The sequence below is a fragment of the Lathyrus oleraceus genome, chromosome 5 (assembly GCF_024323335.1).
Source record: "Lathyrus oleraceus cultivar Zhongwan6 chromosome 5, CAAS_Psat_ZW6_1.0, whole genome shotgun sequence".
Classification (NCBI taxonomy): domain Eukaryota; kingdom Viridiplantae; phylum Streptophyta; class Magnoliopsida; order Fabales; family Fabaceae; genus Lathyrus; species Lathyrus oleraceus.
Window position 1 is genome coordinate 579,305,761 of NC_066583.1, and position 72,089 is coordinate 579,377,849.

Here is a 72,089-nt window from a genome sequence, read left to right on the forward strand (position 1 = left end):
TTAATTCAGAAAATGAAAGAGGAAAATATTTTAAATTTTTTGGTGAAAGTCCCATATTTTTTGGATTAAAAATGAAATTGATATTAATTAATTAAAATAAAAGGATTAAATGGAAAAATCAGAAGAAAAAAACACAAGGGTCATCTGATCTCCCTCATTAATTGAGGTGGCAGATCAGATGGCTAGGAGCGTGCATTCCATATGTACACGAGTTAAACGTGTTGCAGGCGTGGTAAACATAATGGACGCGTGAGATTAGAACCTAAGACTCAGATCAGATGGCCCTGGACAAGCCAGCACACCACCGGAGCCCTAGCTCAGGTCATCTTCTCCGGTGAACACCACCGGTCTGGTCCAAGCTCAACACAACAGAAAATTAAAAGTGGATACATTAATTTGAAGGAAAAGTGCTCAGAAGCACGAATCTGGCCTCAATTTTCTCCAATTCCAAGTATATAAAAGATACAGGGATTTGAATTTTAAGGATCATGAACTGAGTTGCTTCGATTTAACCTCAAAGCAACTCAATCTTCTTGCCTACATTGAAAAGACTCCAGACAACCAAAAATGAACAAGAATGATGAAGAATTGAGGGACAATCGAAGAGATGAAAATTCTGAAAATTCACCTTCAATGGAGCTTCAGATTGGCACAATCTTGCTTTCAATTATGCTTAGCCTTGCTTCAGATGCTTGTTGGAAGTGATTAGGATCAATGAAAAGTATGGACTCTTGGAGTTTCAATATCAAAATAGTTGGAGATTTAAAACTCGATTTTCAAAGAAAATCTTAAAGCTTATCCTTTAATGGTGAGGGTTTGGGATTGCAGATTCAAAGCTTGGGCATGAGGTCCTTAATTCTGAGCAATGAGGGTCTTATTTATAGGCCATGAGATTGATTTCCACACACTTCCAATTTCGGAAATTTTTGAAAATTCTCTTTGCATGCTTGCATGGGCGTGTGATAGGTCCATCAAGTGATGCAATTAGGTCCATAATTGAATGTGAATCATGCTGAACCATCGTGTATGAAAAGTGGAAGTGGAAATCATCCAAATGGTTCTTCAATTTTCACCCATGTGCAAGTCCTTCATACTTTGGAAAAATGAGGTAATCTTTAACTTTTTGGAAAGGTGGGGTCAAGGGGAACAACTTTCATGTTGAACACTTTTTCATTTGAAGCTTGTATCATGATGAATTTTGAGGTGAAAGTTTGGGAAATCAAACATATTTGAAAATTTTCTAAGTACCAAGCATGTGTTCACTTCTTTCACCTTGAATAACATTTTCTATGGACTTCCAATGAGAAACATTCCTTCATTAAAGTTATAGATATTTCAAATCTATTAAATTTGGTCAGAAATTTGACCCCATTTGGATTTTGCATGAAGGAATTATGCATTTTAGAAGTTGAGGAAAATCACTTGTTCAATGGTATTGGTCCAAAATGACCTATAATGTTTCCTCTTGGTACATGCATTTCTAAGTTGAATTTGAACTTCCTCATAACATAAAAGTTGAAGTAGATATCTTGAATTTGATCATGGGATTTGAATGGATTTCATCTCATAAAAATTGAGCAAGTTATGTCTTGGGAAGTTGATCTCCAAACTAGGGTTCAGACAAAATGAGATATAATCTTTCACCATAAAAAATGACTTTCCAAGCAAAATCAGCTCTTGACTTCAACATGAAAGTTGTTTGGAATGTCCGTTTGAGTAACTTTTCTCTTGGAATCATTTTCATATGACAAAATTGTAGGAGATAGGGTCTAGGGAACCCCAATTTTGACTAGTTGACTTTCTCTAGTCAACCACCATGAACCATCTTGCTAGCTTGACATTCTCTTGACTTTTGGGACTCATGGAGGATCATATATGTGTAGAATTATATAATATGACGTATCCCTTGAAATATTTGATCAAGTGTTGAAGAAACTTGTTGGAGAAGTCACATAAGATACCCAGATGAACTAGGGTTTCCAAGGCAAACACATCCCAAACTCTTTATGATTTCTTGATCAAAATGATATGTGAAGATCATGGGGATCCATATATGATGCTTAGAGCCAATGTGAAGCATTTCTTGATTGAGCTCCTTGCATTGAGGATCTCAAACCCTAGATATGACTTAATGAAGTATAGGTGGGCATACACACTACCTACAAAAGAGTTAAACTATACATTGACATATTTTTGGTATTTTGGTTAGTAAATAATGAAAAAATAAGTATGATACAATCAAATGTGCTTGGTTATCTCACCCAATGCAAACCCACGTGAATGAAGGGTAAGAAGGATGCCAAGGTGTAATCCCAATGCTAATGCATATGATGAGACGGCATGAGGGATCTTAGGGTCAAAATTGGGGTCTTACAGATACATAGGAGCAGGATTACGAAATCTTGTCAGACCCCATAATGATAAAAACATTTTTTAGGTCCTCTCTCATTAATAAAAACTCAAAATGTTTCTCTTATCTCTCTTTTTCTATCCCAAATAAGTAGAAGTTCACAAACTAACATAATTTAACATTCAAATAAAAACTAACTACATGGTTCCCTTTGAGTACAGCAGACGTGAGGGGTGTTAATATCTCCCCCCTGTGTAACCGACTCCCAAACCCTGATATTGATTGTGATGACCATATCTTATCCTTTCTTTTAGGGGTTTTATCTATATTTTCCATTTTCCTAATTTATAACAAATAAATTTTGGTGGTGAATCTGTTTAGTCCATCTCGCGAGTGTGTGATTGCGCTTCACGAGCGTCGTGTTCTTATTTTTCGAGGTGCGACAGATGGCGACTCTGCTGGGGAAAACCCATATACTTAGTAGGCACATCCCTAAGTGAGTCAACCCTAGTTTATATATATATATATATATGTGTGTGTGTGTGTGTGTGTGTGTGTGTGTGTGTGTGGGTGGGTGGGTGGGTGGGTGGTGGGTTTTGGGATTTGATATCATGTATAAAGCTCTACACCTGAGCTTTGGAAAAAGAAGAGATAAAACATAAGTTTAGAATTGGAAATTGTGTAGTGTTAGTCCCCAAGGGCCACTCCTTGCATGCCTAGCATGAAGACTCCCCTATAGTAGACCTTTTTGTAGATCTCATTATAAGATAGCTAGCATGTCGCATGACATTGATTCATGTAGGGTCCATGACTCTAGGAGCCCCTCTTAAAACCAATTTCTTCTTTGGTGGTTGTGTAATGTTGGACGCCAAGGGTCTCTTCTTATTGCACCCAACATGAACCCCACTTACAAGAGACCTTTCTTCACTCTTGTCATAAAACGACTAGCCTGTTGCATGACGTTGATACGGTTATGGTCCATGACTATGGGAACCTTATCCAAAAACATAGAAATTATCTTGTGATTGGATTTATGGGTAGCTAACTTAGTATTATCTGTTAAGAAGCCTACCAAATAGAGTGTTTTGAGTTACCTTATAATATCCCAAAACCAAATACCATGCATTCATGATCATCTGTATAGCATCATGACACTCATATAAATTTTGTTTTCATGGAATCTTTGTCCGCACGGTTGTTGGCACTAAAAGCTTGTAATGGGTTCAGATAGAAGAAAAGCATTACCATTCAAAACTAAAATGTCAGAAATTAGCAACATATCAAGACTTTAAAGTGAGCTTCCCTCATGCTTAAGGGTTAATTTACAAGAAAAATTTGGCCATATTTTGGACCTCCTCTCCGTAGATGTTAAAACACCTGTCGTCACCGTTTTGGCTAAGTTCTATGATCCTCCTCTTTGAAGTTTCTTATTCAAATGCTTTTAGTTGACTCCGACTTTGCAGGAATTTGACAAACTTTTGGGATTTTCTATGAAAGGAAGGACATCATACAATAGGATTGCCATATACCTAAGGTAGAAGAGCTAGCCCTTGCAATTCACATCCTTATCTCTAATGTGTTAGCTAACTAGAAGAAAATGGAGAATCTCTTTGGTTTTTGGAGGGCTTACCTAGAAGAAGAAGAAGAAGAAGAAGCAGAAAGGTTATTTTTGATACGTCATTGGGATGAATTGGCAAACATATTAGACCTCCTCATATATGGGTTAATATTGTTTCCAACCTATGAAGGCTTCATAGACTCAGTTGCCACAAGTGTCTTTTGGGTCGTTTGGAAGTATAAACAAAGTTGGTTCCTCCATTCCTAGCAGACTCTTTTCATAACTTGCATGCTCGACATGAGAATAAGAATGGGATGTTGATTTGATGTCTTCCATTTCTCTATAATTGGATTATCTCATGTGTGTTCAAGTCTAATGATCATATAAGTGAAATGTCCAATGGGGATTGGGCTAGAACTCTAGTGTCTTTGTCTAGTAAGGATATCCCTTGGTACCGATACAAGATGAATGTTGAAGAAATTATTGTGGTAGATTCCCAAATGTACCACTAATAGGATCTAAAGATTTCATGAGCTATACCGCATGTTAGCTCTACGGTAATTTGGATACCCTATGTGTGGGAAACCTGATGATAAAGAGTTAGAGGAGATGGTTTTGAATGATATGAGAACTAATGATCTAGTTCTACTCCATAAGATAATTCGATTTGGGGAGAAAGTTCACACTCAACGGACAGAGTTAGCAAAGAAGAATGGTTCACCAAGGGTACCTTATCAACAATGGGTCTCGGAGAGGGTCAATATTGTGAAGCTCCCTTTTTCTATAGAGATTCCTCTGAAGTCTACTTCACCAGAACCAGTCCCCGTTTCTCTTGAAGAGGTGGAAGAAATTCGAGCCATGGTGGCTAGACTTAGAAAGGAGAAGGAATATATGCAATCTGAACTCTACAAGGAAACTAGAGAAAATGTGATTCTCAAAAGGAAGAGCAACCAAAGGAAGGAAATTTTGGAGGAGAGTTGTATGAAGAACAAAGTTGAGCAAGATCTCGAGGAAAGAGTTTTGGAATGCCTAAATGGGGCTGATAATGGATTGGGTTCACTCCATGATCAGTTAACTAAAGCCAAAAGAGATGGACAAGAGTGGAAACATTGGTGAGACTTAGCCACTAAGCAAAAGAAGGATGTGAGGGAGGAACTTGAGGCCCAAATCCAAGAAATTAAGGAGCCACTTTGAAGCTCCGAAGCTGGAGTGGTACGTGAAAAACGCCTTAAGGAACAAGCCTAAAGAGCCTCTCAAATCTATCCTAGGGTCTGGGAGGAGAAGTGTGATCAGTTGAATACCAACAAGGAGCTATCCAGTTATTGGAAGGAACAATATGAGTCTCTGAAGAGCCAAAGCATGGGTTGGATAAACGAGAGGAGGCATTTGAATGAGATATTGGATGAGTATGAACATACCATCAACCTTCTACAGCCAAGTGTTGTTACATATCATACACAACTGGATAACCTCATAGAGTTATGTAATGGCATGGCCAGAGACTTACCAAGGAAATTGGATAATGCTCTAGAGGACATGGATGAAAACAACACTCGTCCTTCAGCTCGTGACCTTGTTTTTCTTTATGAAAGGATGGTGTGAAGATTCAAAGAACTGAAAGCCCACAAAGAGCGAGTTGCTAAGAAGAATATTTTTATTTGTTTGCTTTGCACTATTTCCAATTACTGTATTTGGCTTAATATTTTGTACCCACTTTGACTATGTACTCAATACTTTTTCGTCTCATTGAATGAATGAGTGTCGAAATTTTTGCCTCAGCTTCTGATTGTTGTCTCTTGTTTTGTTCACATTACTTTCAAATGCATGCTTAATGATTGCAAAGTTTATAAGAATCCCTGAAAATAAAATGAAATAAACATAAAAATAAAAGAAACTCATGTTATCCGGTAATGCATTCATACAAACATTAATGCATTCTCCAAAATAAAAGAAACCCATTCCGTTTTCATTCTCCAGTTGTTCCACACTGAGTCCTCAACACCACTATAACACTCGAGCTAACACTCGTCAAAGGATGGAAGATCAAGAATAAGAGTTGGAAAGAATGATATCAGAACTCGAGGACCTGCGAGGAAATATCGGTCATGTCATAGAGATGCTTCAAGTCATCAGAGCCAAGTTGGACACTCAAGCAGCGGTCGTCTCAGAGATCTTCGGTACTACCTTGAAACCCCAACCTTCAAGGATGGTGCCTACTACTTGGCCAATCTTTGGTTTATCTCCCGGCTTCACACCTCAAGTTGAAAGAGCCCCTGGCATTGTACAATCCACTCAACAAACAGTACATATACCAGCTACAACAAGGCTCATCCTGTGGTCCACACATTTGCACCATCCATTGTCCATGCATGTATGTAACCCTATTTTGAAGATCAACAACATGCTCTAGATTTTTTTGACAAATAGGACAAAAGGAATGAACACATAAAAGGGATGAAGGAGAATTTCCATATTATTGAGAAAAGATTAAGGGCTATGGAAGGTGACCAAGTATTTGGTGTTACCTTTAGGGAGATGTACCTAGTAAATGGTCGTGTGATTCCCACGAAATTCAAGACCCATGACTTTGAGAAGTACGAGGGCCATTCATGCCCCAAAAGTCATATCATCATGCATTATTTGAAAATGGATGCACACATAGAGGATGATAAACTTATGATACATTGTTTTCAAGATAGCTTGAAGGGTTCCCCCCTCTAAATGGTATTTAAGCCTTGATCAAAGTAGAATTTGTTGCTTCTAAGACTTATCTAACGCTTTCATCTAGCACTACAAATATAATATGGATATGGCCCCGGATAGGAGACAATTGCTTAGCATGTTCTAGAGACATAATGAGTCTTTCAAAGAATATGCACAACAGTGGAGAGATGTGGCCTCATAAGTTGAACCACCTCTTGCTGAAAAGGAGTTAGAATATTGGTTCATGGATACTGTAAAGCCTATGTTCTATGAAAGAATAGTGAGTAGTGTGTTGGCAAGTTTATCATAATGAGTTGTCAATGGTATCAAGGTTGAGTTTGGATTGAAAAATGGCAAGATGATAACTGCCACTGAAACATCCAGTAAATATGTTAAGAAGTTTTCCAGAGGTTTTCAGAGGAAAAAGGAGGGTGAAACAAATGTTGTATCAACCGGTTAAGGAAGATACCTCTCGTGGAGGAAGCAACAATGACACATTTCCCAACAGCAACCAACTTGTCCAGTGAAGTATGTCTAACAATTGTATGTGGCAGTAGTCACACTGAATTTCAACCAACCACAAGCTTTTGTCTATCAACCTATTCAACAAGCACCAGTATATCGACAAGCACCTATGACGCCATCTTATCAACAGCCTAGGGCTCAAGCTCTGTGTCTGCAGAATCCTCCCAATCAAAATAGGGGACACATGAATAAGGTCATCTTTGACCTAATTCGTATGACATACAGTGAGTTATACCCTTCTTTGCTGCAGAAAGGACTAGTTATTCCAAGATCTTTGGGTCCATCACCTGATCCTCTACCACTATGGTTCAACATAAATTCCCACTGCCCTTTCCGTGAGGGAGCTCCTGGGCATGATCTAGAAGGATGTTTTGCATTGAAAATCAAAGTGCAAGAGTTGGTGAGAAGTAAGATTTTGTCATTCTGACATGTTGGACCCAATATAAAGAATAATACTTTCTCGCACATGGTGTTGTTAATTCATTGAAGATTTATCAGATGTTTATATAATCATTAATTTTGAAGATGTTAAAACTCCTTTGCTATAATTCCATGCAAGATTGGTGGGAGTTGGCTTGGTTAGTACTTACCATGATAACTGTGAATAGTTTGCCATTCATCCAAGAGGATGTAAATTGGTATGAACCGATATTTAAAACTTGATGGATCAAGATGTTTTATAAGTTTGTGGTCTTGCAACAAATGAGGATATTTCAGTTATTGAACCTTGTTTCAATATACCAGAACATGCTGAGATAACCTATCAAAGAAGGGATGTTATTCAGTTAATAGTCATCCATAACTTGCGGTAGCCTGTATGCCTACCCCCTTTCCATTCAAAAACACCAAGGTCGTGCCTTGAAATACGACATAATTGTTGTGGATGGAGAGCCTGAGGATGTTGAATGTGAGAGGAGCTTAGAGGATGTTAATTCTGATGTCATAAACATCGCAAGGACAAGTAGAATGGCCCTGTAGCGGTAAAAGCATGGCCATCAAGCTATGGATAAATCTGACGTCAATAAAACCAGAGTCGCCACCGCCGCTTTTATTTTTTCCAAAGGAAAAGGGAAAAGTACGAACAAAACCCAAGGATAAGAAGTTTTCAAATAAAAACTAATAAAATGCTATAGATTACAGGTAAGGGGGTTGGTTACACAGAGGGAAGGTGTTAGCACCCAAAGTGTCCTAGGTGCTCCTAGGGAGCCCTTTTTGTGTGCATATGTTTTTGGGTATAAATCATGTTTGATAAAATATAAAGTGTGGGGATGAGAAAAGAATTCATTGATTATATTTTTGTGTTTGAAAAGACTATTGGTCTTGTGCCTACGTACCAACATAAAAATGAGGGATCAAAACCTCGTAGTTCGTGGTAAAAATTTCAAATAAGTCGATGAATTGATTTTAACAAAAAGTTTAAGTAAAATGGAATAAAAGCCAAAATTTTGAATGGGGTTGTTAGTTCTTTTTGTCTTTTGAAGTTTGAGTCAATATGGTTAAGTTCATGTACAAATTTGATAAAGGAAATATTTTAAAATTCATTGGCATAAGGCCAAAGTTTCTAATCATTAAAACATGTCTAAGTTTGAAATCACAAGCAAAGAAAGTTTTTGAAAAGGGGGAGAGATTTTGAAATTAAAGAAGTGGGAGGAGATGAAGAGACTATACTAAGCAGAAATTAAAAGTTAAGGGTTGAAAAGATTTAACCAATGGGATGCAATCCAACAGACAAGAATGTCATATAGAAACCCATTTTCCTTTGGACTCTAATTAAGAAATAAGCAATAAGCAATGAGCAATATCCAAACATCATAAAGATCAAGGCATCAAATAAAGATAGCCACATCCAAGCAAGCATTCCAATAGTTAGCAGTCTTCATTATCTTCCAATGTAGCAGATGAAATATTCCTTGATCAACTCAGAATAAAACATCAGACATAGACCATAACAAAATAACAATTAAGCATAGAGACAAAGTAGCAGATGAATCCCAGACATCCAAGGTCTTGCATCAGATGAAAGTCAATGTCAAAGATAGCTTAGTCTCAAATGTTGGCATTGGCCAAGTCCTTTAGCACAGGGAAAGTTGCCTACTCCTAAGTCCAAAAGTTCAGATCAAGTCCCAACAGTCCACCAAATGTTTTTTAGGGTTTTTGTTGTTATTAGGTGTTTTAGGGTCCTAAGACCACAAAAAAAGTCAAAACACACAAATAGTATATGTACAAATACAAGATATAGCTCAAGTGAGCAAAGTGAAAAAGGACTTAAACATAAACAAGTTGTATGAAATGTAAATAGCAATGAATGATAAATGACTGAAATTTAAATTGCATAAAGTAAATGACTTGAAAGTAAAAGCATAATGAATAAGATTTAGTCAATGGTTAGTCAAATGTTAGTGTTGTGTTTTAATTGATTTAGTCATTCTTTGGAGAACACTTAACCATTCATTCACAAGTATGAATTCTTGAATCAAGACATCTTCCATGAGAAGGGGTTCAACTTAGATAATTCAACAAGTATACACTAGCTCTCATGAAAGGAAAAAAGGTCAAGTCTCCACACAATGCCATGAAGAATGAGAGACTTACAATCTCACTTACTAGAATGTTATGCTTTGAGGGTCAAATTTAGCTCTATGTTAAGTAATCGTAATTTGACTGATGTAGAAGTCACGACTATTAGAGGTCAGGAAATAAAATATATGTGTTAATGCATGTTAGAGATTTCGTACAAAGAACCAAACTCCTAAAACATACCACACACTCAAAGAAAATGGGAGGGACCTATCTCAGTCAGACTTGTATTGATTCATCTAACACAAGGTCATTGATGAATCAATTAGCATTTAGACATTAGAGATTTCATTGGTCAAATGAGGGAATGGGGAAAAATAGGGATGAAGATAAAGAGAGAGGGGGAAATAGAAACACAAATTGATCGTGAGAGGAATTTCATCCGATCAATATCATTCATTCATTTTGGGAGATGAAATATATATTTCATCAATCCCATAAATCCAATGGTTTTGATCACACAAAAGTCAAATCAACCATGACCAAGGCCCAAATAGAAAGTCAAACATCACAAGACCATAAAAATGACTCAACATTATTTTTAAACATTTAATGAATTTAAAAATCAATTAAAATGCATTTTAATTTGGACAAAACCTCAAATCGCTTCAAAACACCAAATAAATGGCCAAGGGATTTATCCTAGGTCAAACAAGGTCAAAGGACCTTAAAGAAAAAAACTTCACAGTTTTTAGAAAGTCATAAGTATTTTAAAACAATTAAAAATATGAATAAAAACATTTAATTCATGAAAAATACCAAAATTAATCCAAAATAATATTTTTAATTCAGAATATGGAAGAGAAAAATATTTAAAGATTAAATTCCTATATTTTTTGGATTAAAAATGGATTTATTATGAATTAAATGAAATAAGGCTATTACATGAAAATTTAGAAAATACAAAAAAACAAGGGCCATCCGATCTCTCTCATTAATTGAGGTGATAGATCTGATAGCCAAGCGCGCACTTCATACCATACACCTCTGTCCACGCATCATAGGGATGGTAATCACAAGGAGTGGCCAAGATTAAAACATTTCAAATAGATCAGAAGGTTGGGAAAGTGCCAACGCACCACCGGAGCTAAGGCTCCGGTCATCTTCTCCGGTGGACCTCACCATACTAGTCCAGCACCAACCTTCACAAAAATAAAAACCGTGGACGTGATTTTAAAGGAAAAATGCTCAGGAGCTCGAATCTGACCTCCATTTCATCCAATTCCAAGTATATTAAAAGATCATGGATTTGAAATTTGAGGTGCATGATCTGAGTTGCTTCGATTTGACCTCAAAGCAACTCAATCTTATTGCCTACCTTGGTAGGACTTCAGACAACCAATAATCAAGCAAAATAGTTGAAAATGAGGGAGAGTCGAAAAAGAGAAGTTTGAGAAAAATCACCTTCGGGTAGCTTCAATTCAGCTTGATCTTGCTTCCAATTTGCCTTGCATCGACTCTAGAAGCTTGCAGGAAGTGAAATGGATCAAAGAGAGGCTTGGATTCTTGGAGTTTCAATCTCAAAACAGAAGGAGAATTGAAACTCGATTTTAAGTGAAATCTTCAAGTTTATCCTTTAATGGAGGCTATGGATGCAATGGTTTAAAGCTTTGGTAGAAGAGATCCTCTTTCTGATCACAATGGATCTGTATTTATAAGGTTATGCATTGCTTTTAACACACTTGGAAATTTTGCCAAATTTAGCAACATTGGTGCATGGATGCATGGGCAGTGATTTGGGCCAAATTAATGATGTAATCTTTCTCCAATTCATGCACAATGGATCCTGAAACATTAACATTTAAGCATGCAATAGGAAATGGTCAATTGAATTCAAATATTTCCAAAACAAACCTATGAAAGGAACCATGCGCAAGTCCCTCAAATCTTGTCCAAATGAAGTGATCTTTGACTTTTTGGAAAAGTGACATCAAGGGGAACAACTTTTATGTTGAACACTTTTCCATTTGAAGCTTGGATCATGATGAAGTTTGAGGTGGAAGTTTGAGAATATCTTTTGCTATGTACCAAGTCAAATGACCATATCTTCCACCTTGAATAACTTTTGCTATGAGCTTCAAATGAAAATGGTTCCTTCACCAAAGTTGTAGCAATTTCATCCCTATTCAACTTGGTCACAAATTTCACCTCATTTGGATTTTGCATGAGGGAGTTATGCATTTTAGAAGTTGAGGAAAATTGCTTGTTCAATGTTAATGGCCCAAAATGACCTATAATCTTTCCTCTTGGAACATTTCCTTGAAAGTTTAATTTGACATTTCTCAAAAATAAAAGTTGGAGAGGACATATTGAAATTAATCATGAAACTCGGATGGCTTTCATCTCAAAATGATTGAGCAAGTTATGGTCCTTGGAAGTTGACCTCCTAATAGGGCACATACAAAGTGACCTATAATCTTTAGCCATAAAAAACGACTTTCCAACCAAAAATAGCTCTTGATATCAACATGAAAGTTGTTTGGAATGTCATAAAGAGTATCTTTTCTCTTGGAATAATTTTCATATGACAAAAATTACAGGAGATAGGGTCTAGGGAACCCCAGTTTTGACTAGTTGATTTTCTCTGGTCAACCTCTTTGAACCAACTTGCAAACTTGAAATTATCTTGATCTTTTGGACTCATAGGGGATCATATATGCAGAAGATGATGTGAAATGAAGTATCCCTTGATATATTTTACCAGTTGTTGAAGAAACTTGTTGAGGAAGTCACACAAGGTACCTAGATGAATTAGGGTTTCCAAGGCAAACAAGCTTCAAACTCTTGATGAATTCTTGGTCAAAATGATAAATTAAGATCATGGGGATCCATATATGACATTTAGAACCATTGTGAACCATCTCTTGATTTATCTCCTTGCATTGAGGGTCTCAAACCCTAGTTGTGAGCTTGATGAGGCATTGGTGGATACACACACTACCTACAAAAGAAATAAAGCTATACATGGACATATTTTTGGTATTTTGGTTAGTAAACAAAGAAAAATAAAGTATGACAGAATCAAACTTTCTTGGTGATCTCTCCCACTATAAACCCAATGAATGAGGGGTAAGGAGGATGCCAAGGTGTGATCCCAAAGCCAGTGCAAATGATGAGATAGCATAAGGGATCTTAAGGTCAAAATTGGGGTCTTACAGACCCACAACGGTCGAATTTATACTCCTGATTTCAATGTGGCCCCTCAAGCACTGGCAAAGGAAGCTATGATTACAGTTCCTTCCAAAGAATCTGGAGTGGTACAATCAGTGGAAGCGGTTGAATTTTTGAAAATGATAAAGAAAAACGATTATAAGATAGTCGATCATCTACATAAAACACCATCAAAGATATATATCATATCATTGCTTCTAAAATCACAAGCTCATAGGGGGGCTTTATTGAAAGTGCTTTCCCTAGCTCACGTTACTCAAGATATAACAATTGGCCAATTCGATGGAGTGGTTGCTAATATCACAACTCGCAACACTTTAAGTTTCAATAATGAAGAGTTGTCTAAGGGTGGGAAAATTCACAACCGCGCCTTACATGTGTCCATAAAATGCCAAGAAGACGCACTAACCAAGGTTTTAGTTGACAGTGGATCTTCCCTCAACGTCCTACCAAATAGGGCACTTGCTAAATTGTCTTACCAGGGGTTGGAGATGAAACCTAGTGAATTTATGGTAAAAATGTTCGATAGGTCCCAGAGAACGGTGATTGGGGAGGTAGAGCTACCAATCCAAATCGACCTGCATGTATTCCCAGTCACTTTTCAAGTCATGGACATCAATCCCACTTATAACTACCTTTTGGGACGTCAGTGGATACATGCTGCTGGGTCGGTGACTTCTACCTTGCCCTAGAAAATGAAGTTTGTCGTTAATAACAAAATCTTCTTTATCTCAGGTGAAGAAGATTTCATCATCAGTCAATTATCTTCTTTCTGATACATTGAGGTTGATGAGGATGCTTTGGAAACTTCTTTCCAATCTCTCGAAATATCCAATTCCACGTTTGTAGAAGTGAAGGACCCCGGTGAGAAAGCCAGTTTGTCATTTTCATCTTTGAAGAGCGTGAAGTCGGTAGTTGAAAGTGGAGGCCTTGCAGGTTGGGGGAAAGTCATTGATATCAGTGAGAAAAATGATCGTTTCGGTTTGGGATACAGGCCTTCTGCAAAAAAAAAAAGAGCCTAGTCCCTACAAAGGATCGCATATGAAGCATTCAAGAAGTACTCCTCAGCATATTTTTTGTCCATGGAGATCTAGTTAGTGCCATTGAAGATGACAGTGAAGAGGAAGAAGTGTCAAATCTGATATACCGTTTCGAAGCAGCCTTAACGAATTGAGAGGCGGTTGAGATTCCAGAAGTTTTTCCCATGTCAAAGTAATCATGTTTTCCTTTGTTTTTCAAAATCCTTAGCTCTGCCCAAGGCTAATTGATCGTTTATAGGGCCACTTTAAATCTCAAAATATTATTATGACAAATAAAGAACATTTTGTTCAAATTCTTATTGTTCATTTATTATTTTTCTTTCCTGAAAATGGAAATTTTCTCAAAAGCTATAGAAACATTTTTCTTTCTTTTGCATTTTTTATTTCCCCTTTTCTAAAAAAGGGAAATCATTCAAAAAAACATGAAGAATAATCAATAAACTAGTTGAATCCAATGACCTTACCATTTCCTATAACATTGAATCCCCTTTCTACCAAACGGAAGAGGAGAGTGAGGAAGATTGTGACATCCCCAAAGAAATGCCAAGGTTGCTCGAGCAAGAGTCCAAAGCCCTTCAGCCACATCAAGAACCGGTGGAGATGATCAACCTTGGCACCAAGGAAGATAAAAAAGAGGTTAAAGTTGGGACTACACTTGGGGCAAGCATCAGAGAAAGATTGATAAATTTGCTGCAAGAATAGGTGGATATATTTTCATGGTTGTACCAGGATATGCCAGGTCTATATACTTATATTGTTGTGCACAAACTGCCACTTTAGAAAGACTGCCCTCCGGTGAAGCAAAAGATCCAAAGAGCGAGGCTTGACATGGCTCTGAAGATTTGTGATGAGGTCAAGCGTCAATTCGATGTCAGTTTCCTCGCAGTTGCGAAGTACCCTTAATGGGTAGCTAACATTGTGTCGGTGCCCAAGAAGGATGTAAAATTTATGATGTCTGTTGATTACAGGGATCTAAACAAATCTAGTCCGAAGCACGATTTCCTTTTGCCACATATTGACACTTTGGTAAACAACACTACTAAGTTTGCATTTTTCTCCTTCATGGACGGGTTCTCGGGTTATAATTAGTTCAAGATAGCTCTAGAAGATATGGAAAAGACCACATTCATTACCCCTTGGGGAACATTTCGCTACAAGGTAATGACATTCGGTCTCAAGAACACAGGGGAATCTTACCAAAGAGCAATGGTCACTCTTTTCCATGATATGATGCACAAGGAAATTGAGGTTTATGTCGATGATATGATCGCTAAACCCCAAAGTGAAGAAGATCATATGCACATTTGGTGTTCGATAAGGGAAGTTGCTTATTTTCATTGTTAGTTAACAATGAATTGAGGTAGACCCCAAAAAAGTCAGAGAAATATAAGAAATGTTTGTTCCACGTACCGAATGAGAAGTTAGAGGATTTCTTGGAAGATTGAACTACATCTCCAGGTTTATCTCTCATATGACTACTACGTGCGAGCCTATATTCAAATTGTTTCAAAAAGATCAAGCAATTTAATGGAACTCTGACAGCCAAAAAGATTTCGAGAAGATCATAAATTATCTGCAAGAGCCTCCTATTTTGATTCCACGTGTTCAAGGGAAGCCACTCTTTATGTATTTGATTGTGCTTGAAGAGTCAAAGGGATGCGTGTTAGGGCAATATGATGAAACTGGCCGGAAAGAACACACTATTTACTATTTGAGCAAGAAGTTTACCGATTATGAAACCCGATATTCACTCATTGAGAAAATTTGTTATGTTTTAGCATGAGCCGCTCATCGTCTGAGGCAGTATATGATATGTCATACTACTTTATTGATCTAAAAAATGGATCAAATAAAGTATATCTTCGAAAAGCCTGCCTTAACTGGAAGACTAGGGGACACTAGTGCATGGATACCAGGCCTCAGTCCGCACTTAAATAGGGGAAACCCCATTCTCTTTAGTATATGGGATGGAAGAAGTTCTCCAAATCGAGGTAGAGATACCTTCGATGAGAATCTTGATGGAGACCAAGCTAGAAAAGGATGAATGGATCCAAAATTGATTTGAACAGTTGAACCTCATTGATGAGAAGTGAATGACCTCTTTGTGCCATGGAAAATTGTACCAGAAGAGGCTCAAGAGGGTGTTTGACAAGAAGGTTCATCTTCGGGAATTCAGAGAAGGAGACCTCGTGCTCAAGAAGATCTTGCCAGTAGACAAGGATCCACGTGGGAAATGGACTCCCAATTATGAAGGCCCATATGCTGTAAAGAAAGGCTTCTCCGGAGGTGCCTTGATTTTTTATAACTATGGATGATGAAGAGACCTCACACCCTATGAACACTGATGCAGTCAAAAAATATTATACCTGATAAAAAAAACCTGCTAAGTCAAAAACTTGAAAAGGCAACTTAGGCAAAAATGGGTATCCCGGTGGACTAAAAATTCGAAAGGGAGGCCCATGAAAAAATTAGGGACAAAAGGCAAAGACTACATCAGATAAAATTGATCAACACAAAAGAGACCGAGGCGGAAGATCAATCCAGTTGCTGCCTTCAAAAGTAAGGTTTTCTGGAGTCACGGTTATTAGGGATAGTAGTGCTCATTGAATTCAATGTAAACCTTTCCCTGTTGCAACTTTTAAAATTGTAACATTCCATGGAGCTAGGCCATTTGCATACTACCATTCTTTATTAATACAAATTTTGCGTATCAACTGCTACCAATTGTGTTCTTCTATGTTTTTCTTTGTTATGCAAAATGCCATTTGTTTGTTAATAATGAAGTTTTGAAACTTGAAAATTTTCAAAACATATTGAAAAAAAAACTCAAATTGCTTTGACATATGGGAGGATCAAGAGGAAATCATTTGTTTTCCCGAAGGTCTCAAGGTTACAAAACCACTCCTAGATCACCATGATAGGAATCTCTATGGAGTACAACCTATCATTGGTCCTCTATTTTGGATACAATTGTATAGTTTAGAGAATCCTCCTCTAACAACATCCATCATATATACCTTGTCGAGTTATTGGTGTTGAGGTTGAGGAATCATAACCTCCATAAACAGTCTCTACAAACTCCCAGTTTACTCTAGTATCGGCATTTACATGTCATGATCGTTCATGTATCATGCATAAGAGAAATTTCAAATCATGCATAGCCGAATTGTGATTCGTGCTCATTTTTTAATTAACCTCGGTCTCTTTGGTTGATCTTATATCCCTTGACCTCAAAGTTCAATGTTATTTGGTAAACTCCGTTGTAACCAATATATTTACTAACGCCTTTGGTCAAGTCCAGTCTCGCCTGACGAACTCTGTTATAGCCAGTATATATTTTACTGACGCCTTCGTTCAAGTCCAGTCTCGCCTGGAAAACTCAGTTGTAGCCGATAATTATTTTATTGATGCCATCAGTCAAGTCTAATGTTATTTGGCAAACTCCATTGTAGCCAGTATATATTTTATTGATGCCTTCGTTCAAGTTCAGTCACGCCTGGCAAACTCCATTGTAGTCGGTAATTATTTTACTGATGCCTTCAATCAAGTCCAATGCTATTTGAAAAACTCTGTTGTAGCCAATAATTATTTTACTGATGTCTGCAATCAAGTTCATCCTCACATGGTATTATATTTTTAAAGTCTAGAGTCGTTTGGCATTCAGTCAATTTAAAGTCCAACATCGTCTGGCATTCAGTCAATTTAATGTTCAGCGCTGTCTAGATTTCGGTCAATTTTTAAAATCCAATGTCGTCTAAAAATCAGTCAATTTTTAAAGTCCAGCGCCGTCTGGAATTCAGTCAATTTCATTTCCCCAACAATCTTTTATCCCCAGTGAGTCTTCAACCATTCGTCCTTGTCTGTTTCCTGTGGATCACTGCTACCATAGTCCTATCATTCCCAAGGGTCTATTTATCATCCATCATAAAAAAAATCATTTTAGGGTTCATCACATCCCTAGCAAACAAAAATAAATCCTTCATCTAGAAGCATAGGATGTCATTGCATCTATGGGCAAAATTCATGTCTTCTGTATTTAAATACCTTTCACCCTGATTTCATGAGGATTGTCATAACTCATGCTACTCGGCAGAGATATTTAAATAGAGGCAACTCTCATGCCCTAAATTTTGCCTCCACCTAATTCATCTGCATTTCAGTTATCTGCATATTTACATATGCACTTCATTATGCATATTTGCATATCTCCTTATGACCATCTGGTTATAAGATCCCATTTCCATGCATAGGTAAAAGTTCAATAATCATGGATTAGGCAATTTTGTTTGTATTTATAAGTTCAGTTTATACACTCTTATCACACATCATTAGAGTCATTAGATTGATGATTTGGATAGTTCATTGACTAAAGTTCAATCATTGAATTTTGTGATTCATTCATGCATACCTATATCGTACCATGTCATTCATGCATATTGAACTTGTTGCATTTCATTGAATAGTTGTTTGAGTAGAGATTAATCTTGGTTTAGTTTTAATTATTTCTTGTAATCCATTCTAAAAAACACAAGTTTAGGTCTTGATTATTTTGGTTCAATATTTTAGTTACTAGGTCTTAGATTATGTTGTTTACAAACTTCAAATTAGAGTTACAAACCAAAATTCAAAATAATAAACCATAAGTTTTGATTTATAAAAAAAAATCCTCTCATTAAATATTAAGTTACTCTTTTACATTAAAATTTTACATTTTAGTAAATTTAATCAAATAAAAAAAACAAAAAAAAAACATCTCCAAATGTGGGGACCCCTCTTGTGAGGTTTGCAGGTATTGGCCTGATCATATTTTCTTTTCATTTGTCTTCTCTCTCAATCATAGTATCAACATAGATGGGTTTGACTTTTAAGCAGAAGTTTGTGTCATGTTGCAACAGAGATAGCGAAACAGCAGTTAGCATAGTTCTTAGAAACAAACACACAAACCATAAGACCAAACAGGAAAGCGAAGCTTAACAACCTTCAAACATACAAATTATAATTTACAGCCACAAACAGAAACATACATAAATTCGATATTCCAACCTTCAAACATGCAAATTTGAATTTGCAGCAAAACAGAAACTCACATAAAACTGAAATGCAACAACAACATTTGAGGTTGGTTATTCCGCATAATCGAAAGAAGGAAAATAGACTACCTGAACATCTCTACATGTTTTCATTTTTTTGGTAGAATTTCGTTTCATATTGTTTCTCTTATGTTTCGTATTTTGCTTCTTTGATTTGCTTGCCTCATGCGATTCTCCATTTGAGTGTGTTGTCGGGTGCGTTTCTCTAATTGTTTTCTGTGAACTGATATGTGATTTTCGAATTTGAGTGTTGATTTTCAAAATTGATGTGCTGATGTTCGAAACTATATGTACGATGTCAAAACTAAGATGAAGGTCTTAAACCAGTTTATTTGTTTTTTCAAACTAGGAGATAGAGGTTTTTTTTTCAAATTAAGAAATAGAGTTGTTCAAACTGGGTTTGATTGTTTCGAACTGAAGTTTGGTTGATTCAGTCTTGATGTTAGAGTTTTACTTAGGGGTGTTCGTGGTTCATGAATTGAATTGAACCGAACCATATTAATGGTTCAATCCAGTTTTTAAAAACCACTTTAGCAAAAAGTGGTTAATCTGTTTAATCAATTCAATTCGGTTTAAAACCAATTCAGAACCGGTTCATAATTTTAAACCAGTTTAATTTATTTAAACCAGTTTAAAACCAATTTTTTAAAAAATTGAATTAATTTTTTCACCAAATTCCAAACTGATTTTTTTATATATTTAAAAAAACTGTTTCTTTTTTGTTTTTATAATAAAATTGAATTTAAAAATTGAATTCAAATCTGGATTTTTTAAAAATTGTTTCTTTTTTGTTTTTAAAAAAATTGAATTCACATTTATCACAGCGAATGCCACAGCCGACAACTTTTTCTGCTATGCACTTATATCATATCAGAACATTTGACTTCACATTTAAAAACACTACATAAACTTGTGATTATAAAAAGAATCAAAAGTAAAAAGGTGTTATTATATCAGTTTTAGTATATACTCCGTATTAGAAATCTTAATATGTATTTGGATTCATAAGTCTTAATATAGAAACATTGATCTTGATATATTTAGAATTTTTCAATTAGAATTGACATTGATTATTTAATTTTATTCAACATTTAATAATCATTTATTAAACTATATATATAATGTGAAATTGATTTTGATATATATAAACATTTAATAAAAGGTAAAATATATAGAAACAGTTATATATAAACATTTAATAGAAGGTAAAATATATAGAAACAGTTATGAATCATTTTGAAATCGATTCAAAACAAATAGAAGGTGAAATTGAAATTGATATTGAGTTTGAATTGGAGAGAAGATGATTTAGGGTTCATATTTCATATTTGGGGAAGAACACGTAATGTGAAAATGAAAATGTTATGATAATAGTAACTGACTAAAAAATATTAAAAAATTATAATTAAAATATTTATCATTTTAATATAATGATTTATTAAGTTTATTGAATTTGTGAAATAATAGTATTTATATTTTAGATAAAATTGTGGAAAGAGTTTATAAGAGTTTAAACTGGTTTTTAAACTCAATTAGATTAATTGAATTGGTTAAAATAAACAATTCAGTTTACTAACCATTTAAATGGTTTAAGTTTTTTATGGTTCAATTCAGTTTAGATTAAGTATTTGGATCAGTTAACCAAATTTTTGAACACCCCTAGTTTTACTTCACAATGTGTTTGGGTTTCAGAAGTTTGAGATAGATCGGTTATGGGGTTTTGAGCGTGTTTGGAAGGAAATGTTCTGGGGTTTTTTTTGTATGAAGGGAAGATACAAATACGGTTGCTAGGGTTTTGTCTTAGCCAATCCTTTTGTTTTATTGTGTGGGGCGGGTCGATTAAGGCCCACTTAGGTCTCCTGACCCGCGCCCTAGTTGGGTCATGGGCTCAAGCAATCCCCTCACCCCCTGTTTTCAGTCAACCCTAGGTCCATTTTCTCCCATTTTTTTATAATTATTTTTGTTGTTTCTTATTTTTAAAAAATAGAAATGTTGCTAGTTTTTTTTAAGTATTTTTAATTAAGTTTGAGTTTTAAAATAAAAATGTCAAAAAATATTTTCTTAATTTTTTTATTTTATTATTTACTATTATTAATTGGATAACGATTTTAATTGCAATTTTTAAATAATTTTTTTTTATTTTACGATTTAGTTAATTTGTTTACTCATTTATTATTTATTCCTATTTAAATAAATAGTTATATGATGATATTGACCAAGTAATTGGAATAAGGGATATTTGACCAACATCAAGTATTTTTTTAAGCCGATAAAATCATTTCTTGTTCCAATTCAAATGTCTTATCATTTAAGTGCAATGTTTAAAACTTTTTCTGATAACAAATACGAAAGACGAGGACCGTTGGAATCTAGCATTCCAGCGGGAACCCTCGAACGACCGGTCCCGAGGCACGCATCTTGAGTTAATTGTTCATTATATTCTTTTGTTCTTAAAACACTTAAATTAACTTGGACAAATAAAGGTCGTTGGGATCTAGTATTTTGGCGTAACTCTTTGAACAATGGATTCTTATCAAGCATTCATTGTCCATCAAACAATTTTCTCAATTAATATTGAATGAAATAGGTCGTTGGAATCTAGCATCCTGGTAGAAGCCCGAATGATTGATCCTGAGGCTTAGGTTTTGTCCTCATCAAAACGTTCGTCATTCACCAATAAAATACATTCAACCAATCAAACTTTTTTTTCGCCGCCGTGCGATTAATCTTAAAAGAATTTCATAAACAAAAGACATCTTATCTTAAGATGACGCAAAGCAATGCTTCATTCACAGTAGTTAAGTTGAGATAAGTGATGTTTTCCTGTGAATGTTGATACCTAGAAATCCATTCAATGTGATGCAAACGCATGTTCCTCACCTGTTTTGGGTAAAACAATATTTTTCATCGATTAATACAAGATAGCTTTCGCTAAAATCGACCAACAAACAAACATTTTCTACTCAAAACTATGTATGCCTTGAATTCTCTATTTCACCTGGAGATACGTAGGTGCAGGATTGTGAAATCTTGTCAGGCCCCCTAATATTAAAAAAAAATTTAGGTCCTCTCTCACTAATAAAAATTCAAAACGTTTCTCTCTTCTCTCTCTTTTTCTATCTCAAATAAGTAGAAGATCACAAACTAACATAAACTAACATTCAAATCGAAACTAACTAAACGGTTCTCATTGAGTATAACGGACGTGAGGGGTGCTAATACATTCTGCTTGCATAACCGACTCCCGAACTCTCATATTGATTGCGATGACCATATCTTATCCTTTCTTTTAGGGGTTTTATCGATATTTTCCCTTTCTCTCTTTGGAAATAAATAAAGTTCGGTGGAGACTCTATTCAATCCATCTCACGAGCGTGCGATTGCGCTTCGCAGGCTTCGTGTTCTTATTTTTCGAGGTGCGACATATGGAAGACAAGAGAAACATAAAAATTTTGTTAAGAGTAGTGAGGAATATCAGGTTGCCACCTGAAGATCGATAGATAACATCGATCTTTGGAAACAAAAAAGCGAATTCAAAATTTACATAGGAGTTGGAAGAATTTAGCATCAATAGGAAGTCAATGTTAAGGAATGCATGAATGAAATGTGACTTTCGAGAACAAAATTCTTTTAAGGGCATAATATTGTAACATCTCGACCTGATCGCTGGATTAAAGTTTCAGTTATTTCATAAAGTAGAAGTATAAGAATAAGGGTAAAATGATCATTTTATCGTAAATGTTATTTTAGTAATGAAAGATAATTAATTCATTTGAGGCGCAACTAATGAGTAAGGATCAATTATAAATAAATTTAAGAAATGGGGACAGTTGTGTAACTTCTCATTTTAAGTGAAGAATAAAAAGGTAATATGACTTGGACATTATATAAGAGCAGGCCTGAATGAAAATGTTAGATTTTTTAATTTTGGTTCTTCCTCTTTCTCAGTAGATTGAGAGAAAACGGTAAAGGAAGTTGGTTGCATGACCATCCTTCTTGCTTCTAATTTTATTCCTCCGTATTCATCCTCAACAAATCAAAGAGGTGGCTATTCTTTGAGGATCAAGCCTAAGCTAAGAGCAATCAAGTATAAGCTTTTGGAAAGGCAAGGGGCACTAAATTGAAAAAGAAGAGAAAGATCTCAACACTTTGATAAACTTCCATGAACATGAAAAATGAATTATCAAGCTTGATTTAGATTGTGCATGAAGAAATAGAGGACAAACGAAAAATCATAATCATAATCTTCAAAATTTAGGTGGGTTTCCTTCCTAAAATTCTGATTTGGTTAGATAGGTTAGGTGGATAATCTATAACACCTTACATGTAACAGAAATTAGGAGATTTAAGAAATATAGTGAATTAATGTTGATTATGAATGGTGTAACTAGGTTAATTCCCACAAACAACTTGGTTACAAACTAGAACAACAACAACAACCAAACTAAGAAAAAAAAAAGATAAAATAGCAAAGGTGCAACTTTGAACAAAGTGCTGCTAAAGAAAACAGCCTTAAAAAACCTACACTTATTTTGTGACAAGTTTACCTATAAATAGCACTCGAACATAACTTTTAGTTTTGGTTTTAAATTTCAACGTCTTCTGGCAGCTGTCTCCCTTTGAGCATTGAAAAAAACAGCAGCCACAGGAGGCCCGAGGTCATTGTCTTGTGCAAATTTCTGTGTGTTAAAGAGATCTCTTGATGTTGGTATTTTCATCACTGTCTGTCTGCGCTTCTGTTTGTAAAGGAGAAACACAAACCTATGAATTCCTATTTGAGGACGTGGCATTTCATATTTCATCACTTCTTTTCCTGTTCAATTTCAATTAATTAATTAATTAATTAAACACATGTATAGTATCATTAATTAAGTACTCATAATTAAGCTAATATAATTTAAATAATTTGACCAAATTAAAATGACTTACCAAATGTAGCATCTGTTGTGCCTGGTATATCTGTCACTATCCTGTGATGAAAAATTAAATTTAATAGGTCAAGAAACTTTCTTTATATCTATCAATCTTCAGAGTACACAGCTAAAATAACATAAATTAAGCAAAATTTAGATACACAAAAAACTTTGAATTTTTTCCAGTAGAGGTAAATGTCTCAGACTCTTGCTTTTGTTTGCTTTAATGCCTTTACTTTATGCATGAACTTATAAAAAAATCCTTTTATTATTTTTTTCATGCAGGATTCTCCTATATATATATATGATTTTTTTCTTCCATTTTTAAGACATTATATTGGATTATTTTGCATGCAGGAGACTAATTATTTCTTCAATCATTTGGATCTCATTTTAAAATTGACTGTTGCAAATAGTTATACACTAAACTAGTGTGGTTTTGACTTAACAAGGGTTTATATAAAAAAACTTTTAAACATTTGTTCATGTCTTTGGTATACTATACCAGTGTAAGTGTTCTTTCAGGTACGGATCACTAGGGCCAGGAACATCCGGATCTGTCATGATCTGTAAGAAATTCATGGAAAATATATGTGAAGTAAGTTTTCTATTTTATGAAAAAAAGAGAGAGAATATATTGAAGTAAGGAACTGAAGTACAAGGTATGTCATGCATACATATGGAAACAGTGAGATGAAAAAAGAAGAAAATATGAAAAGTTGGGGTTTGGTGAAAGAGTTGTACCAGAGTGAAGAAAGATCTCATGTCACCACCATGAATCTGAACCTTAGGCTTAGTGGTAAGTGAGGAAGGAAAAAACTCATGACCATTGTAGACTTGTTTAGTGTTGTAAGTGACAGACATTTTCATAGTTGTGGTGAAATCATCAACTACATCTCCAATCACTCTTCCAATTACAAGAGGATCTGTTATAATACTCATGGCTTTGATGAGATTAAAAGGTAAGTTGCTACACTGAAAGAGGGGGGTGAAGCAGGTGAACAAGAACTAGTTTGTTAATGTTGCTTTTGAGGGTTCTGTGTGTGAACATATAAAGCAGAAACCCTATATTTATAGAGTTTATACATAGGATTCATTGGAAACAACTGACTAGGGAATCAAATAATGAGAAAAATAAATAATAATGGCATTAAAAAAATAATTGAAAAGACTGGGGGAGCCTTGTGAAAAGCCTACAGTTCCATCACATTAAAAAATAATGACAACTTAATTATACAATCCTCCTTCCATTTTAAAATGACTGTCATTTTAAGGAAAAAATATGTTTTAAAACGAATTTCATTCTCACTTATCAATGTAAAAATGATGACTATTTTTTGATTCGTGTTCTTTAATTATTACTTTATATACTATTTTCAACACTTTAATAAAGTTAATTTAGTAAAAGTGCAATGTCTTATGACAATATTATTAAAAAATTTAATTTATATGCAAAAATTTGTAAATGACAGTTATTTTAAAACGACGGAAATAGAGAATGATTATAGAGTTCAAGTATGAGTGAATAGTTTTTTATTGTATATGAATGAGTTAAATGCACGATACTTAAAAGTATATGACTTATATAACTTATAACTAAAGTTAAGATTTTGGGGGGATATGTAACATTTTCTTAAGTATTCTCCAACAAGTGATATTTGAGTTTTATTTTGGTTTAATGGGATGAACTAGAGTGAATCTTTGTTAGTCTGTCAAGAAGAGTTTGTTGGTGTAAGTGTGAGTGTAAGTTTATTAGTGATTCTGAACGAGTTAAATGTGAGATATATAGTAGAGGTGACTTAAAAATTAAATTCATTAGATTTTGTTTGAGAGTTTGAAGGAAAAGGGAGAGGACGACTTTAAAAAATAGAAGGATCGAGTGAAAAGAATAGAAGGATTTAGGTGAGAAAGATTTTGGGGGTTATTTTTATTCAAAAACTAAAAACCCCTTAACTTGGGGAAAAATAAAAAAATTATATTGGTGGAGGACTTTGGAGGGCTTAGGCAAATTGTTCAAATATAATTTATGTTTTTATAGCATTTTAAAAATTAAAAGAAAAACAATAATGATAAGCTCTCTTTTATAATTATATACAAAATCTATATATATATATATATATATATATATATATATATAAAATTAATTTTCAAAGTCCTCTCTTCCTCTCTCCTACAGACTCCGAAACAAAGCTTTAATGTGTTTTAGTGAAGATATGACATTTCACTCCAACAACTAGTACTAGAGTCCCGAAGACTATTTCATGTCCCTTCTGCTCATTGCACATTGATTCTTCTCCCATCTCTTTGTGTTATGTGAGGTTACATCCTCTATTTGGTATATAATTTTTAGGTGGTTGAGTGGTGTGCTGTTTTGTTAGAGATACCCTCACCCTTTTTCAGATTTTTATCCCTTCGAATGGAGGTTCTAGGACTAGAAGGGGTTGAGGATGATTTGATTTATTGTGGTTTGGTCGATTTGGAAAACTCTGAATGATATAGTTTTTACTGGATCCTCGGTGACACTAAAACACGTGGAAGATACGAGTATCTTTTTAGCATGGAAATGGTATCTTGGTAGGTCTGTCAAAAACTCTTGTGCCTTCTCGGTCTGTCTTGAGAATCCTACCATGTTTATAAGCCAATAGAGGGGTGAGTGGTTTCGACCTCTATGGATGTGTTCTTGTTGCATTCTTTGTAGTTCTAATGCTCCTTTAGGCGTCTTTGGGTTGGAGAGCTCTAGTTTTGTCTGATGCTGATCTTTTCTGTGTGTTTCTGTCTTTGTAGTTATGTTTTCTATCCTCCCTTTTGGTGGTTGGGGTTGTTATAGTTGATACTTTTACTATGTTTTTTATGTTGGTTTTGATCCCGAGATTGGTATTCCTTGTGCCTTTTTGTTGGGGCTACCTTGTACTTTGGTCGTAGTGTCTTCCTTTATATATATATATATATATATATATATATATATATATATATATATATATATATATATATATATATATATATATATATATATATATATATATATATATATATATATATATATATATATATATATCAAATTAAGAGACTTTATCATTTAAGTGATGAAATAAAATTTAAAAGACTAATTAGAATTTTATTCATAAATTAATTAATTAGTTGCGTAAGAGTTTTAAATATGAGTGGATGTCAGGATGATCTGTTGTAAAATAATGGAAACTTTAATTGACAATCACCCTATATATAGATTATGATCCCCCAATACACTGTATGTAAGCAAATAATCTAGTCTTCCCTTATGAAAAGAATTCCAAAAGGCATTAGGAATATCGTTTAAGAAAGATTCACACATGTCATCGAGTGCATGTTGTTTGACTAAAACCTCTGTGTTTGAGGATTATAGTCAAAATACTTTTCTCAATAGATATAGGTATTCTAAAAAATCAACCTATCGGTCCTTTAATTTGATGATTATTTAGTTTTTGCACTAAAGTATATGTTATAATATGTTGAACGTGGATATGTTATTAATTCTAACAAATGGAATTAGAGTCTCAGTATGTTTAATCATTAAGAAAATATGTTTTTCTTTCATATTTGGTTTTTTGGTTTTTTGTGATTCTCCTCTTCTATAAGCATTTTAAGGAGAGGCATTAAAGAGCGTAGTTTTTTATCCTTAATAGAGTAGTAAATTAGTAGCTAAGACCCCTTGTAAGATATGGATTGTGAAAAATCCCATAATTAGACACCTATACATTTGAGGATGTCCAGGTGAATTGATACCTTATAGATCTTATGAAGGTAAGTTGGACGCAAAGACCGATGGGTGTTATTTTATTATGTACATTGAATTCTCTTATGGGAACAAGTTCTATAACCACATCACTATACCAATTTTTGAAATGGAATATTCTAGATTCCTTGTGGAAGTTGAGTTCTGAAAGGAAGGAAACATAATGAGTGTTGTCTTTGATGAAAAAACTGTTACCGACAATGATCATGTATTCATACCTAACTTTAATTGATAAATAGATCCTGAAATAAGAAAATATGTTATTCCTAACATCCCTCAAGAACAAGACAATATTGAGTTTCTTCCTCAAGCATTGCCTATAATTCAAACTCAACAACTTCAAGCATTACCATTAAGAAATCCATTAGAAATTAAAAAAAAAGTGTAATTTTAGATGAGTATGTTTTATTTCTTCAGGAATGTGAGGATAATATTGGTTTGAAGAGGAAAATCCTATAAAATTTAGTCAAGCTATATGGAGTCCAAACTCTCTTAAGGGGGATGATTCCATGAAGGGGTGTGATGAAACTGATGGCGTACAATGATGTTTGGGATCTCACTAAATCACCTGAAGGAAAGAAACCAATTGGTTATAAATGGATATTTAAAATCCAAAAGGATTCAAAAGGTAACATTGATAGGTCTAAATCTCTTCTTTTCATAAAAGGTTTTACTCAAAAGGAAGGCAACAATTATAAAGAGACTTTCTCTTCAGCTTCATCTAAAGACTATATTAGCATCATACTAGCATTAGTAGCTCATTTTGATTTAGAGTTGCATCATATGGATGTAATGAATGTGTTTCTAAATGGAAACATTGAAGAAATGATACATATAGTGCAACCAGAAAAAAAAATTATATTAGGAGACCCATAATATATGGTTTGCAAACTCAATAAATCTGTTTATGGCCTTAAATAGGCTTCTCGTCAATGGTATTACAAATTTCATCATGTTATATCCTCATTTGGTTTTGAGGATATCTAGTTGATGATTGCATATACCAAAATTTTAGTGAGAGCAAATCTATTTTCTTTATACTATATATAGATGATATCTTTATAGTAAGCAATAACATAGGCTTATTGCATGAAGCAAGAGATTTATCAAACACAAAAATGAGAAGAAAGATATTGGTGACACCTTATTTGTCTTAGGAACTCAAATACTTAGAGAGATCTCTCGAGTTATTTTAGGATGTCGTAGAGTAGATATATTGATACAATTTTAGATGGATTCTCCAAGAAAGATAGTAAACCAGTAGACATGTTTGTTGTTAGGTGAGACAAGTTTAGTCTCAAATAGTGTTCCACTATGGATCTCAAAAGAGAAAAGATATATAAGGTTTTCTACACTTAAATTGATGGGAGTCTTATATATGCTCAATTTTGCATATGTCCCAAATTAGCATTCATTGTAGTAGTTTTGGGGAGATATCTAAGCAACCATGGTATGTATCACTGGATAACCAATAAAGTATGTAATGTGCTACCTGCAGAGAACTATAGGCTTCATGCTCACGTATTAAAAGTTAGATAACTTATAGGTCATTGAGTATTCTTATTCTGATTTTGCGGGATTAATGGATATCATACGTTCCACATCTGGTTACATCTTCTTTTTGGCTGAAGGAGACGTCTCCTAGAAGTACGCCAAACAAACTTTAGTGGATCCCTCTACCACGATGGTAGAGTTTGTGGCTTGCTTTAATGCGTTAAATCATGTGACTTGGTTGTGGAACACTGTCACATGCCTTCACGTTATTGGGATCATAAAGATTCCCTTGAACGTTTATTGTGACAATAGTTTAATTATGTTCTACTCCAACAACAATATGAGTTATACAAAGTCAAAAATTATCAATATCAAATATTTTATCGTGAAAGAAAGAGCTCGGGAGAAATATATTTTGATAGAACATATAGGGATAAACTTAATACTAGTTGATCCACCAACCAAAAGTTTGACACCCAAGACTTATCATGGACATGTTTAGGGGTGTACGTGGGTCGGTTTGGGTTGGGTTTGGCCAAACCCAATACCCAATCCATATAGGATACTTCGGTTTGGGTTAGGTAAAATAACCACCCGTTACACCAACGGTCCGGTTTGGGCAAATCCACTAATTTTCGGGTTGGGTTGGGTCGGGTAGTGGGTTGCCCAAATAATTTTTTTTTATTAATATTAAATAACAAAATGATGAGTCATCATATTTTTTCATAAAAATTACTCAACATTTATATTTACTTCTAAAAAATTAGATAACCTATTTTTACTATCTTTTGGCATCATAAAATAATAAATGATATCATCAATTAATAAAATTATTATAAAATACTAGCAACAAATTAAAGTTGTGTGACATAAAATGGTATTAGCATCAAAAATATTAAAGTGTGAAACATTCAAAATTAGTTAAAGTCATGATTCACTAAAATAGTAAATCTTAAAAGACTAAAATTACAATAACTAAGATAATATTCATCAAAATCATTAAAATTGTAATAATAATTTTTTGATTAGTGGGTCAATGGGTTTTTTGGGTTTGGGTCTGGTTTTACCCGAAACCCGATTTTTTTAATGGGTTTTTTAGTTTTCAAACCCATATTCACCCAATTACCCAACCCAACCCACTTTTTTTGGATTTTTTTTGATGAGTTTGACCGGATTTTGTGGGTTGACCCAACCCATGTACACCCCTAGACATGTTACTCACATGAGTCTTGATTTTGAGATTATCTTAGATTAGTTGGAGTATTTTCCTTCTTTTTCTATGTTTTATACTTTGGTTTTATTTTGGTATAAACTTTATCTTATGTTTATTTTTTTGCAGAAATGAAACTTATGAGGTATTATCGTTATAACAATATTAAGTCTTTGTCATGTGCAAATATTTTAATTTTGAATTGCACTTAAGAAACTTCATTTTAATCTCAATAAAGACTTCAGTTAGACCCGTTGAAAATAGGCATGATTTAGATATCACATTATAATAAATTTTTATACCACTCATCCATATCTATCTATGTCATGGTACATTGATGTGGTAGTCGTCAAGGTTCAGTCACGTTACACGCGAATGACGGCAATCATGATAGTCCCGTTATTGACTTCTAAGATGAATCGGATTGTAAAATTAAAAAATAAAGATAAATAGTGTTTGGATGTCTGTCTTAAGAACCATGATATAATTATTAAGATATATTTCCTTAGTAGGAGATTGTTGGAAGGTGTTATATTTAATTATTATATTTCAATAATTATTATGTGGATATATATATATATATATATATATATATATATATATATATATATATATATATTAATAATAGATATTTCTCAAATTAAGAAGATTAATCGATTAATGATCAAATAAAATTAAAAAGACTAATTAGATTTCTATTAAGAAATTAATTAATTAATTAATATAAGTGAACGTCAAGATGACTCATTTATGAATATTAAAAATCCTAATTGGCTATCACCCTATATAGACTATGGTCCTATATATAATTAACTTAAGCAAGTAATTTCTTCTCTCCATATGAAGATAACCCAAGAAGGCATTAGGAGTAGCGGTTGAGGAAGAATCAAATAAGTTATCAAATGTATATTTCTCATCTTTAGACCTCCGTCTTTCAATATTACTGTCAAAAGACTTTTGTTAATGGACCAGATATTCCTAAAGATCAACTTGTCGGACCTTTAATTTTGTGCATGCTTGTATGCTTATTAGGGTTCTCACTAAAGTATATGTTAAATTATGTTGACCATATATGTATGATTAATCATTATTGATTTAATTTTAACATCAAAGTCTTAATTTATTTTGGTGGAAAAGAAAAAGGGTATCTTATTATAGGACATGAAGGACTTTCACTAGAAAAGATGATTGTTGGATTCAAGTGTGAGTGATTAACTTTTTTGTATCGACTATGTATATTTTTGGCATCTTATGGCACTTTAAGTTCTCAAACTATGAAACCATTTTTATTCTTGCTTATGATAGAGGGGTTAGTAAATTGGATGCAGGAAGTGGTGTCCAAGGGTATGTTTAAGGGAATTAGAAAAGATGGAGTTGACTATGACTCGTCTTTAATACACATCGTGTTAGCAGGGACCATAACATGTTCATAGAAATATAGTGTGTTTGGAGAAGACCCAATGTATCCTGCATTTTGCAGGGGACATATTGCAACTCTGGGAAGCACCTTGTATTTCTCCTAACATCTATAAAATTTACTTTTTAGAGAGACAAAAAGAGTGGTTATTCGATTTCATCATTCTATAAGTTGGAATATCCTTAAAGATATTTAAGGGGATTGAGAAACACTTTTTAACATAAGATTTATAAGATTTGTATATTAAGTGGATGATAGATTTCGAAAAACATGCTTACGTGATGTTCACATGTTCTGATTGACAAATTAATTTTGTTTGAGACTATTTAATTGGTTGTCATTGTTCTTTCTGCGGCGCATGATTAGTTTTAATGTGTTTCACGCTAGACATCTCAATTTAACATCATGTTACTTTTTTTAAAGAAAACACTTACCTTGATTTCTTTCTTTTTAATAACTAATTGCAATAACTAGAAAAGGTTGACAACTATATTATATACCACTTTTGTCTCTTTAAAAGTGAAAATAAAATTAATAAGTTAAAATGTTCATAGCATTAAGTAGTAGGAAGTAAAAAGGTATAAGGTTATTGTAAATATGAAGGGTTAGAATTTTTTTGTCACTATAACAACTCTTATTTTAAATGTATTGAGAGATTCGATTATTGTGTATTATCAGAACATTTACATATTTTTTCTTTAAAATTGTAGTTGCAACTTTGTTCGTTTATTTATTTGTGTGTGTTTGTGTGTGTGTGTGTGTGAGAGAGAGAGAGAGAGAGAGAGACAAGATGTCACACACAATGTTGGAACAATATCTATGAAAATAAGAAGGCGTAACAAAAATAACAAACGAGAAAAATAAATAATACTAGTAACTGTTAATCAAGTTTGGTGCAAATTCACATATGTCTAGAGAGCATTGACCCAATGAAAGATAATTCATTCTTAGCAATCAATAGTACACTACAGTTTTAAATTAACTCTCTCGATTTAGTTTCATTTTCCTAATACTTCCTGTAAACTTCGATCAATGCTCAACTTGAATCTGAGACTCATCTCACTTTCACTTAAACACTCTCCCAAGTGGTTGTACAATTACATAAATGTATCTAGTGATAAATCAAATTACAAAATAAATACTCTATCATTCTAACTTAGAAAGATAACTCCATAATAGAGTATTATAAACGCAAAACAAAATACTTAATAAAAACTATAAAACTCCAAGCTTAAAAAAACAAGGTATGATTTTTCACATGATGTAAAACATTTTTGTAAATAAGAACTTTCAGCATAAAAGCCCAATAGGGTTTTGGTAAGAAAACGACAAGTTTCCAAAAAGTGCAAGAAGGATAAATCTTCATAACACCAATTTTGAATCTTGATAAAATCAAGTTGAATTAAATATTAATTTGATATAAATAAGAACTCATAAATATTTTGAATATTTTGAAGAATTATGTTAGGGACGTGTTACCCCGCAAACATTCTATGAAGTTTAACAAACTAGGATAAACATCTACTTCATCTTCAACTGAAACAATGTCATTATTTTGGTTGATTAAAACTCCAAAAATCAAAGAAGGAAACCCAATAGGAAGCTATATGGCATACAATTTTGAATCCCTGACAACTTGCTCAAACACATATTCACCAAAATTAAAGGTTGCCTAGTCTCTATTTGGTAAATCAATCTAGCAAGGATAGAAGTAATACTTGAACCATTGTAGGAGGATGCCCGGTTATAAACACCCATCTTGTAGAGAATGGAACATTTTACGTTGAGATTTGAAGCAACCAACAACCCTTTTGAAGGTCAATCATCATGAATGTTTCTTGTTATTTCTTAAGCAATGGTCTTCAAAGGTGGTACTCTGTCAACAGTGATGATCTTTTCTCTACCTAGGTATTCATTAATGATTGGAGGTGAGAATTCAAATTAGCGTTCATAAACATGAACTTTCATGTATTTATTCCTTCTACAATCATTTAAGCCTTTGGTAAGGTTTACAATAAATTCCTTCACTAATTTTGGATAGAAGGGACCAACATTGATCACAATCTTCAGTACTTATGCATCACTAAGTAGTTCCATTATATTATTACACTTCTTGGCATCTTTAGATAACTGTCTTTCAGGGGTTATGCATGTGTGGAACACATATTTCTATTTTATAACACTTTCCTCAAAATTAAGGGAGACATTGTCCAATGGAACAATATGTAGTTTATTTCCCCCTCACTGCTCTCTTTATTCTTTTAGTAGCATGTTCTAAGATGTTATCCAAAATGTCTTCAACATTGTTTTCGAAAATTTTCTTTTCGGGATGCATGAAAACTTTCTTTCTCTTAACTACCATATTTTTCTTTTATTAAGTGGTAGTTTTCTTGACTGCAACCTTCTTCCATTTCTCTACGGGGTTCTTTTTATTATCATTCAGAACTTTGGGATTTCTCTTGTAACTTCTTTCCTTCTTGCTTGACACAATAGAATTTTTTGTTATGGTGGATTTATTGCTTTTACTTTTGGGTTTTAGAACAAACATATTCTTCAACACTTACCTCTTAGGCTTTTTGGAAATCTTTTGAGCAACCACAACTTATTTTACAGCAAGAATATCCCCTTCAACATCATCAATGAAATTTTCATTCTCATTGACATCAGGACTAACATCATCCTTATCATCTTCACTTACAAACTCTCCAGAGTTAACTATACCCTCATGGAGATCATTGACATTCGTATCAACATCATTCAGATCACTCATAACTGTAGACTCACCCGCTACCAGAATATTCTCAAAATTGTTATTAACATCATTAGTGACATCATTACTAGTTGTCATATCATCCGGCTTGGTGACACTAGAAATGTCACTGACATTTTACTCACACCCTTACAAGCATCATCCTCGGTCTCTTGGTTGTCTTCTTTCTCATTTCCTTTACTTTCTTTAACATCATTATCATTAGCAACTACTTATAACATGTTATCTTCAACAACTTCCTCTCACACACTTTGCCTAGTTTGAGGAATTTCTTCCTCATTATTACTAACATCTTTACCAACATCTCCGACATTGTCTTGACTGACTTGTAACTCATCCTCACGTGGAATTTGTTCATTTATCGCAATATTAAACATGTTATTGTTTACATCATGAATAACATTTTCACAAATGATATTAGGATCAACCTTAATATGGGTTTCATGCAGAGGTTTACATGACCCAGTTTTATAACTAATGAATTTATCAATGATATTCTCACTTGGTGGATAGTCACGAGCATTTAGGGTTTTTATGGTTTGGTTTATGTTATCATTCTCTTCATCCCAAGTTTTGCTTATTTCAATATTATGTTTCAATACTATAGGGAAATTTTTAGGAACATATATATTGGATGGTTCAGAAGGTTTAGGTGTTTTTTCTTCATCCTTGTTGGGGTAAAAAACTCTGAGAGGAACGAATTCCAAAGGAACATTAGATGCATGACTTTTTACTTTAGCTTTATGGAGGTTATAAGGTCTTATGTCTTTTCCTTCCTTTGTTGTTGACACGGTTGTTGATCTTGCACCAATTAGATCAGTCATCGTAAGAAAAACACGATTACTCACCTTCTTCAGTTTCTTTCTTTTGAACTCTTTAGGGCGTTCGATAGGAGAAAGACCTTTGGATGGATCATCGATTGTTACTCCAATCACAATACCTTTCATGCAAACTCCATGAGCGTTGATGACATCATTGTCTCCTTTAGGTATTTTCTTATGTGTCTTAAAGAATTTCTTGTCTTTTCCAAAAGTGTTGGTTCCTTGCCTATTTCCCATAATATTTTTAGGAAAGATGAGAAGAAAGTGAGAGAGAGGCTCTGAGGAAGATGAACAGTTTAGGAGGTAAGTGAAGCGCAAAATAGAAACGTATACTTGAGACTCAACATTTTGAATACGAAGAGTTTTTGTCTCCGTGTTTGTCTCTGTTTTTGTCTTCATGTTTCCATACATTTAAACATTAATTATTATAATTCCATTACACATAACCTTAATGGGGTTCTTGGTTTTTCAAACTGAATGGCATCTATGGATTTTGTAAAAATGTCTGCTAGTTGTTTGTCAGTGGTAACATGATCAAGAGAAAATACTTTTTCTTCTACAAACTCTAAGATGAAATGATATCTAATGACAATGTGCTTGGTATGAATATGTTAGACTGGATTCTTCGAGATATTGATAGCACTCATGTTGTCACAATATAATTTCATGACATCCTGTGTCACATTGTACTCTTTTAGCATTTGCGTCATCCATTTTAGTTGAGTGCAACTGCTTCCTGCATCAATGTACTTATCTTCTACAGTGGATAAGGAGATACAATTTTGCTTTTTTGTTGAAGCAAGACATGAGATTATTTCCATGGAAGAAACATCCATCATGGTTTCTCTTTCTATCATTTGCATTTCTTTCCCAGTCAACATCATAATATCCAACTAGAAAGGAGTTAGTGTAAAGGAGTACATATGACCATAGTAATATGTTCCACTTATGTACTTGATGATTCTTTTGACTTGTGTGAGATGACTCATTTTAGTATTGGCTTGATAACAAGCATACAAATACATTGAGAAAGTTATGTTAGGATGATTATTAGTGAGATATAAGAGACTACCAATCATACTCATATAGAGACTTTGATCAATATTCACTCATTGATCATCTTTAGTAAGTTTAAAATAAGTGGTAGTAAGAGTGTGTTTATGCCTAACATTTTCCCGGTAAAACTTATTCACTATATTTGTAGCATACTTTCTTTGGGAAACAAAGATACCATCTTTCACTTGTTTAATTTGAAACCGAAGAAAGTATGTAAGCTCACCAACCGAACTCATTTTGAATTCATATTACATTTGTTGAACCAAATGTCATACCATCTTACTTGACATTCCACCAAATACAATGTCATCAACTTAGATTTGAGCTATCATGAGTTTCCATTCTTCATTCTTGACAAATAGATTTTTGTAAATTCCCCTATGAACATAACCATTTCTAGTGAGAAATTTTGTGAGTCACTCATACCAAGCTTTGGGATCTTGTTTCATCCCATAAAGAACCTTATTAAGTTTGTAAACATGATTTTGAATACATGGATCGAATAACCCTTTTGGTTGTTTAAAATACACTTCCTCTTTCAAGTATCCATTCAGAAAAATACTTTTCACATCCATTTGGTAGAGTTTGACTTTAAGAAATCATGATGCTCCTAATAATAATCTTATATCTTTAATATGGAAAACGGGGCAAAGTTTTCATCAAAATCAACTCCCTCTATTTGAGTATGGATTTGAGCCACTAGGCGAGCTTTGTTTCTTGTAAAATTCTCATTCTCATCAGACTTGTTCTTATAGATTTACTTAGTACCAATAATGTTGGTAAATTTAGGTCTAGATACTAGCTCACATACTTTATTCCTTTCAAACTTAACAAGTTCTTCCTGCATGAAATTGATCCAGTATTCATCCTTGAGTGCTAATTGATAAGTGCAAAATTTGACTATTTTTGTACATAACTTTGCATTTTTCAGCTCTAAATTGTGATTTCATAATTAATTTCTCCGATTTTTTTTAGAATGTAATATATATATATATATATATATATATATATATATATATATATATATATATATATATACATATATATATATATATATATATATATATATATATATATATATATATATATATATATTGAATTTGGCTTTCGTATCCTTGATGTGTATGCTAAGTGTGTAGGAAACCAAATAATAAAGGCACAAAACAAAGAAGAAGGAACAAAGCTGAAATAAGGGAAATTCTGGTTTGCTCGTCGGGTGAGAGTTGGCTAGCAGAAAGCAAGCTCACCAGGCGAGCTTTGGCGAACAAGAAGCGAGGCCAAATAAATGAAATCCAGGGGCAAAGCTGCATCATTGTGTTCGGGCAAGGATCTATGATTTTGAATTTTTCGGGCGAGACCTTGCTTGTCAGGCGAATGAAGATATTTTCCAATGACGATTTGATGCATTGCTGAGGGACAGATGGCCAATAAAGTTATTTTCGTCGGACGAGACCAAGTTCACCAAGCGAGAAAGGAAAATTACAACTTTGTATAAATAGGACCAAATCAGATTTTTAGGTTATGGTTTTGGGTAATTTTAACCCCAATTCCATCACCACCATTTTTGTAGTTAGGAAGAGTTAAAGTAGCTTAGAAATAACATTAAGGGCTGCTTCTTGAAGATTCAGAGTTGGGTTCGCATTAATCGTTAGGAAATCGCGATGGATGTTTGTTCGTCTTCATTCTTCTCCTTGTAATCTCTTTCTTGATGGGATTGTATGTAAGTTTATTTTTATAGTATGTATTTTTATTAATCGTGGTGTTATGTATAATCTATTCACGAACCTATATCAATGTTATTCTTGTTTACTCATTTATCTATTGATTTAACCATTATTGAGAAATACTCTTTGAATCTAGATCTAGGATAATCATTTATTAGACGCTAAACTCTAGACATAGATTTATGTTTAAAATTCACGTGAGTATCGAGCCTTAATGTTCTGTATTATTTGATAGGCTGAGAGATCGTCGATTAAACAATACGATAGAACTCTCGACGTAAGTCGCATACATGAGCTCTGTGGTGAGAGATACGTTATGATATTGATGAATATTTAGATTGTGCATAACTGGTTGGTAAATTTCATGTTCGTATGGTGGATGAAATATAATCCTGTAAAGTTCTCAGATATCTCCAAAGCTTTATTTATTTATTCATTTGTTTTACATAATATATCTTTAAATTCAAATTTTGCAAACCTAAGCTTAGAATCGTAGAGACCGTTGAATGACATTTGATGTCGCACTAATCCCCGTGGAGATGATAAAAATCAAAAGACTTACTTTTGCTTGTTGTTTTACCGCAACCAACAAAATGGTGTTGTTTTTGGGGATTGGTGTTTAGATATTGAAAGCATCGCAATAGTTTCTATATTTTTTAAGATTTTAACATTTGTGTATAGTGTATAGATACTTGTATAGATACTTGTCTATATTGTATAGATACTTTTTTTGTACTTGTTTAGTTTAATTTGTTTCAAGTAGATAGTATAGTAGTTTAGTTTAATTTCAATAGTTTTAGAAATTTTTGTGTTTTTTCTCAAAGTTTGTTTTTGAATGGCTTGAAAAAGCATTGAGGGATTATTCTGAGCTGAAAATTTGATACATTCTCAAGGTACATGTTTGATACTTTCTAGAACATAACATGAATACGATACTTGTAATTTTTACAAATAACATGTCATTCATTCTTTTTCAATACATGCTCCTATTTGAATCACTTTAGATCATAATCAAAGGTGAGAAAACTTCCATTGTTTACTATATGCATCAGATACCAATAATCCTTGTTTTAACTCGGTTTTATTATGTTTAATCTTTCATTTATGTTGAATTATATGAAAGCATGAAAATGATCAAGGAATTTTGTTTGATTTTGAGCATAACCATTTGACCAAAAAGTAGTTTACCTCGTGAGTGAGTGACATTTTTCTTACCCCCTTTGAGCCTTGCGTCAAGATCTATTTTGATGTTAACTTTTGGAACTTGTACATAACTAATTAGTTCATTCTTGATTTTAGATTGGATTTTGAACTTTTTTCTTTAACCCTTAACCATAAATTATGGTTTGAATTTTTACCATTGTCTTAGAAAGTTTGGGATCATTCACATTGTAATGATTGGTTGCATTCAAGTTGGGGAGAAAATGTTGGTTGTTATAAGTTTGAGAAAGAAAAAGAAAAAATTGGAAAAAGAAAGAAAAAAGTGAAAAAGAAAAGAAAAGAAAAGTCTTGGAAAACAAAAAAATAATCAAATAAGTTGTGCTAATAAGTTGTGTGCAATGGTGTAACAATTGGGAAAAGAAAAAAAAAGGTGAATGAAGTTGTGAATGCTTGAGATTGTGAGAAATGACCACTCTCATTTGATTAGGCAAGTTTTTGTTTCAATTACCTTGAGAAATGACCATTTTTTGTTAACCAAACCACATTAAAACCCTTGAAAGTCCTTGTGATTTGTGTTTTATGCTTTCGATATGAATTGTTTTGGATAAATGCATAATTTGATCTAGATGTTAGCAAGATTGTTGGGTGTGAGTCAAGTCCCTCATGTTTGTTCTTCATCCATTTATGAAGTTGTGTGTTAGGTGTGATTAATTTTTTAAATTATGTTGCATTAGAATTTTGACATGTGTTTTGTGCTTTGAATTTGTTTCATGATCATGGTTTCTTTGTAGTATTGTGGTAAGCATCATTTTGCTTGCACTTTTACAATTTGAATCATACATTTGTTTTCGTTTCTTAAAACTTATTGATCATGATTTCTTGGTAGTTCCTTCTGTTTCTTTAGGTTTGATTGACCATTGTTTGAGGACAAAAAAAGTTTTAAGTTGGGGAGAGTTTGATAAGTGCAAATTTTGACTATTTTTGTACATGAAATCTTAGCATTTTTCAGCTCTAAATTATGATTTCATAATTAATTTCCCCAATTTTTTTATAGAATGTTACATATATTGAATTTGGCTTTGGTATCCTTGATGTGTATGCTAAGTGTGGAGGAAACCAAATAATAAAGGCACAAAACAAAGAAGAATGAACAAAGCTGAAATAAGGGAAACTTTGGCTTGCTCGTCAGACGAGAGTTGGCGAGCTCGCCGGGCGAGCTCTGGCGAATAAGAAGCGAGGCCAAATAAATGAAATTCAGGGGGAAAACTGTGTCATGGTCGTCAGGCGAGGATCTATGATTTTGAATTCATCGGGCGAGACCTTGCTCGGCGGGCGATTGAAGATATTTTCCAATGATGGTTTGATGCATTCCTGGGAGACAGATGATCAATAAAGTTATTTTGGGCGAGACAGGAAAATTCCAATTTTGTATAAATAGGACCAAATCAGATTTTTAGGTTATTGTTTTGAGAAATTTTAACCCCAATTCCATCACCACCATTTTTGTAGTTAGGAAGAGTTAAAGTAGCTTAGAAACAACATTAAGGGTTGCTTCTTGAAGATCCGGAGTTGGATTCGCATCAATCGTTGGAAAATCACGGTGGATGTTTGTTCGTCTTCATTCTTATCCTTGTAATCTCTTTCTTGTGGGGATTGTATGTAACTTCACTTTTATAGTATGTATTTTTATTAATCATGGTGTTATGTATAATTTATTCACGAATCTATATCGATGTTATCCATGTTTACTCGTTTATCTATTGATTTGAACCGTTATTCAGAAATACTCTTTGAACATAGATCTAGGATAATCATCTGTTAGATGTTAAACTCTAGACATAGATTTAGGTTTAACATTCATGTGAGAATCGAGTCTTAATTTTCCGTATTGTTTGATAGGATGAGAGATATTAGATTAAACAATTTAGTAGAATTCTCGATGGGAAGTTGCAGACATGAACTCTATGGTGAGCGATACGTGATGATATTGATGAATGTTTAGATTATGCATAACTAGTTGGTAAGTTGTATGTTCGTATGATGGATAAAATTCAATCCTGTAAAGCTCTCAGATATCTCCGAAGCTTTATTTATTTATTCATTCGTTTTACATAATATAGCTTTAAATTCAAATTTTACAAACTCAAGCTTAGAACCGTAGATATTATTGAGCGACATTTGATGTTGCATTAATCCCCGTGAAGACGATAAAAATCAAAATACTTACTTTTACTTGATGTTTTACCGCAAGTAACACCTATTTCACATTTTTTGGCTTAATTTTGGATATGAAACACATATTTCCTATCACCTCTCTATTATTTATAGGTTCTTTTGATTGGTTTGTAACTGCTTCATTCAGATCTCCAATCATGTTTTAATGGGATGATTCTCATGTATCTTTGTGGATGATCCTATGTTTTTTGGAGGACTACATTCATTAGTTTGTATGTTATCATCTATAATTTGCAAAAGGATGTTGGTATTCTTGTCTATAAGATTTGGTAGGACATGTTGCTTTGGATGAGCATAATCCTCCTCTTCTTGACTAATTGCTTCAAATTAGATATCATAAACAATGATATTTATGGATTCCATCATGGATTTTGTTTTGATTATTGAACACATAGTAATCCATACTATTTGTATAATATACCAAGAAGATGCCTTCATCACTTTTAGGATCTAGATTTCGTCTTTGCTCTTTATCTACAATGATGCAGCACTTACAACCAATTACATGAAGAAAAAATTCACATTTGGCTTTCTTTCTCTCCGTAGCTCATTATGAGTGACCTTGGTACTTGGTCGAATGTTTACACGGTTATGGATGTGGTAGATAGTATTATTTCTTCAACCCAAAAGTGATATGAAAATTTCTTAGCATGAAGCATAATTTTAGCCATCTCTTATAAAGTGGGATTCTTATGTTCAACAACACCATTTTGTTGGGAGGAGATAAGAGCCAAAAACTCATGAGCTATAACATATTATGTACATGATTTTGAGAAGTTTGAGTTCTCAATTTCTATTCCATGATCATTGTGAATACAAATAATCTTGGAAATATTGTCTCCCTTCTTACGAAGTAAACGCTGGCACAAACTTTCAAAGGTAATGAATGTATCATATTTTTCAAGTATGAATTCAACCCATGTGTACCTTGAGAAATCATCAATGCAAACAAAGACATAACTCTTACCTCCTAGACTTTTAACTTGAATGGGTCCCATAAATTCCACATGGAGCAGTTTAAGCACTAGAGTGGTAGTAAGATGTTGAAACTTCTTGTGAGACATGTATATTTTCTTTTCTATCTCATATTCACCATATATTTTGCCTTATTCAATCTTAATAACTGAAATACCAATAATAGCTTTTTCAAAGACACTCTTTTTCATACTTCTGAGGTTTAAGTGGCCAAGTTTCCTATGACATAACTTAGTTTCATTAGTCTTGGAGATCATGCATGACTCAGGTTAATTCTTCTCGTGAGGACACCGCATATAGCAGTTGTCTACTGATCTAGATCACTTCATTGATTGAGCATGATTTTTGTCAGTGATTTTGCATTCATACCTACTAAAGTTAACATGCAGATCTTAATTACAAAATTAAATAATAATCATGAGATTAGCATTGAGACCCTCGATTAGAAGTACATCATTCAGACATGGGAGACCAAGGGAGTATAACTTCCCTTTTCCTTACAAGTTTTCCTATGGATTTATCACCAAATGTGACATTGCTATTAGCGTACAATTTAATGTCCTTCAAGTAATTATTTTCTCTGGTCGTGTGTCTAGGTCAATCGCTACTAACGTCTCAATCTTCACGAGAAGATACTCTCATGGATGTATATGCAATATGACTTCGAGTTTTTGCCTTAGATCTCCTAATTTATTGAGGAAATGCATTATTTGGTGCCTTCCATGTAGGATGTGACTGATAGTGGTATAATGGTCTACCATATAATTTGTAGCAATAAGATCGTATCTGACCCTGACGAGCACAATAACGGCAGACCCAATAGACTCTGGAATAAGCATTTGAGTGTTGGTTATGATATTTGACAAGATGTTGAGACTTGTAGTCTGACATAATGAACTCATTTTTCTTGACACGAGGATGAAAAATGTTTTTTGAGTTTGATGACACATCAGTGAATCCAATTCCTTTCATGTCTCTTGATATTTTTCCACCCCTAGAATTTCTTAAAGGGTTTTAGTTCCAAAATTTAGCATGCAAACATATATATTCATACCTTCAAGTTTAGAATTAAGATGATCAATTTCCTCCTTTAATTCAGAGATGGTAGCCAAGAGACAAACATTGTGTTGAGGCAGAACTTCATTTTATTCTTTTTTCTTCTCACCAACTTTGCATTCATCATTCCATTTGTGATACATAATCTTGTAGACTTCAGCAACTGCGTCATCAGACAAGTCTTCACCACTTGTGTCACCATCATTATGCCACCTAAATTTAACCTTGTGCGAGTTATGAATGTAATCACACAGTTGGCTTACTCAATTTCACTTTTCACATCTGACTCATCATCTGAATAGGCGATGTTGTACCTTTTTTATGCTTTTTAATAAAGTTAGTACATTCTGTCTAAATACCTTAAAAGTCTTGAACTTCATGGCATTGGATTCCCTTGCCCTTGTTCTATTTATCTCCATCTTTTCCTTTATGTTGAAAGTTGACACCTTTGGGTAGGGGTGAAAACAGGAACGTCTGCCCTGTTAAGGTATACCCCATAAAATCCTGCAAAAAGGAACAGGGTAGAGCATGCATAGTTGAGGGTGCGAGCCTAAAACCTTGGGTTGTCCCGTAAAAAAAAGTGAATTGGATAAAGGGGGGGGCATTGTACCTTCAAAGCCTGAAATTAAAAAAATTTATGCTAATGTGTGTGCCTGCAAAAGCCCATAAAAAACGAGGTGGGGCAGAGTGCTTATATTAGAGGGTGCGGACCTGAAACTTTGGCATGTCCCACACAAAAAATGCACGAAAAACAGGTATGCCTAGGGGATAGTCCCGTTTTTCTACCCCTAGTTTGGAGTTATGATACATGTTGTCTTTGACATTAGTTGTGACATTGTTCCTTAATATCCGGTTAAGTCTTCTCATGACCTTACTAAAACTCTTGGCTATAAGGACAATGGATTCAGTTAAGTGTGCATGAACATCACTTTCTTCAACATATTCTTTCAACAATATACTCTTACTCTTTTTCTAATTTGTTGTCAATCACAATTTCAAAAGTTAGAAGAGATTCAATCATCTCATCCACTTTCGTTTTGGCTATATGATAACACGAAAATACATCGTATATTTGTCTTGATTTACACTCAAAGATCATACCACTGTCGTTTATATTCCGATTATTCCGCAAGTATTCGAGTTATTTTTGTAGGTATTTCAATCCCCATGCATAAATGAGCAAAGTGTAGAAAAGGAAGAAAAAGAAGAAGAAAAGGAAGAGAAAACAGCAGAAAAACAGAAAGCAGCAGAACACACAAATTGTTGATATGACGACCGTCACAAAGCGTGTAACGACCGGCACGCCCAGCCTGTGACGACCGTCACAGGCCCATGACGAACGTCACACGGCCAGAATCAACGCCTTGAAACAGTCAACAGAAGCGAGTAAACGTGCCTAAATTCCCGCAACATAACAACTTTCCCGTGGTTTCCTCACTCAACCGAGTCATCCTTGTTTCTCTCAACTGCCATGACCTACCAGGAGATATAAAAAGGACAGAGGTTGGAAAAAAGGGGGACGCTTAATTTTTTCTCAGCAATTAAGCTTTTTAGTGTTATTTTCCTTCAGCAACATTGTTTCCTCTACTGCAATTCAGCTACGTTCCGTTTAGAGTTTTCATCTTTCCTTTCCCTTTCCGTTTTTCAGTTAGCCAAAGTAGTAGTTTCCTACACTGGGAAACTACTATAATTTATTTAATTTAGTTTAAGCAATTGTTTTGAAGAAGCAGAATCCTACCGACCCGTGGAGGACTGCTCAAGTACTTCAAGATTCAACGTACTCTATTTATCCAATTGCCAGGTTTTTATTCAATTATTATTATTATTATTATTATTATTATTATTTCTCTATTATTATAATGATGTTTGCTGCACTGTTAATTTGTTTATGTTCGTCTGTGTTTGCGTTATTTAACATGTCCGGCTAAACTACCGTTATCGGTATGTAACAATTTAATTAGACGGGATTTAATAATAATCGGTGAAAAACTTCTTATCTCAAACAATTTTTTCGGTTGTGGTTTTTAATTTAAATTTAATTAACTTTGTCACAAGAGTGAGAAGCTATTTAATACGATTTTGCCACGAGAGTGGGAAATTAACTAAGGTGAGAACCGACAATCGCGAGAGCGTGAGGGTCCAACTGGATAGTAAAAACTAGGCATTGATTTTAAAAACAGCGAGAGCACTTTAGAAGCAATTAGAACTTATCTATTTTCAAAAAGTATTTTTAACTTCAAATGGGACAGCGAAAGCGTACATTCTGACTTAAAGGTATAGTCCGAATCAACAATCACGAGAGTGTGAGATAAAGCCTTTTAAATAAGTATTTTCTACTGAAAGATATTTGGTATTTAAATTATACACCGATGACCTATCGAATCCCTGACGATTAATACGTTGCATACTGATATCCTCCTATTAATACTTTCTTAAAACTCAACTTTACTTAGATTTAATTTTCTGCAACCAATCTTCTAAAAATTATTCCCTTAGCTAAACATAGTGACGTCAGTTGCATTAGTTTGACCATCGGTCCCTGTGGGTTCGATATCTTTTAAAACTAAAATGACTGGACTGTGCACTTACAGTCAAGTACCCGATAAACTATATTCTATATACAGTCACGCATGTATTAAGTTTTTGGCGCCGTTGTCGGGGACCTGATTTAGTCAAATAGTGCAATTCTTTCGTTGCACGGTATAGACTAAGGTAAAAATAATAATAAAAAAACTAATCTCCTTTCCCTTATTTCCCCCGATTGTATGCCAAGTACTCGCTCACAAGGCGATAACTTAGCACCGCCAATCGCTGAATTAGAGTGTTTCTTATATATAACACGCCGAATACTAGAGTACCAACAGAGGTACGATATTCCCGATATCTTCTTTCCTACTGCTGAACCACTCAAAAAACCAACCATGGCTGAAGTAGGACCACAAAATCATCCTCTTAAGTTCTACGCTACCTTGTCCCAACAAGAACCTCACAGCAGCATTGTTGCCCTGGCTATCAATCGAAACGATTTCGAGCTGAAACCCTCATTATTATCAGCCATCCAACAACATCAATTTGCTGGAAATCCTACGGACGACCCTAATGAACACCTGACCAAGTTTGTGCAGTACGCTGGCACTGTGAAGGCGAATGGTGTATCTCAAGATGCGATAAGACTACGCCTCTTTCCTTTCTCACTAAGAGACAGAGCTTGGGCTTGGTTGCAATCCTTGCCATCCAACTCAGTTACAACATGGGAAGAACTGAAGAACGTTTTCTTATCCCGATATTTTCCTCCGAGCAAAACTGTTATGCTGAGAGCTCAAATCAACAGATTTTGATAAAAAGATGTAGAATCTCTCTACGATGCATGGGAGAGATACAAAGACAAGATGAGGATATGTCTGTATCACAATCTCGAAGATTGATGGATCATTCACACGTTTTACAATGGGCTTTTGTATAACACAAGACTGACAGTAGACGCTGCCGCAGACGGTGCACTTATGGACAAGCCATACAATGAAGCTTATCAACTCATTGAAAATATGGCCCAAAACCATTGCCAATGGGGAGGTGAAAGAAATCCAGTAGAAAAGTCCCAAACAAAAAGTGGAATGTACGAAATCAGTAGCTGTGACCATGTCCATGCTAAGGTAGATGCCCTTGTTCAAAAGTTAGATAACTTGACCATACCACCCGCAGCCACCGTGGCTGCCGTGACTCCAAACTGTGAGTTATGTGGAAACCCTGGACACACTGCACCAGAATGTCAGATATTAGCAGGAGCCCCAACCGATCAAGTAAATTACGCACAAGGAAATCCTTATTCGAATACCTATAACCCAGGTTGGAAAAACCATCCAAACTTTTCGTATAAGAGTAACAATGCCCTGTATGCACCAGGCCAAGCACCCGCTGTTCCACCTGGATATCAAAAGCCAACTAATAATGCTCCTAACATGCCTAGGAAGTCAAACCTTGAATTAATGATGGAAAGCTTCATAGCTACCCAAGCTCGGACAAACAAAGACTACTTGAACCAAAACATACATACTAGCGAGCAACTTAAACAACTAGCGAGCAAAGTAGACACCTTAGCCACCCACAACAAAATGCTTGAAGACACAGATTTCACAAGTGGCTCAACAACAAGCATCTAGTGTCGCTCCCGTTGGAACATTTCCTAGACAGCCGAAGCCTAATCCAAAAGGACATGCAAATGCCGTTATACTGAGGAGTGGAAAAGAAATAGACAGACCAGTAGATCCAAGACTCCAAAACCCTGCCATGTACCAAAAACCAGACAAAACCACAACTGAGCAGGTAAGTGAACCGAAGGAAAAGGAAGATAATACCCGAGAGGCCGAAGAGAAAGAGAAACCTTATGTGCCTCCACCACCTTATAAACCACCCATTTTGTATCCTCAAAGACTCGCAAGTTCTAAAACTACAGGGCAATTTAGGAAATTTGTTGAACTTATGAACCAACTAAGCATTACAATTCCCTTTACAAAAGCCATCACACAAATGCCCTCATATGCCAAATTTCTTAAGGAGATCCTATCCAATAAGAAAAAGATCGAGGATAACAAAACAGATACACTTACTGCTGAGTGTAGCGCAATAATCCAAAATAACATGCCTCCCAAACTAAAAGACCTAGGTAGTTTTTCCATACCCTGTATCATTGGAAAATTCGTCATAGACAAAGCTCTATGTGATCTAGGAGCCAGCATTAGTGTAATGCCCTTAACCATCTATAAAAGGCTCAATATGGGAGAACTAAGACCAACCAAGATGTCTGTTCAATTAGCTGACCGCTCAATCAAATATCCTGTCGGTATACTAGAGAATGTCCCCGTACGTGTAGGACAAATTTACATTCCTACAGACTTCATAATCATGGACATCAAAGAAGATGCCAGTACACCTATTATATTAGGAAGGCCATTCTTAGCTACCGCGGGAGCCATAATAGACGTAAAGAGAGGTAAGCTAACATTCGAAGTTGAAGAGGAAAAGGTTGAATTCATCTAGACACAATTCTTACAAGCGCCAGCTATAGACGATGCCTGTTATCTACTTGATGTCATAGACGAGTGCGTAAGAGAGATGGAAATGCAAGAAACCACATACTCTGATATAATGAAAATCCAAATCCCTTCAATCTTTGAAGACGATAATTGACATGAACCATACCAAAATGATAGTCTAAGCGAATGCTTAGCACTTACGCCCAACCACATGCCATGCCCAAAGAAACCTGACTTGGAATTAAAAGCACTACCAAAGAACCTAAGATACGAATTCCTAGAGACTGAACTCAAAAGACCAGTAATAGTCAACGCTGACTTGGGACAGATGGAAACTGAAAAGTTACTAGATGTCTTAAGAAAATATCCAACTACGTTAGGATACAACATCGCCGACCTAAAAGGGATAAGTCCTTCTATCTGTATGCATCGTATTATGCTGGAGGAAGATTGTAAAACCTCTAGAGAACACCAGAGAAGGATCAACCCAATCTTAAGTACGGTAGTCAAGGATGAAGTAAAGAAGTTACTAGATGCTGGAATCATATGCCCGATCTCCAATAGTCAATGGGTTAGCCCCGTTCATGTAGTACCCAAGAAAGGGGGTGTTACAGTTGTTAAGAATGAGAAGGGCGAATCTATAGCACAAAGAGTTGTGACCGGAAGTAGAATGTGCATCGATTATAGAAAACTAAATAAAGCCACTCGGAAGGATCATTTTCCTCTGCCTTTCATTGACCAAATGCTTGAACGATTGGCTAAGCATTCCCACTTCTTCTATCTAGACGGATATTTAGGATTATTTCAAATTCCAATCCATCTTGACGACCAAGAAAAGACAACCTTCACGCGCCCTTACGGTACATTCGCTTACCGACGAATGCCATTTGGATTATGCAACGCTCCCGCAACATTCCAAAGATGCATGATGTCAATCTTCGCTGATTTTATAGACGACATTATGGAAGAATTTATGGACGACTTTTTTGTTTGTGGGCAGAGCTTCGAAGGATGTCTATCAAACCTTGAAATGGTACTTGAAAGATGCATAAAGGTTAATCTCGTTTTGAACTGGGAGAAATTCCATTTCATGGTCCAACAAGGAACCGTGTTAGGTCACGTAGTATCTGATAAAGGGATTAAAGTATACAAAGCAAAAATCGAAATCATAGAGAATCTTCAACCTCCGAAAACCGTACGAGAAATACGAAGCTTTTTAGGACACGCCGATTTCTACCGACGTTTTATCAAAGATTTCTCGAAAATTACCAAGCCACTTACGGGTTTATTAATGAAAGACGCTGATTTTATCTTTGACGAAAAATGTTTAACAACGTTCAAGCAATTAAAAACATCTTTAATCACTGCACCTATAATGCAACCACCTGACTAGAGATTACCTTTCGAAATCATGTGTGATGCGAGTGATTACGCCATAGGTGCAGTACTAGGACAAAGAAAGGATAAGAAACTTTATGTTATCTACTACGCAAGTAAAACACTAGATCCAGCCCAAATGAACTACGCCACCACTGAAAAGGAACTTTTAGCCGTTGTGTTCGCCTTGGACAAATTCCGTTCCTACCTAGTAGGGACGAAAATCATTACCTATACTGACCACGCCGCTATTAGATATCTGCTAAGTAAAAAGGATGCCAAACCAAGACTTTTAAGATGGATCCTACTCTTACAAGAATTTGACTTAGAGATAAAAGATAAGAAGGGTATTGAAAATATAGTAGCAGACCACTTATCACGAAATGAAGGGAATAAACTTAAACAAATTCCAATCAATGAGATTCCCCTTACGAACGACTTATAGCCCAAATGGGAAGCGAGATGTCTGAACTAACAATAAATGGTACCGAAATAGAAGAATCCGTGGAAGAAATTCATGCGAATGCAACTCTGCCATGGTATGCTGATTTTGTCAACTACCTAGCTGTTGGAGTACTTCCATCGGACCTATCTTACCAACAAAAGAAGAAATTATTTCATGATCTAAAACAATACTATTGGGATGAACCTCTGCTTTTCAAAAGAGGTATCGACAGTATTTTCTGTCGATGTGTTCCTGAGGATGAAATAGACGACATAATCTCTCATTGTCATTCCGCTCCCTATGGTGGGCACGCAAGTACTTCAAAAACATGTACTAAGATCCTACAATCGGGCCTCTTTTGGCCTACTCTATGGAAAGATGTCCATAATGCGGTTATAAACTGCGATCGGTGCCAACGCACTGGTAACATCTCAAGACGCGATGAAATGCCACAAACAAGAATCTTAGAAGTTGAAGTCTTCGATGTGTAGGGGATTGACTTCATGGGACCATTCCCATCTTCTTTTGGTAATAAGTACATACTTGTTGCTGTCGATTATGTTTCAAAATGGATCGAGGTTGTAGCTTCTCCGACAAATGACACACGAGTAGTGATTAAGTTGTTCAAGAACATCATCTTTCCTAGATTCGGTATGCCAAAACTAGTAGTTAATGACGGTCACTCCCATTTCATATCAAATATCTTTGGAAAACTTCATCTGAAGTATGGAGTCCGACACCGTGTAGCAACACCTTATCACCCACAAACCAATGGGCAAGTCAAAGTTTCGAATCGAGAGATCAAACAGATTCTAGAAAAGACTGTCGGAATATCCAGAAAAGACTGGTCATCTAAACTAAACGAAGCTTTTTGGGCCTACAAGACAACTTACAAAACCCCAATAGGGACCACACCCTTTAAATTAGTCTACGGTAAATCATGTCATCTCCCTGTGGAATTAGAACACAAAGCTTACTGGGCAATTAAGACCCTAAATATAAATTATACTTCCGCAGGTGAGAAACGAATTTTGGACACTCACGAATTGGAAGAACTTCAACTAGACGCCTATGAGAATGCCAAGATATATAAAAAGCGAACCAAAAAATGGCACGACAAACGTATATCTAGGAAAGAGTTTAATGTCGGCGACATAGTACTACTATTTAATTCAAGACTTAAGCTTTTTCAGGGAAAACTTAAATCTAGGTGGTCAGGCCCTTTCGAAATCACAAAAGTCCTTAAAAGCGGTGCGATAGAAATCAAAGGTCGGAATAGTGAACCATTTATGGTAAACGGGCAGCGATTGAAACATTACCATAATATTGACAATAGAGATTATTCTAATAGTCTAAGACTTATAGAGCTGCCTGCTCAACCCCAGAACTAGTACATCGCAACATTACTGTCGAACTTACGACATTAAACAAAGTGCTTAGTGGGAGACAACCCGCCTTTTCTTTTATTTGTTATCTTTGTTACTAAGTATTTTCCTTCTTTGACTTTCATCTGTATTTTTTCTCCCCTTTCCTTGATTCTATACAGTAATACTTGTTGCTTCTAGTTACTAACTTAGAAACATTGGATACTGATTAATAGGCGAATTTATAACTAGTTAGTCACTAACTTTCATCATGCAACCAGTAGACACAGTTTTCAGAGGCAGAGTTCAGAGAATGTGCTATGATTATTTAGCTCAGAAGGATATGACTTTATCCATATATTATGATGGACCTACCATGGATAGGTTAGGCATCCGAGACAGCATCTTGTTTATGTTTAACCAGCTAGGATGGGAGAATGCCGCTATTAAGAGAAGGTTTGTCACTTACCGTGAACTCACCCTAGAATTCCTTAGCTCCCTAGTTTACAACCCCGAGCATGGTTACGGACTCAACAAAGGGTTGATTTCCTTTAGGATGTTTAGCATGGACTTCACTTATAACCGTAGAGACCTTGCTGAACTCCTAGGATTTCCTAGTGACCCATTTGTTTTCACTACCCGCCAGGAGGAATTAATCGATGACATCGACCTAGATTACTTTTGGGTAGTTTAACTGGAGACTACCACCCTAACCCAAATGAGATGCACTCCCAAATGATCCACAACCCTGTTATCCGCTACTTCCATAAAATACTAGCTCACACCCTGTTTGGAAAGGAAGCGAACAACATCATAGTGTCACGAGATGAACTTTTTATCTTACTCTGTGTCGACCAAGGTCGACATGTCAATGTTGTGACATTTTTGATGGAGAGATTCATTCACCTTGCAAAGAACAATCGCACCCCAATCATAATAGGCGGCCTAGTAACCATGATAGTTGATGCCATTGGACTTGGACGCCCACTTTACGAGCATGTACCGTTTGGACACACCTGACCCATGGACATTGAATTTTGCTTTGACCGTAGAATCATAGGAAACCTTGTGGCGAATACTTTTGATTACCTAATTAATAACGAAGTTGTCCGACTATTTACCCTACCTAACCATGAGAGAACAAGTATTCATAACAGAAATAACTGGCTTTATGATTTAGATGAACACCCAATTAATCCACCTTCACCTCCTGAGACACCGCCTATATATGAATATTTAGATGACCTTATCCCTGTTGATGAATCTGACCCTGAAACCCCTCCAAACTACTATAACATAGATGAACCGGAACTTCCATCCTATGCAGAAACTCTTGCCATACTTCTTACCCGTATGGATGATTTCCATACTGACATTACCACTGTGAAAGAAGAAATAAAGCTCATGCGCCTTGATGTCTTAGGCCTAATGGATGTATTCGTCGAACAGTTTGATCACTTGAATCAGGTTGTAGTTGCATTGGGACAGAACCGTGGCTGATTTCACTGACCACTGATCTCTCCTACTCACACTAAGCAATGAGGACACTGCTATGTTTTAGTGTGGGGAGGGAGCACATTTTTATTGCTTTTATTTATTGCTCTTATTTAGCACTTTTATCGTTATTATTTCTTTTAATATTACAATTAATTTTAATCTTTTAATTTAATAACATTGCTATTTATTTATGCTTCTACAATAAATTCAATTTTCCAGTCATTTTATTATACTGCTGCTACATTTAATGAAAAATTTGTGAGCTTCCATGTGATGACCGTCACATGTAGTGTGACGCCCACCACATAGGCGTGACGCCCGTCACGGATCCACCACGCCCGTCACACATCATGCAGATGACTGTTACACATTGATGACCGTTGTAGACGACCAATACGCAACCGTTATGCGTGACGACCGTAACCCACCTGTGACGACCGTCACGGATTCAGAGGGCGCGCCTATAAAAGCAGGCGTACTTCCTATCTTCTTCCACATCAAATCGTTCCTACTTTCCCACTCACACCACTCTTCTCTCCATTAACCATTTCTTTACGTCCTTTTAACCGAGAAGCGTGTGAGTACCTTATAACTCACGAAATCCATCTCTCCCATCAACACCTATTTTTTCATAAACCGCACTAATGGCCCGTCAAGAGAGAGCTGCTCCCGACCTCTCAACTATCGTATTCAAAAATGGAGAAGCCGACGAGCGACAAAGAGACAACTATCTCAAATTCTATCAATGTTCAGTCCAAGCTACGAGGTATGTCGATAACGAATGTTTGACGGAGCTAGGACTTTTAGATGGTGTGGGTTGGATGCTAACCAACTCCGGCTTGACACAGCTTTGCACCACACCGCAACCAACTTACGAGGCGCTGACCTTGGAATTCCTGAGTTATTTCTCATACATTACCCCCTGGCCCAACTCAGTTTCTCACCGGAGTCTCCACATTCAGAATGTTGGGTACCGAGTATTCCCTAAACCAAACTCAAATAGCGCGAATGCTCGGCTTCCGACATGTAGAGGGAGTTCACTGCTGTATCCCTGACGGATGGTCAAAAATAGCATTTGGAGTATGGAATAGCCTTACCAACATGAACGCCACAAGCTAGGATACGCTCAACGCAACTTACATCCATAACCCAACTATAAGATATTTCCATCGAGTACTAGGGCACACGGTTTTCGGAAGAGTCAACAATCACAAGGTAAACTCCAAGGAACTCTTCTTTCTTCACTGTGTGTTCACCCCGATCGCGTCGAATGTGACTCCATTCCTATTGGCCAACATACAGGCTGCATGCATGAGAGGCATCCAGGCATTCTGTTTTGGGGGAATCACCACCTCCATAGCACTAGGCCTGAATCTGGGGGATAGGCTCGCCGACTTGCCAGCCTTGCCAGCCGAGTTCCTCGACATCGACTATTGTCGTTCTTCACACCTCATCAAGGCCAAAGATGACGAGAAGTATCATCTTGTGGTTAGAAACAAGATAGTTTGAAGCATCATCATGCCCAACAGGAACCGTACAGATCCGCAGAATATGGCAAATTGGATTTTTGATCTGAACGCCCCTGAGACAAATGAAGGAGATCCTAATAATGAAGCAGATGAAGTCGAGGAGGAACTTGACCGAGGCATGCCACAACCACCTCCTGAGTACGCTGCGGAGACATCTTCCCGAGGCCAGCGAAGAAACGAGCGACGACCTGCCACCATGGAAAACATCTACACTAAGATGTTGCGACACAACCAGAGGATGAAGGAACGCCAAACAGAAATGATGCAAACAATCCAGCAGATACAGCGGGATCAGCACGACTATGCAAACTGGCACGACCAGGGGATGGCGGAGCTTTCAGAAGAAATGAGTGCCCTAACACATCGCGTTGATGCCATCCAGGAGTACACTCAGCATGTAGGATTAGATCCTACCCAACGAGGAAGAAGTGAGCATGCACGAGCAAGAGCCAGAGCACGCAGAGGCCAACATCGTGACGACGAGTAGTGATCTTCGTGTTTCTTCCCTTTTGCTTTATATTGTCGCATTGAGGACAATGCTTTGTTTAAATGTGGGAGGAAATCCTTATCTTTCCTTTACTTGTTTCTATTTTTAGCCAAACAAAAAAAAAATTGTTTGTCTTTATTAAATCGTTACCATCATTCATTCATTTATACCTAATTTGACATAACAAATTTTTTGTCCTTAAGATTAAATGCATACCCTACGAGTATATAGGTTGTCTTACAGAGGTTCTGTTAGGAAACTGAGAAAAATCTAACAAGATTGATACCGTCCCGACACCTTAGATCCCTCACTTCTGCGAGATCAGCTTGAATACCCATTATACTGATACCTTAAGTCTCCGTTCTAGATTAACCCCTAGTAGTTTATACTAGCAGTCAGCACCGTCTCAAGCACAAACCATGTGAAGAGCCGATGAATATAAGTGTTTGATGCCTACGAATTAAGAAGATCCTTCGTACTTTTGCTATCGAGAAATTGATAAATGAACCATACAAACGATTGCAAGATATACAAAAGGAAGTAACAGAAAAACTCGGCTGGTTGGTTCAGAGGTACCTAGTACTGGACTCGGTAGGGCGAACTACGGTTTGATCCCCCACAACCTTCAAAGAGGATACATAAAGGGGTACCACACTAGTGTACCAGAACCCGTGCTAAGAAAAGGATCAAAGTCACTAACCGGCTACTTCACTAAGTGTGTGTGAAGGCAAAGGGCTTAATGTGATTGCGCTAGAATGAAACCGGGTGAAATAGGAACAAGAGACACTAGGTTGAGCTATAATAGCATGATTCGAAGTGGCTTGTACAAAGGAGAGATCTACGTTAATACTTATTGCTTGTGTCGTCACTGTATCTTTAGTGTTTTACTTGAGTATCTGTCATCTTAACAAAGTACCTAACAACCACGTACGATTTGGAAATGTATTCGCGTTTAACTAGTGTTTTCAAATTTTATTTGCTTGAGGACAAGCAAAGATTCAAGTTTAGAGGAGTTTGATAACGCGAAAATACATCGTATACTTGCCTTGATTTACACTCAAAGATCGTACAACTTTCGTTTATATTCCGATTATTCCGCAAATATTCGAGTTATTTTTGCAGGTATTTCAATCCCCATGCATAAATGAGCAAAGTGTAGAAAAGGAAGAAAAAGAAGAAGAAAGGAAGAGAAAGGAGCAGAAAAACAGAAAGCAGCAGAACATAAAAATTGATGTGACGACTGTCACAAAGCGTGTAACGACCGGCACGCCCAGCCTGTGATGACCGTCACAGGCCCATCACAAACATCACACGGCCAGAATCAACGCCTTGAAATAATCAACAGAAGCGAGCAAACGTGCCTAAATTCCCGCAACAGAACCACTTTCCCGTGGATTCCTCACTCAACCGAGTCATCCTTGTTTCTCTCAACTTCCATGACCTACCAGGAGATATAAAAAGGACAGAGGTTGGAAAAAAGGGGGACGCTTAATTTTTTCTCAGCAATTCAGCTTCTTAGTGTTATTTTCCTTCAGCAACATTGTTTCCTCTACCGCAATTCAGCTACCATTCCGTTTAGAGTTTTCATCTTTCCTTTCCCTTTCCGTTTTTCAGTTAGCCAAAGTAGTAGTTCCTACACTTGGGAACTACTATAATTTATTTAATTTAGTTTAAGCAATTGTTTCGAAGAAGTAGAATCCTACTGACCTGTGGAGGACTGCTCAAGTACTTCAAGATTCGACGTACTCTATTCATCCAATTGCCAGGTTTTTATTCAATTATTATTATTACTCTGTTATTATAATTATGTTTGTTGCACTGTTAATCTGTTTATGTTCGTTTGTGTTTGCGTTATTTAACATGTCCGGCTAAACTACCGGTATCGGTATGTAACAATTTAATTAGACGGGATTTAATAATAATCGGTGAAAAACTTCTTATCTCAAACAATCTTTTCGGCTGTGGTTTTTAATTTAAATTTAATTAACTTTGTCACAAGAGTGAGAAGCTATTTAATACGATTTTGCCACGAGAGTGGGAAATTAACTAAGGTGAGAACCGACAATCGCGAGAGCGTGAGGGTCGAACTGGATAGTAAAAACTAGGCATTGATTTTAAAAACAGCGAGAGCACTTTAGAAGCAATTAGAACTTATCTATTTTCAAAAAGTATTTTTAACTTCAAATGGGACAGCGAGAGCATACATTCTGACTTAAAGGTATAGTCCGAATCAACAATCACGAGAGTGTGAGATAAAGCCTTTTAAATAAGTATTTTCTATTGAAAGATATTTGGTATTTAAATTATACACCGATGACCTATCGAATCCCTGACGATTAATGCGTTGCATACTGATATCCTCCTATTAATACTTTCTTAAAACTCAACTTTCCTTAGATTTAATTTTCAACGACCAATCTTCTAAAAATCATTCCCTTGACCATCGGTCCTTGTGGGTTCGATATCTTTTTAAACTAAAACGACTGGACTGTGCACTTGCAATCAAGTACCCGATAGACTATATTCTATATACAGTCACGCACGTATCACTATATCTTGGGGTTTTTCAATGGTTTTGACTTTCATTTTAAACCTCTTTGGAAGAGATATAGAGATTTTTCTTACCAACTATTCTTCGAACATCTATTCGCCAATAACAGAAGAGTTGTTGGCAGTGTTACGGAGTCAGACATTAGATTCAGAAATGGTTTTGTCCTCCTTCATCTTTAGATTTTTAAATTTTGTTGTGAGAAGTTGAAGTTTTTAGATACGAACCTTAGATGTACCTTCATGAGCAACTTCTAGGGTCTCTCAAGCTTCTTTGGCACTGGTGCATGTGTTAATGATTCTTAAAATACTCTTGTCAACTTCATTGTAAATGGCATTAATAGTATGGGAATGACCAAGTACTTTTTCATCATCCTTTGACCAATCCTTTTCACGCTTTAAAGTTTTAGTGTTATCTTCACCTATGATCTTTGGAGGATTCGAGTCTTTTATTACTTTTTTCTAAGTCTTGTTGTCCATTGACTTGAGAAAAACAATCATACGAGCCTTCCAATAATCGTAGTTCGGACCATCAAGAACTAGTGGTCGATTCATCGATCCTCCTTCTTTAGCATTTTCCATCTTGAACAAAATATAGAGAAATCTTAGAGCTCACCCAACCAGAACAGAGTGCATGTTTAGATACCAATTAAAATTTTGTTCGATAGGTGGCAGAATGTCACACACAATGTTGGAACAATGTGTAAGACAATAAGAAGGCATAACTACAATATCTAACGAGAAAAATAAATAACACAAGTGATTGTTAACCTAGTTCGGTGCAAAGTCACATAAGTTTGGGGAGCATTAGTCCAATGAAAGAAAACTCACTCTTAATAGTCAATAATACACTAATGTCTCATTTTGCACTCTCTCAGTTTAATGTCTTTTCCTAATACTACCAATAAACTTCGATCCAGACTCCCTTTGAATCTAAGACTCTTCTCACATTCACTCAAACATTCTCCCAAGTGTGTATAATTACACAAATATATGGAGTGATAAACCGCAATTACAAAACAAATAATATATCATTCTAACTTAGAAAGATAACTCCGGAATAAAGTATTACAAACCCAAAACAAAAGACTCAATGAAAAACCATAAAATGTCAAGCTTCAAACTACAAGGTTTGAGTCTTCACGTCCAATATAAAAGCTCCGTAGAGTTTTGGTACGAATATGCCTGAATTTCAAAAAAACACAAGAAAGATCCATGTTCATAACGTCAATTTTAAATCTTGATAAAATCAAATCTAATTAAATATTTATTTGATATAAATAAGAATTTCAATCTCTATAATAAATGATTCAGAATAAAATCTTTTTCATATAAGAACGTGCTTTAAATCAAACATTTGATTGAACTAAACACGAAACAAATATTGGTTGAGCAAAATTCAATTTATTAAAGCGCACACACTAAATAAGCAGGTCGAGATAGTATGTCTCACATAAATATATGACATCTTATTTAATATATTTTATACAAAAATTTATCAATTAAATATAATAACAAATAATAAAAAAAATTAAAAGAACTAAAACAAAAAAATATTTTTTTTACACCACATAAAAGTTTAAATGAATTGAACTTTAGAAGCTCAAACAGATTGGAGAGACAAAGATGTCCTCACATCGGATCGCATATATGAATCAAATCCTTACCATTGAACAAATTATAATATTTGTATATTTCTAATGCATATTTAAACCTCTATGTTCGAACTATTTCTTGATTTTGATAAATTAAGGTATCAAAGGGATATATTCATAAAGCGAAACCGAGTGATTCCCAAATTTTCTATTATCTCACATGATTGATCCAAAGGGGGAGACAAGGAGACTTTGAGGTGCCAAGAATCAATTGTCGAATATATGCATGTTCTGTACATTTTTCAATAACGGTATAAAAAGTTTAGAACCTTCCTTAACTAAACATATTCATGGTAATGTTGTTAATTATAAGGATACTTTAAAGAAGATTTTGGAGTATAAAGGCATCCCACTCACAAACTTACAGCCACAAACAAAAACTGAGACTAAGTGGTGGTGCCTTGAGGTCACTTCATATAAAAGAAGAATCACATGCCAATGGATCATTTTTTATAATGAACTAAAGAATTGTATGTGAATGCTACTATAGCAAGAAAGACACGAGTAATGAAATTGTTGTCTTTTTAAAAGTAATTAATTTTGTTTCGATTGCTCTGATCATCTTTAACAAGTATGAAAATTACCTTTATCGATTGCCTCTTTTACCTTTGAAAATAATTCAGCGGAGAATCTCTGATTAACTTGTTTGATAAGGCCAAAACCTTATTTTTAGAGAAAGAATGTTTACCACTAACTCCCAGCATGATCTCACATTTTATCAATTGTGTGTATTAGTTTGATACATGGTGAGTATATCTTGAAGTCCAAATGTAAATGTTGCATGTAGAATGGGCTTTCATTGGAGTTGATAATCTCCATTTAACCTTGCTTATCCTAGATTATCAATTTCTAATGTAGTGTTGGATGGAAAATGTATGAATGTGTTAATACAATATCGTCGCAATAGAACATTGTAACCAAACTTAGTTGGTATCATGACAAACATGGTTTTCCTCTTGTATTACCCCAAGGTTCAACATAGTTACTTTGTTGATCAGAGAAATTTTTTCCATTTGAAATCTATTATGATAACGTTGGTGCTCGTCATATTTGAGTGTCATTTTCCAATATTTTTTAACATATCCTTGAAATTATACGTGTTTTTGCGTTGGTCGTCTGATATGTTTAAAATGGCTTAATAAGAATATATGCCTATAATACAGAAGAATCGAGTTAATCCACAACCTCAAGGGTCGTTAGATCAAGGTCAAGAGATCAACATATGTAGAGAATAAGCACCCTGGAGAAGAAGATCATGTGACCTCAAGAACATACAAAGTCCTGCCCTTAGGAAACACCTAATCGAGGTAAGTGATTGAAGCAAGTCCGATAGATTAGAGAATAAATAAAAGTTCAATACATGTCATATCAGATATCTATCCTACTAATAGAAAGTTTTAGATTCTAAAACCCTATTATAAACCTATAAAAGGATAGGCAAATGTCAAATTCAGGTCTTTTTCAACCTAAAATACATTGGTTTACCTCTGATAGTCACTGACTTAAGAATCCAAGTATTTTCAGGTACCATCCATTGACATTGAATCAAACACCAACTTTTTACCAGTTGTCATAGCTTATAACCATCAAGTCTAGAAAAATATTGATACTCTTTTTACCTTTAAAGTGTTCTAGAAGAGTAGTGATTGTGTAAATAACAAATCAAAATGTATTGAGTAAAATTATTAAATCTCCGAGGAATTAGAAATATAACTTATATGTAACAATTACTATATTAAGTAGAAAGTGAGTTTTGTTGTAATAGTTTTGTTTAACATAAAAAAAAGTGAAATAAGATAATATCAGTGATATAGAGTGTTGGGGTAGGTTGCAAATATTATAATTACATACATGTAAATGATGAGTTATATTTATTTTAACCATTAATTCATATTATCATTTATTGCTCAACAATAATATTCATGTCTGAAATAACATGGAGATATCAGTTGTATTGTTTATTTCATAATCTCTCAACCTAATAAATAATATGATAGCATTAAGTTTTAACAGTATATGTAAATACCATATATAGATATACATATATACTTTAGTTCGTGATAGATGATTATCTAGGTATAAATCTAGCATAAACTCTCGACATAATCTATATACACATATCATGTTATAAACAATCATATTTTTTAAGGCATAACCACAAATTGTCCTTGCCATAGACCTATGAGACCCTCTCGAAACCTTAAAGATCCACAAGCATAATATAAGGAAAAAAATGAAAGATCAAATACGTTTAATTAGTTAAAATATGCATAACGACATGATCATATAAAATGCACAAAAATACATAATATTGTAAAAACCTAACTCAAACGAGAGAGAACTTATTTGCAGATAACAACGATAGTTAGAAAGAAGGTGTAGATGAAGGAAAATTACAATTAAAATGCAGCGGAAATTAAAAAATTTCTTTAGTGATCCTTACGAATGAGCATGATCAGTGATAGAAACGGTTACCTCTTGTGGCGATTGAAACCTTTGATGCAGATCTAAGGAGTGATCATGAGCATTGAATGGTGACAACGCCTCTACTCAGTCCATACAAACGGATTCCTTCAGTCTCAGTGCTAGCTGCTACGAATGAAGGCTTTGAGTGAGAGAGAGAGAGAGAGAGAGAGAGAAACAAAATTTCATCAAGTCAAATGCTTCTGCACAAGGGTTCTATTTATAGAACCACTTGTGTGGGCTACAAGTTAAAAAGCTCACTTAAGTGTATGTGGCCCATATCTTATGGTATACCGAAAATCACTTAAGTGCGTGGTACCTAACCACATTTTGTATTCTACTTAATTGCACCGTACCTTATGATGTTCTACAATTCACTTAAGTGCACCGTCCTTTTGTGTGTGACCCTGTAGGTTTTCGCGACATTGGCAATTATATTAAATCATATATTTAACATAATAAACAATGAGCGATATCTAGCAACACATCACTGCTACCCAAGACACGAAAATGTCATGTGATATGACAAATCCTTTTTTTGTGATAATACTTGTGTGTGTACAATTACCTTTTTTGCCCTTATGTTTATATTGAACACAAGGCATAGACCGTGTCATCCTTGTCCAGTTCAATATTGGACCCTTATACATTTATCATGTTACGCAGGATGGGAAAATTCCATCTAGGTCACTCATGTCCCTTAGCATGCATCATGGAGTACCCATCAACTGTCTTTATGGTCATCCAGTTACAGACAATGTTTGATCAACAATAAAGCACTCGACTCTATATCTAGGGTTCATAGTGGTTTCAGGTCGAAGAGTGATATACACCATTATCACCATGAGAATAACTTATGACACTTTGCATAACATTCTATGTAGTATTCTCATACCGGGTCAATCTAGTATAAATATTACTCCTAATATTCATACAAATGTTTAAGACTTCATAACTCCTTATCCATGATCCATGAGATGTGATCATCAGTTTATATACATAATAGTCTTAATGCTTTAATGTTATCCCACTTCACAATAAAGCTCGACTACGGATACTTTAAGAATAATGCCCTTATGTTTAATGGGATCTCATGATTAAGTCACACTTGATACATTAAACGGACTAGCTATTCTAGGGACTTTATTAAACAAACATAATAAAGAAAAAGCCTTTTATTATTAATAAATAATTCGATACAAGTACCTAAAGTATTGGCCTCTAGGTCTTACACCAAAAATCTCCCACTAGCACTGGAGCCAATCAGGCATACCCCTAATACCCATAGATCTAGTATGGTCGTCATGCTTATGTTGTGCAAGAGGCTTTGTCAGTGGGTCAGCAATATTGTCAAGTGTAGGTACTATGTATATTTTCACATCTCCTTTATCTATTATCTCTTGAATGAGGTGATAACGCCTAAGTATGTGTTTGGATCGTTGGTGAAATCTAGGCTCATTAGCTTATGCGATAGCACCATTGTTATCATAATAGAGGTCAATGGGATCCACAATGCTAGGAACTATGTCAAGTTCACTAATGAACTTTTTGATCCAAACAGCTTCCTTTGTTGCACTTAAGCCATCAATATACTCAACCTCAGAGTTAGAATTAGAAACCGTATCTTGCTTTGAAGTTTTCTAGCTCACAGTGCCACCGTTTAAGCAGAACACATAACCAGATTGTGATCTAAAGTCATCCTTATCTGTCTGGAAGCTAGCATCGGGGTATCCAATTACAACAAGCTCTTCCTGACCTCCATATATCAAGAATGTCATTATTCCTTCTCAAATAATTAAGGATATTCTTGACAACTATCCAATGAGCATCACCGGGATCAAATTGGTACATACTTGTTGCACTTAAAGCATACGAGACATCTGGTAGAGTAAATAACATGGCATACATGATAGATCCTATTGTAGATGTATATGGAATCATTCATGTGATCCCTTTCTTACTTAGTTGAAGGGGATTGTGTTTTTGATAGACACATACCATGTTGCATAGGTATGAATCCTTTATTGGAATCATGCATATTAAAGTGTCTCAGCATTTTGTCTATGTATGTACACTGACTTAGGCTAAGCAGTTTTTGGGATCTATCTCTCTAGATCCTGATTCCTAATATATAGGCTGTTTCGCCTATGTCCTTCATAGAAAAGCATTTCCCCAACCAAGTCTTTACTTGTTGCAGGGTAGGGACATCATCTCCAATGAGTAATATGTCATCTACATATAATATCAAGAAAACGATCATGCTCCCACTAACCTTCTTGTAGACACAAGGCTCATCTTTATTCTTGATGAATCCATATTGTTTTACTGTTTCATCAAAACGAAGGTTCCAGCTTCTAGAAGCTTGCTTCAATCCATAGATTGATCTCTATAACTTGCATATCTTTTGGGCTTCTTCTAGTATGTCAAATCCTCCATGATGTGTCATGTACACATCCTCAAGAAGATTCCTATTAAGGAAAGTAGTTTTGAAATCCATCTGCCATATTTCATAATCATGATATGCAGCGATAACAAGTAAAATCCGAACAGATTTAAGCATTGCAACTGGTGAAAAGGTTTCATCATAGTCAACCTCATAAATTTGTTTATATCCTTTTGCAACCACTCTTGCCTTATAGGTATGTACCTTACCATCCATGTTAGCCTTCTTTTTGAAGAGCCATTTGCATCCTATAGGGTTAACTCCTACAGGAGGCTTTACCAAGGTCCAAACCTAGTTTGTGCACATGGAATCCATTTCAGATTTCATGGCTTCTAACAACTTCTCAAACTCAAGACCAGTTACGGCCTCTTGGTAGGTCACAGGCTTATCTTGATCCATGAGTAATACATCACCTTGATCAGTTATGAGATAGTCATATCTCTCAAGTAGGTGATGTATCCTGCTTGACCTACGCTAGTCTTGTTCTACTTGAGCAGGTTGCTCTTCCACAACTACTTGTGTTTCCTGATATAATTCCTCCATAGATGTATCAATGCTTTGTGATTCTTGAATTTCTTCAAGATCTACTTTCCTCCCACTTATTTCATTAGAAATAAAATATGTTTCTAGCAAAACTCCAGTTCGAGCGACAAACACTTTACTCTCAGAAGGATTGTAGAAGTAATACCCTTTTGTTTCTTTAGGATACCCCATAAATAAGCATTTGTCATATTTGGGATCAAGCTTAGTTGAAATTTGTCGTTGCACATAAACTTCGCAACCCCAAATCTTCATGTAAGACATATGTGGTTTCTTATCACTCCATATCTCATATGTTGTCTTCTCAACCTTTTTGGATGGAACACGGTTAAGTGTGTAAGTTGTTGTCAATAGTGAATGTCCCCAAAAGGAGTTTGGAAGATCGACGTAACTCATCATGGATCTGACCATGTCTAACAAGGTTCAATTTCTTCTCTCAGATACACCATTCCATTGGGGTGTTCCAGGAGGAGTAAGTTGGGATAAAATCCCACACTCTTTCAGATGGTCATCAAACTCTAGACTTAAATATTCACCACCTCGATATGATCAAAGAGTTTTAATATTCTTACCTAGTTGGTTTTGTACTTCATTCTTGAATTCCTTGAACTTTTCAAAGGACTCTGATTTGTGTTTCATTAAATACACATAACCATATCTACTGAAATCATCAATAAATGTGATGATGTACTGAAAACCTCCTCTGGATGGTATGTTCAATGGTCCACATACATCAGTATGTATGATGGCCAAAAGATAATTAGCTCTTTCACCTTTTCCTGTGAATGGAAACTTTGTCATCTTTCCAATTAAACAAGATTTGTATGTCTCATATGATTCATAATCAAAAGAGTCCAAGAGTCCATCTTTATGGAGTTTGGAAACGCGTTTCTCATTTATGTGGCCTAATCGACAATGCCAAAGGTAAGTTGGATTTAACTCATTAGGTTTCATCCTTTTAGTATTAATGTTATAAATGGGCATTTCAAGATCAAGGACATATAGTCCATTGTTCATTTGTGCAGTAGCATAGAATATATCATTCAAATAAATGGAGGAACAATTGTTCTTTCTTATAAATGAAAAACCAAACTTCTCCAAACAAGAAACAAAAATAATATTCCTACTAATTGCAGGTACATAATAACAGTTCTCTAACTGAATTATTAAACCACTAGATAAAGTCAATACATAAGTTCCTACGGCTAAAGCAGCAACCTTTGCTCCATTTCCAACTCGTAGGTCAACTTCACCTTTTGCCAAATCTGTACTCTTTTTTATTCCTTGCACATTGGTACAAAGTGAGAACCGCATCCAGTATCTAATACCCATGATGCAGAAGTAGATAAATTAATTTCAATAACTAAAATACCTGAAGTTGAAGTCTCTACTCCATTCTTCTTATCTTTCAGGTACTTTGGGCAGTTTCTCTTCCAGTGCCCGGTCTTACCGCAATTGAAGCAAATGTCATCCTTTGTTATGCCTCCACTAGGATTCAAAGCAGGAGAAGTAGGTTTGGGTTTGGCAACTTCCTTGCCTTTACCACCCTGCTTGGTGGGCCTTTTGTTCTGTTTCTTTCCATTTTCGATAATCATAATGGACTTCCCTTTTGACTTTATATTCTGCTCAGCAGTAATAACATGCCTAGCAGTTCAGGAAGAGTTTTGTCCATATCATTCATGTTGAAATTAAGGAAAAGTTGACTGAAGCTCTCTGGCAATGGTTGCAAGATCAAATCAGTCGCAAGTTCCTTTCCGAGGGGAAAACCCAACCTCTCAAGGTTCTCCATATACGCAATCATCTTGAGCACATGGGGACCTACATGGGCTCCCTAAGCTAACTTTCCTTGAAAAGGGATTTTGAAACTTCAAACCTTTCATGCCTTTCCTGCTCTTGATAGAGCATCTTCAGGTGTTCGATCATATCAAACTCTACCATGTTCTCATGTTGCTTTTGCAACTCCGAGTTCATGGTAGCTAGCATGAGGCAAGAAACTTCATTGGCATCATCGACATTCTTCTTATAAGCATCTCCTTCTTCCTTAGGTGCAGAACTAGGAGGTTCCTCTTCAGGAACAGGTTCCTCCAAGACATACAGCTTTTTATCATGCTTGAGAATAATCCTCAGATTTCGGTGTCAATCCAGAAAATTTGTCCCAGACAATTTTTCCTTATCAAGGACTGATCACAAAATGCTGTTAGAGGTGTTTGTTGTCATGGTAATCTACATGAAAAATATGAAAATATAAGTATCAATAAAATAGCATATTCAATTAGGCCTTTAATTAAATATTCTCCCACTCTTTCACTCAAAACAAATGACCCTCGCCATTTGATTCGGAAAATCTCGTTAGAAGATTTTCTAGTGGGTCGAGATCCACATTTCACTTTGTTTTAAGTTCACGTAAGTGGATTACACGAAACTAGGTTATTTAGGTAGAAACTCATTCCAATTGTATCTAATACAACTCTTGAATATTTTAGTTGGGTGAATAACTCTTTATTCCAATCCATCATATGGATCATTTCCAACTTTTGCTGTTAAACGTATATAATCTTATTATAATTTGTTTAGTTAAGTTTGACCCATTGTTTTAGCAATTGGATATTACAATTATCCCATCGCACGTTACTAATATAGAACATGTACTTCGCGTAGGCGAAATCTACATTATTCGATACTAGTCTTGATGAGTGCTAAAACTTGGAAAGCATAAACTTAATATTTAATTTGAGGGAATTTTCAATTATTTTGATCTCACTGGCTTATTTGTCATATAAATCGTCTCTCACATGCATCAACATACATTCACATGCATCAACATACATACAAAATGAAACAGTTATGGCCCCTAGCGCAATTGTTCTCCCAAGCCAATGAGAGAACCTAAGCTAACCTAATAACGATCTAAGTTTCTCCAAGCAAGATCTTCAAGGTTGTCCTCCTTTGATATTATATTCTTCTCTTTCTTCATAACATTACATAACACAAAAAAAAAACTCGTTTTACATATGAGGGAGTGAGATGAGAAAAGAAGTTATATTAAGAGATTAAAAGAGAGGCACGACACGCAGGCCGTATTTTAAAATCCCAAAACCAAAATAAAGGAAAACTAAGGCCATAACTAACCACCACAAGACAATAATACTAAACACATTATTATTATTAATTTAAATTCTGTTAATTAAATAAACCAAATTACATTTCGGCGATTGATCACACTACACAGAGTTAGTCAGGGGTTCCGCTGCCCGGTCTTTTTCCGCATAAATTTTAATGAACAATTCATTATAAATCGACGTTATTTTTCGCATCAACACTTGATACTTTAAAGAACAACTATTGTGCAGTCATAACCCTAATCGCATAACTCTTTGACAACACAGCCCTTGTACCGTCATGAACCCTAATGCAGCAATTTCATATCGTCAAACACACCTCGATTGATAATTCAGTATGATTGATCAACACGCCATTGCTTCACCATACTAATGTCAAATTCTGAAGCAAATGATCATTGATTGGTCAAAGGAATAACAATCATTAAGTGTTTGAATGAACGAAATAGAAACATTATATCATATATACCATATTTTGCATCAGAATTACTTATTTTATATATATATTGATCGATCTCATTTGTGTAACCTATGGACGATCGATGTATCACTACTTCACTATACTAACGTCGGATTCCGAAGCATAGTCAACATCAATCATCCAAATCGTACACACATGATGCCAAATTTAATTACCCGTTTATTATTTAATTTATTTTGTCTTTTAATCGTATTAATATAGAAAATCCCAAAAATAAACAACTATCAAATGCAAGGTTTTGTAAGTGATTCTGATACCACTGAAGGAAAATTATGATCCAAAATGCAGTGAAAATTAAAATTTTCCTTTAGTGATCCTTACGAATGGGCACGATCAGTGATAGAAACCGTTCTTGTGGCTATTCAAACCTTTGATGCATATCTAAGGAGTGATCATGAGCATTCAATGGTGACAACACCTCTACTCAGTCCACACGAACGGATTCCTTCAGTCTTAGTGCTACCTGCTACGAATGAAGGCTTTAAGAGAGAGAGAGAGAGAGTGTTGATTGTAATTTTAAGTGTCGGGTTTTTGTTATCGTCTCCACAGGGATTGTGAGATATCGCCGCCTTTCGACAGTTGTTTCAATTCTTAACTAGTAGTAACAAGGGGGTTTTTGGTTTTAGTCACGGTATCTTGCATAAAAGTGTGATAAAATGCGGTAAAAGATTTGGTTTTAATATTTGAGAAATATTGCCAAAGTTAGGGTTCGACGATCACTTTGCATGTATATGTTCGATCAACAAAACTTATAAACTCCTTTAGATGATAAACTATTTCACAAAGTCCTCCCAATGTGTTTATCTCTAACACACATTGTGAGTTTTCCCATTTTGATCCATTGTTTATCTCTAACACAATCTATCAAAATGACAACTTTTTGGTTCAACCTTATGGTGAACAAAATCATTCATTACTATCTCTAGCTAATAAAAAAGATTGGATGAAAACCTAGGTAAAGAGTTGGTAAACATCTCTCGATCATAAACCAACACAAAGAGTTTTCAATAAAACAAAGTTTTCACCATATATTCACCATTAAAGAGTTTACAAATGAAGATCATCCCATTTACATACAAAGCTAATGATCATCTACATCTAACCTTGACAAAATGAAGAACTTAGCTACTCATTTTCATGGTAGCTTGGTCAACAAGTTTCGGAAGAAGGTTGATCAACATCCGAGTCGAATAATCGAGATTGGATGGGAATCCACCTTCTTTTTGTGAAAGATTGTTAAGAGATGAAGAGAAATGATTTCTAGGTCACAAAAGATCTTTAGAGCAATGCTGGAAAAATATCTAAAAAGTACAAAAGTATGGAGGTGTAAAAAATGTGGCTCCAAAAATTAGCCCTTGCTACTTATAGAGCTGCTACTGAGCTGTCATGCTCGCTAGGCGAGCAGAATGGCTCGCCTAGCGAGCCCCAAAATGAGGCACCTGCGCCCAAAGAAATAACCTCTGCCAGATTGGCATGTTCGCTAGGCGAACAAAACCTTCCCTAGGCGAAGCCCACGCTTCACCCTTCGCTCCAGCGAGCTTAGGAGGTTTTGCTACTGTAATTGCTCGCTGGGAGCTCGCTAATGGCTCGCCTAGCGAGTGAGTGCTGGCTGCGCTTTTGGCCAAGTCTGGACGTGTTCGCTACACCCTTCACTGGCAACTCGCCTAGCGAGTTTGTTGATGTTTGCTACTGTAAAATACTGGAGCTCTTCGCTGGGGACTCGCTGGGCGTTCGCCTAGCGAGCTCTTCGCCACAGCCCTCGCCTAGCGAGCAAGCTGATGAATGCATTCTTTTTCTTGGTCCCTTGCCATTTTCTTGTGCCTTCATTTTCTATTATTTCATGCCTAATTCCTGCACAATAACACACAAATCAAAGGTACCAAGATCGTGTATCATTGTATTGCAATTCATCAAAAACAAAGGTGGTTTCGAACACTTTAGCAAGGAAATGGAGTGAAAGATGCCCATATTTGATAGCTCAAATAAGCACTTTTGGGTATCTAACAACTCTCCCCAACTAGATTCTTGCTTGTCCTCAAGCAAAGTATGCCTCTTAAAGGACAAGAGGATTTGCATTAAGAAAAAGGTTTCTCCGAAATCGGATAAAACGGCTCAAACACAAGCGAATCAACAGATACAAATTTCCAACGGTTAGAATAAAATAATACACAAGAACTAAAACTTAGTAGCAATGTGAAATATGTATCTATCCACAACAATATTATCTTGAATGAATCACCCTATCTCTCCTCTTCGAATAAGGATTGAAGAAATTACGCGTTTGCAACCGCGGGAATAATCTCACTCTCCAACAACAATGAAGAAATCAATTCAATTCATACAATGTCTAACAATTATAACTGGTAATGTGGAAGCACGAAGATCACTAAGGACTTTTCGGTTGAAGCTTGGTTAGGTTAACAAACAAGGGTCATTTCTAAGGCCATTGAAAATGAAATTGCCGATGCAAAAGAGACATTCATTGTACATTATTCACACATCTCAACTTCGTTCCATTTATTTCTCATTTGAAACCTTCACAACTCTTATTTCACCACTCAATTTTTGTTTTTCACTATTTTTCTTCCAAGCAAGCATTCATTTTCATTTTCTCTATTTTTTCTTTTCTTTCACATCATATTTACAAAACAGATGTTTCTCTTTTCTATATTTTATATATTATTTTTTTTTATGCTTGCTCGGTTTTTCAAGAGTTGTGGCACTTACCGATTCTCATTTTCGTTCTCCCCAACTTATTTCTTACTCACCCTAAGTGAATGCTCTTGACTTTTTACGGCAAAAGAACAATTATCAAAATTTTCCGAGTTGTAAGAAAAAAAGGATTTTTGAAATCTCGCTTTATTTCAAGCTGAGATTCAACTGTTTAAGCTCAAAGGGGTTAACGAATACTCTCTCTGCTTACAGGTAAGTTGTATTTGGAACTGGTTGTGCTCGATAGAAAACAAGTGCCTTGATCATTTCTAATTGCTTCCACATATTCACAATAATAAAAGACAAAACATGAATTAAATGAATCAACAAAGCTTATTAGAATCCAGCATTTAAGTGTACAATGGAGGTTTCCTCACAATTTGTGGTTTTAAGTCCTAGATGAAACATTCATTCAATTATGTTGCAAAAAGACAATATTCAATTACAAAAAAAAAAAGTTCTTAATGCATTCTAAAATTCTAGCCGGAGGTAACCATGTACCTTAACATTATTCACTTGTTTATTTTTATCATTGCCATCCAAGCTCGGATGCACCTTCATTGGATACTTCTTTGAGGAGCAACCAATCTAGAAGGTTTGACACTCAACCAACCAAAAATTTATTAAAACAAACGAAATTTAAAACATAAATAATACATTACTTCAAAATTTAAAATTGTTCATGGGGGACAAAACACCCCAAAAGTACATAACCAACATCAAAATACACAAGTCTGAAAATACAATAGAAATAAAACATAATATGAAAAATAAAATAA

The 72,089-nt window shown here is 35.2% G+C and overlaps 1 protein-coding gene and 1 non-coding gene across 2 annotated transcripts; both read right to left on the reverse strand.

The window, feature by feature from the left end:
* Positions 1-23,494: 23,494 nt before the first annotated feature.
* Positions 23,495-24,954, reverse strand: LOC127086615 (CEN-like protein 2). Its single transcript, XM_051027397.1, has 4 exons — positions 24,672-24,954; positions 24,433-24,494; positions 23,944-23,984; positions 23,495-23,827 (listed from the first exon to the last, which is right to left on the reverse strand). The coding sequence occupies exons 1-4, from the start codon at positions 24,867-24,869 to the stop codon at positions 23,607-23,609; spliced, it is 522 nt and encodes a 173-aa protein (XP_050883354.1). The 5' UTR covers positions 24,870-24,954; the 3' UTR covers positions 23,495-23,606.
* A 21,972-nt stretch (positions 24,955-46,926) lies between these two features.
* On the reverse strand, positions 46,927-47,033 carry LOC127089711 (small nucleolar RNA R71). Its single transcript, XR_007791269.1, has one exon. It is a non-coding gene; the product is annotated as a small nucleolar RNA R71 (small nucleolar RNA).
* Between the last annotated feature and the right edge of the window lie 25,056 nt (positions 47,034-72,089).

Excerpts from the sequence above, each read along its gene's own strand:
- LOC127086615 (XM_051027397.1), bottom strand. The coding sequence starts at position 24,869 with ATGAGTATTATAACAGATCCTCTTGTAATTGGAAGAGTGATTGGAGAT. Across the intron at positions 24,495-24,671 it reads TGAGATCTTTCTTCACTCTG|ATCATGACAGATCCGGATGT; the intron begins GTACAACTCTTT and ends AATTTCTTACAG. Across the intron at positions 23,985-24,432 it reads CTGAAAGAACACTTACACTG|GATAGTGACAGATATACCAG; the intron begins GTATAGTATACC and ends TTTTCATCACAG.